Here is a 51,622-nt window from a genome sequence, read left to right as displayed (position 1 = left end):
AAAAACACTCTTTTTTACAAAACCGAGTCAACACAATATTCAGAAGTTTGAGGCCGGTCATATTTTCTTTAATTAATCATTTAATTCAGCAAAACGTATTAACACATTCATATTCTCAAAAAATTAACCATAAATAAAATCAATCTCGATGAGCATGTAAGACAAATTTCAAAATTTCCCCAACCTAAACTTTTGAATGACAGTTTACTTTTAAACATCTTATAATACGATTTGATTCTGAATTTTATTTGGACAGGCAAAAGCACAAAGCAGTGCGGGTCGCAGCTGGTGTTGATAGGAGAGGGAGGAAGGGAGGCTTGTTTGTGTCGTCCACCCTAATGACCCTGATCATCAGGTACCATCAGTTATCCTAAATCAGGTTAGGTCCAGGGTCGTCTAGACAATGTCTGGTGGGTTTCCAGGCAATGCTCTGTGTCAGCGCACCCATTCCCGGTCAGCTTGCGGTCAGTTTATTCCCTCGCGCTTCTCTCTGGTTTACCTGCTATAGACTTCTGCTGGTTTCAGCGTTCGGGTCTATTCATTGTGGGTGTATTTGGCAGAGCTCAGTGCACTTAGCGCGGTCCGAGAGTTCTGGTTACCGCTGCCAGGCAGATGCGGTAATGAGGTGGGGCTGCTTACAGTAATAGGATGAGGTTGGCTCACATTAAAGCTATCCTTCTATTTCCCTTCATTACATCCACCACTTCTCTCTCTGTGGTTTTGTTTGTGCAACATAGTAGTTTTGTCACAAAGGCTTTGTCAGAAAAACCTTTCGTGCGCCCATTAACACCATAATCTGACTGTCTATTAGCGCTGCCGCCAAATGTTGTGACTTTATAGTGTTGCATAATGAAGAAAACATTAGCATTCACTCAATTAGCAGATGCTTTGGTCCAAAGGGACTTAAAATTAAGAAAAACAAAAGCATTGAATAACACAGTAGCAAAAATGCATAAAACTTTTTTTTAGTAAAATAAAATAATTTTTTTTTATTTGTGCATTTTATTTTTTACAACAAAACATATTAGCCTTTTTTTAAAATATGCAAAATAAAAAAATAATAAGCAATGATAAAAGTTCTAACACAACCTAAACAATCTAACAGAGCATTCATTTGTTTATTTTCTCTCTCTCTCTCTCTCTCTCTCTCTCCGCTCTCCCACAGAGTGTGAGTGTGTTTGGCAGCTGCAGTGAGGGCAAATTAGAGAGGTGAAGTCTCTCCCTCTCTGGCACTGAGGCGCTGGCTGGCATGTGGGACAGGGCAGGGGTAAACTGGACAGGTTGCAAACTGGTAACCAAGGCCAAACTTCCAATGTCAGCTTGGAGCGGAGCAGACGGGCCCTGGTGACATCTGTTCAGTGGGTAAAATAGGCCATTTCTGAATGCCAAGGCACTATGTGTCCTAACTGAATAACCTTTAGACGGCTGCACACATGCAGACACAAGACAATTACAGACACTCAGCAGTTCTCACTGACTGTCAAGTACCAAACAGTTTTGCTGGTAAATTTGGACACAGAAATGCCACGCTTTTTTTGTTCAATTATATGGCATTCTCTTAAATAGCTGTGGGGATATTATATAAATGTACAACAATTCAAATGTGGCCTTTCTCTCGCGCTCTCTCTCTCTCTCGCTCTCTCTCCTATAATCCTATATTAGGGCTGTCAATTAGAATTTTTAATCTAACTAATTAAATACCCCGAGAATTAATCTAATTAATCACAAATGAAATTTGGCTGTGAAATTACCCACAAAAGATTATTTAAAGCAATTATTTTGTGTTAAATGAGAAAGTATCATGTAGACATTACAAGCAGAAAGCTTTAGAAAGAAATATTTTGATTGAACATAAAATTTATTACATATGAACCTTCAGGATGCAATGGCCTAAGATAAACTATGGAACATAAAATATTTAAATATTGTTCATACAATTTCTTAGTCAAACAGCTTAATCTTTTGCAGGTTTTTTTTTTTAAACGATACTCCAAATTAAAAATTGTCAAAAATTTGTTGGATTCTGGATTATAAAATTAGAAATTAAAAATTATCAAGTTTAAATAGATCAATAAATATAATCACATTACAGTATCACTCACTGGATCCCAGGCATGGACGGTCTTTTAGTACAATTAACTGCACAAAAATAATTTATTTTGATAATTTTAATAATCAAGAAAATAAACATAGCATAACATGCGTGTGTGTGCAAAAAAAATGCAAAAATTGCAATAGTAACAATTTACATACATTTTTATTTACTAAAAGTACAAATAATACTATTAATAATTGTATCTCGATATAGTAAGCCTAAACTGAAGATCTATTTAAATATCTAGTGTGTAGGTTTTCAAAATTATCAGAAAGTATTTCACTTGACCTGCATTCATTTAGTACCGTGGTACAATCAACAGTACCATCGCTTTACTGCGGTACTGCCACAGGACTTTTTTGCAAGCCTGTCTCTATGAAATTTAACATTGATCACTTGAATCATCTAAGTACACTTCCTCTTTAAAAAAAAAACCCCACAGCATTCTGAGAGTTCTCTATGATTTATGGATTATGCATTTATTTCATTTTTCTTTCAGAGCATTTGTGATCCCTCTCTTGCTCCCACCTATTTCTACTCCCACACAGACACGCATCACATTCTAATTGAGAAATTTAGATGGTGAAGGACAGTCCATGAATTAATCATGTTCAAAACTCAATAGGAGGTCTTGCTTGCGCTTGCCCCTTAAGATCTGAACTCCAAAATGCGAAATCACCCACAGCTATATTTAAGAACATATTCATATTCTCTATCTCACAAACGCTCTCCGACCTGCTCGGCGAGCGTGAAACCGACGAGCTGCAGATCAATCCATGCAGAAGAACATGTGAATATGACTACGAATGATGCCCTTGCTACTGTATAAATACTTCTGGACCTGCAGATCTGTCATTCTGAGAAATTCAATCTTTTTTTATTTCTTGTTCTTAATTTAGAGGAGTTAAATATATTATCGCTGAAAAAATAAATAAAAATGACGTATAGTCGTGTACCTATATCCACACCTCTGGAATACTGGGAAGAGATTATTCAACAAATCCCATTCCCTCACCATTCCAACAGAACATGTAATAGCAGCAATTGCTTTTACGGTGAATGACTGTAATAATACACTCCTGTTACCAGTCAATAGCTTCTTTGAGCTTGAACACAAAGTCCTCAGACGCAAGGCTGCTATCAGTCTGATGGACTTAGTCAGCTTTACACTGCTACTGACAGGAGATTATTGCTCAGATGGAAGCATGGAAACAGGGGCGTTTGGAAAGGTTATCAAAGCGGAATGACCTCTGTTTTAGTGTTATATAGAGAAAAGACATGAGAGGAAATCACTACACTGAGCTTCTTAGTGTCGCATATAGCACTTGATCACAATGTACCTGAAATGACGACACTAAAAATAATTTTAGCTATTACAAATTCCGATATTAAAGGGTTACTCCTTCCCAAAATTCTGTTATTAATCCTCTCACGTTGTTTCAAACCTGTAAAAGCTTTGATTGTCTTCCGAACCCATTTTAAGATATTTTAGATGAAAACCTGGAGGTCTGTAGACTGTCCTGTTGACTGACAAATAAATTACACTGTCAAAGCTCAGATAAGTAAGAAAAGTGTAATCAAAATAGTCCATCTGCCATCAGTAGTTCAATCCAAACTTTATAAAGTGATGAGAATACCGTTTGTATGCAAGAAAAAACTCCCACTTTATTTAACAATTCGCCTCATCTGCGTCGCCGCAGCTCCGTTTTGGAGAATATCCTCTGGACACATATAGCATATGCTGTTCTTATTATGTGTTGAAATAAGTATATGGGAAATTATTAATAATTATAATTATTTAAATTATAAACCAAAAAGAACATTCTTTACTCTGTCAAAATCAGCTCTGTTTTCATCAAGCCATTCTAGTCTGTGTTGCTTTAAATGCTAATGAGCTCAACTGACCCCGCCCCTTCATTCAGTGGGATGGCGAGAAGACTGTAAATATCAGCCACCAAACTGGCAAATATTCGTAAAAATTCGTACAATCACTTAAGATGAAGCTGGATGGATGTGCACACACACTTCCAAACACAATTATTTTCAAACTTTTTAAATTTATTTTGCATCCGATGATCCCCTGAATTATCCCCTTGCATAATTCTCACTGCATAGCAAAAAAAAAGAAGAGAAAAAACTATGAACAAGTGTGAAAAAAAGACTGGCAGTGTTATATAGTCTGTAAATGCATCTAATGTGAAAGCGGTTATACATTTATATGTGTGTGGCATATTATTATCGTTCTTCTCTGAGCTGTTAAACGCTAATAATATTCTTTTTAAAAGCCAGATTTATTACTTTTCTGCCACGTCTGTCTTCGCCCGTGCTTTTTTGTCTCCTTGCCGTCCCTTATCATTTTCTCTTTGTTCTGAAATCCAAATGCTTTTAAATAATTCAGACAAAAATACAGACCTGAAAAATGCACTTCATTAATGCATTCATTCGTTCCCTTTTTGTGTGTTGTTCGTCTATTATTGCATTGTCCCTTTTTATTTACATAGACACCAACCCACTTTTTTCAGACAATAACTCATTATCCGTCTTTTGCTGAGTTAATAATGGACTTTAACCATATTTCTATCATGTGCCGATCCATTTCCCAGCAAGCTAATCTGTGCGTGAAGATTTCTCTTCTTTGTAACTCCCCTCATCTGCCTGGCGGACGGCTAGAGAGCCCGGGCAAATATGCTATATATGAATACAGACACTAAATGGAAATCATGTCTGCCATCCATCATATGTAGATGTCAGGCCGCTGGCACTGCCTACCGGAGCTGTCAATTTAATCGTCTCTGTTTCTTTAGATACTCCAGTCCAACGCCGTTAATTCTATTATCCCACAGAGCAGTGCGTGTATAGAAGTATGACTGAGGAGCGTGTGTATACTGTCAGTAATACAGAGACTGACTGAGGCTTTAAAAGCAACAATAATATCAAACTCAACTTTTAATCAGCAATCTCGTTCTCACTCGCTCAGTTAATATATGAGACTATATTAAAGTAATTGTGAGCTATTTCAGCTAAATAAATGTTCAAACAAGATCCAATTTATTTTTCCTCTGCAAACCTCATTATATTGTTAGATTTATGTTTTAAGAGCACACATCACTGTATATATTACCTAATATATTATATTACTTAATATTATATCAAAGCCCTAGCTGTAGCACACGAGAGCGCTGTTGTTTCTAATATAATTACCGGTACCTTCCGACATGATTGCAAGTGTAGGATAATATTACTTTTAAAACAGATCAGTAAGTGAGTAACTTACTTTTTAATAACGTTTTAATAACTTACACTTTACATTCAGTTGCTTTGTCTATTTTTGTTCCCCCAACCAAAAAAAAAAAGTCTGTTCCTGAAGGAATCAGAGTCTTTGATCAAGCTTCATTACTGAACGAATCAACTAACGGATGTAAAAAAAAAATATGACATTGTCATTTTCACAAGGTGGGAAGTTGTGTCTTGACAGCTGAATAACCAAATAACTGATGACCAAAAAAATTTATAATTTAATTAATAATTAACAAATTAAAGAGATTAATATGAAAGGTGCATTACTTTCCCCAAAGTTTTTAAATGTGAAGATATGCCCTAATAACAATGAGTTCAGATTTAATGATTTCACTTAATAAGCTTAATTATTAAATATTACACTTCTGAAATGTAGGTCTACATCTAACCCATGGAACTATTCAATAATAAAATTTAATGTGTAGATTAATTACACGTTAATTACAATTCTGGTGGCCCGTCTTTCACCAAGGGTCTAATTTTATCTTTTCAATTAAAAATAAAAGAAACATCAATGTGTCCATGAATCCCTCATTAACTCACAAAAACTTTTTATATTCAACATAACACAGTGTCTGTGCGAAGACATAAAATTAGATTAAACTCAAATTTTATTTTTTTTTTTTTTACTGACTAAATCTCAATAATGTTGATACTCAGATTATGACAAAAAAATTACAAAATCTAATTAGACAACCGGCATTCACTAAATGCGTTAAGATTAAATTTTGTGCCATCCGTGGTCGAGGTATAAATAAAAGTTCAGGGGGTCAGCTTCCCCCGGGAAGCTGATCTATTCAGTCTTAAATCTCATACAATGTCAAAACTTAAATTTGCAAGGTTATAAGATGAACACTCCAGACTATTTTTCATCCTCCCTCTCTAACAAGCACATAAAACAAGCCTTGACTTTGGATAAGAACAGCAGAGGGCGTTTCCATTGCACCTGGGATGATCTCCTCCTGCCCGATCATGTCTTGAGAAGCCTTCGCATGCCCTCCAGTGCCAAACTGCTTTCTCTCAACGAAACGCACACAGTCCCACCCTCTAGACACATTTCACCTCTCTCTTTCTAGTACTAGCACAGTTTACACTAACTCTTGACAGGCACGCACCTCCCCGTCGGCTCTCTTGGCAGGTGAGCACCCTCCTCTGCGAGGTGTTGTCCTCCGGGAGTCTCTCCTCGCTGATGTGCCCTCTCGACTGTTTCCTAATCACAAGGACACTCACCTGGCTTTGTTCTGCAGGGAGCCATTACCATAATCGGGCCGCAGAAGACAGCTATTCAATTAGAGCTAGAGAGCTGGGAAACACAAAGCCGGCAAGTTTCTGCTTATAAGGAGAGCTGCTTTATCTCATGCCGCTGTCCATCTATCATATCACTAATGGGCTCGCGCTCACTCGATCACGTAGAAACACTTTTTTTTTTCTTTTTTGTCCAGCAGAGGTGTGAGGAGGTTTTGTGTATACGAGCTATAGTCACATACGCATGCAGCATCATGTGCCAGAGGCAGATGGCAGAGGGTTTTATGGTGTATGTGTGTTTGGCATGCCAAGCTGTGATTGCACAGACACCAGGCAGAATATTCAACATTAACTGCTCAATCTCAACCTATGCAGAATTTCAGAATACAACCGTTTTTATGACAAACGATGCTCCTTTAGGTCTGAGGATGGTATCGAGTTTGAGCAAAAGTAAAGCACGTTTACACAGGACATTTTTCATAACAGTAAAAAACCAAAAAGATTTTGTTGCACCTCTATCGGTTTTAATTAAATATATCTAATATTTAAAACTCTGAAAATGTTTTTTTTTATTTATGCACTGAGCCAGACATTTCCACTTCAGTAGCATATAAATAAATCACAAATTTTTGTTTTATTCCCAGCTATATTCTGAAGGGTTTTACAGAGGGATTTGTTCATTTTTTTCTGGCTGCTGACTAGGATTATTATTATTAAAACTAAAACCATAAAAACATCTGTTTCCAGCTAGATTTCAAGCAACATTTCTAATTTTTGTGTTTAACTTCATGTACAAAAATAGCTACAACTGAAATGACAATGAGTACAAATTATATAAACGCAAAAAAAATAAAATAATAATAACAACAAAAAACATGCAAAATATTAATAAAAGCTTTAATATGATCTCAATGAAACTAAGAGATATCCGCTCTGTAAGCTTATCTTTATCTAAATTTCAGATTTCTGTTCTGAAAATATATGCAAATTAGGCAATACTTTATTTTTAGGTGCACTTACTATTATAATAACAATAAATTATGCATAATTGCATGAAAGTAACCCTAATCCTAACCCACACCATATAGTAAGTACATGTAGTTAATTAATATTACCCCATACTTGTACAGTTGTAATGTAACAAGGACACTTTAAAATAAAGCATAAATGTTTGCAATTCTTAATGCAATAAATCCACCAGGGAAGTATGGAGATATCTGTTCATTTTTACCCTATTCACCTGGGGTGTCTTGCTTTAAGTGATCGAAGAAAATTTAATTTTTCATGATCCTGTTGAAGCATATATGGGGCCATTCTGAGTTCACGGATGTATGGAGTGTCCTACATTCTTCAGTGTTACAGATTAAACGGCGTACCAGCCCCCACCTGTCAGGTCGGAGCCAATTCACACACATAAAACACACAACCCCCCATCACTGTCAAGTCAGACCCACATATAGAAGTGTGGAGACAGATTGCTCAGCCCACCCACTCACACACACACAGTCCCCACCCCCAATATTCCATTATCAGTTTCACTGTTACCCGCCACATCCAGGTCATATGTTGGCCAGCACCAGCAGCCACCAGCCACTTACCAGACAGCAGAAAGAGGATTAGTAACTGGAGCCCTCATGCATGCATGTCACTGATACATCCAGACCCTGCGCATCAGATACGTACTGGTCGGATATGCTCATCGCGAGCGAAAAGATTAACACTATGCTTGATATGTGCTCTGCTACTAGGCATCAGTGCACAGTAATTTGAACTGAATTTTACACAGAATGTACCTGGACTACAGTTGTCAACATCTGAAGTGAATTAAAAACAGTTAATCAAAAGTTGCTTGACCGAACGCTGTGTAATTTTTGATAAATTATTAGCAAAGGTACAAAGAACTATAATTCAGTGATTTATTCAAGAACTGATTTAAGATTCTAATTAAAGTAGACGATTCTTCTATTTTAGAATAAATAGATGGAACGAAAGAATGATTTGATAGACTGATAAAACAATAAAATAAATGATAGAACAAAAGAACAATACATATACAGAGGGCAGAATGAACTATATATATATATATATATTGTTCATTCGATCATCTATTGTACAGAAGGCTTTTGTATCTTAAAATCAATGGAAGTGAAAACGCTGGATTAACCAATCAGATTTCTGCCATCTAGCAGGTTTACGAAAAATTTCTTGTCCTTTGATTGGATGATCAGAGCGTACTAGTCAAAGCTAGCAAACAGCATCACTGTAACTATTTGTTTTCACAGAAAAAAACTACACACAACTCTGGGAAAGACGAAAAATCACAACGTGGACCTCCAACTTTATTAGCATCATTCACTCTCACCAACGTTGCATGAGAGACTTGTCTGTGATGCAATGCTCTGTTATACAGCACTTCTGTGTAATATTTATTTTCTGTGTAATATTTAATTGTAACAAAACTGTGTTGTTTACGAGGACACTCTCAACGTCCCCCTAATTCAAAAGGCTTAAAAACATATAAAACTGTTTTTTTTTAATTGGAAAATCAAAAAATTTAGTTTAGTTTTCTGTAAGTGGTAGTATAAAAACCATTACGCCTATAGAGTCCCCATAAAATGTGTGTGAGTGTGTGTGTAGGATATATAGAATTAGAATGATAGACAGAAACACAGACAGACAGATAGATAGATAGATATATTCTAGCACAGAACTACATCAGCTCAGCAGCACTAACCTCTTGTAACACCAGAGTACATCAAAGTGAAAAACCTTTAAATGCACGAAAGCGTATAGGGAAAAAAAGAAACCTGGAGTTAATTTGACAGCGTAATCCCGTATGTGACACCGGGGTCCGGCACACCTGCGGAGAGGAGACGAGGGCATGAGGGGCTGCGGAAAACTCTCTCCCCCTTCTCCCAGGTGACAGCAAGGACATTCTCTCATCTCAGGCAAACAGACGAGACGATAAAAAAAAGCTGGAAAAGAGAAAGGAAAGGCGAGAGTGAGTGCCTTCATCTTCAGAGAGCCACTTCAAAGGCGTTAAAGAAGGTAAGAGGGAGATCATTAGTGCTCGGGCTCCGGTGGACAAGCCGCCCACCGCGGGAGGAGGCTGACCCCACAGAATGCATTTTCATGTGAAGCAGGTCTGCGTGCTCTGCTTTAACTGTGTCTACATGACTCCTCAGACATGAACAAAAACATATTCAAGTAATAATCCAGAACGTTACACATATACAAAAATGCAACCACAACAAAAATTGGTCAGAAATTGCTATTAACAATTATCATGATGAAACCATTATATCATAATGCTTCGACAAGAACGCAAAAGTACACAAAATAGTCCATATAACGATAGAACCAGACTGTAGCAGGGGTGTCGAACGTCAGTCCTGGAGAGCCGCAGCCCTGCAGAGTTTTGCTTCAACCGTAATTAAACGCACATGATCAAGCTGAACAAGGTCTGACTGGTTACTTGGAAGCTACAGACAGCTGCGCCTCTCCAGGACGGGGGGTTCGCCACCCCTGGATTATAGAATCACAAGCTATTAAATTAGATTAGTTCACTTCCAGAATAAACATTTCCTCACCCTTATGTCTTTAGCTGAAAGAAATGAAGGTTTTTAAGGAAAACATTCCAGGATTTTTCTCCATATAGTGGACTTCAATGGTGGCCAACGGGTTGAAGGTCAAAACTGCAGTCTGAGCGCAGCTTTAAAGGGCTCTGCATAATCCCAGCAGAGGAATAAGGGTCTTATCCGGCTAACATCTTGGATGAGTGAGTAAATTATCAGGAAATTTTTATTAAACTAATCATTTAAGTCATTATTCGCTGGTAATCTCTCTTTATAGTGAGCTGGGATTTCAATTGTCATTCTGGTCGCACAAACCTCTCATATAGTTTCAAAAGACATATAATAGAGTTTTATGGATCACCTTCATGATGCCTTCATGGTTTTTTTGTCATTTTGTAGGTTAGGAGACTAAGACCTCATCAAAAATTCTTTGTGTGTGTGCTCAATGCATTAAAAATGTCATGCAAACAGAAATGTTCATATTCCACTAGTGACCTAATAAAATATACAAACAGAGCTGCAAAAAATAGATGTAATAAAATAAATGATAAAATTTTAATTTTATGCAATAAAATATTTGATTAAAACTGTGTAAAAACCTTTAAGTAATTTAAAGACAAATACCGGTTGTTAAAGATATCTCAGACTTTTTGTCTGCACTGTATATTCAAACAAATAACCAGCATAAGTAAAAGTGGCAAAAAAAATAGACTTACAGATAATAAACAGATTTTCTCTCTCAAGCTATCTGTTTTTGACAGTGTGTCGTTCCATTTACATCAGGATGTTTTATTCCTCTGTAAATGAGCAGATTTTACATGGCTGATTACAGTACACAAGACTCATTAGTGGCTCATTAAGACATTACACACACACACACACACACACACACACAGCACAGTGAAGGACAGAATGCAACAACAACAACAACAACAAAAAAAACAATGAATGCAAAGCGATCAAATGTATGAGCATGTTTATTCATTCTCATACGCTGACGCTTCAGCAGACATCTGTCAGATAATTGCTATATGCCACAGAAAATGATCAGTACTAACAAGTTTCTTTGCAGACCCAAAGGGAGATCTGTGTGTGTGTGAGCATGTGATGCATGTCTATGCTTGTGTGTGATTTCATGCTCAGTGTTATAAGATTGCGTGACAGAGAAATGGTTAGTACACTTTACAACAACACGCGAGGTCATTTTCAAGTATATTGCAAAAAGCTGCTGTCACATATTGATTTGCTTATTCTAACTTAAACATTAAAAGAAACCTGGTGGTATTTCATGGTGGTACATTGTTGCAATATTCTAAGACATCTGCTTTACATTTCATTCATTCACGTTATGCATTTCTTAGACAATTATACACGACAAAGCAATTTAGGTGTACAAATACCATCTTTCTGAATGCACAACTTCTACATAGTTGCACTTATCACCGCGAGTCTTCAACCACTAAGCCAAACACCTGATTAAAAGCTTAAAATTGTTACTTAATGAGAGCCGTAAATTCATAAGCCAGGTGGTGCAAGGACAGAGCATGTTTCTTCATGTCTCCTGTAAGAGCTCACTGCTGTGATTATATTCAGACAGGATAATCAGTGATGGTGGATCTCTGCTCTCTGCATGGGCTGAACAGACTCTTTTAAGCTTTTAACCTTAGCCCTACGTCCACTGGCATGGAAGAAATCCACTCAATACCGCTCAAAACCACAGTGTGTGTGTAAAACGTAGAGCAAGAGCGGTCTTCAATATTTTCTGTGATTGCTATGATCATATATATATGCACAATTGCCAAAAGCCATTAGGCCACAAATGCCTAAAGTATACATTCAGTGTCATTATAATAATTTTCTAACCCAGCTACAGTTTAGACACAGAGAAAGTGTGCGCTTGAGAACACGCAAGCTCCAGACAGAAAGGCCTCGTGGTGTTTGATTTATTCCAATACACTGACAACCGATATCCAATATGATACACATATATTATACATTTCTAATTGAAGCGATTCGAAATGCAAACAGAAAGCTTTCTCACAGCATTGCAGACCTTCTCGGTCAAGACCAGGACTGCATTCAAGGCCGACCACTAAGCAGGCCTCATATCAGCACAGCGAGAAACTTGTAAAACACAGTGTTGCAGAATGCGAGACATAATGATTACATCAGGTGAAGGCTGCCCTGCAGCACTCCGGCGTATGTGTTTGTATGCGAGTGTGTTTAGGCCTGTTTTTGCTGAATAAAAGCAGAACAAATTCAGGCTACTGCGGTAAGCTCGCCATTCATCATCTTTCATCGACAAGGTGAGAGAACGGCGGAGAGAGAAAGAGTACAGCTCCATGAATAATGGAGAGAGTGTGGTGTGGTCCCAGGGCTCAGAGAATTACTTTCACTTTGCAGCATTTAATCAATGGCTTCAACATCTCGTTCTCTCTCGCTCACCATGTGGTCGGCGGCACATTGCGCAGAGAGTATTACCAGCCCCACAGATAAATCCCGGTGGGATATCTCCAAACTTTCCTTGTACCTTTCCCTCTAAACTCTTTCTTTTCCTCTGTTCCCTTGGACTCTCTGAAACTGCAATGGGAAATTGAAAAAGGCGCAGACTTAACAGCTTACAGTAATCCATTGCCCACTTACTTTCTGCAAAGATAACTGCGAAGGTTAAGCCATTATGCTTCAAAATACAAGAACTCATTTCTTTCTTACAATTGTTGTAGGCTATTCTTGCTTTCCTGGGGTAAACAAATGTGACATTTAACTAATAGCCAACCGTTCTCGAGCTTTTGTTACCTATTTGAGATGATGGCAAGAAGATCGAACAGACACAAAGCAAAATAGATGCCATTTTCCCCACTGATGGCTCTAAGAAATGATGAATTCACTTCACAGTTAAGACAAAAACATCTCCATGACAACTGAGTAGCTGGTGGAGACCTTATAAACTCACATCAGCGCCCAGTAAAATGTTCCCGCTTTGTTTGCAAGCTTTTCCACAGCACTAGTGAGTTCAGGAGCTTCAGAACAGATCCAGCGCCCGAGGAAAGGGGCAGCTGGATCACATCTTTGTTTTGGACGTCTGGCTGGAGATGGAAAAACTCTATGCCCACAGGGTAAACTGACTTCCAGTCCAGCACCGAAAAGATTGGTATGGAGTGTAAATTGGTTGTATGTTGTACAGCACAGACAGGGTCACAAGTGCTATGTCTATGCAAACTCAAGGGCCCCCTGGTGTTTCCGAACAAAGTGGTGCTTTTGAATGCAGTTTCCGAAATATTATTTGTATCTTTGTTCAGGCAGGCTGAATAATTTATCTATTAATTTATTATTTTGATCTAAATCGATTATCTGTGGAACCTTATTTCTGCCACTGAGGTTTCTCTCACAATTTTGTTTATATCTTTTGTTCTCTGAATAAAAAATAATAATTGCAAGAAAAATTATGAGGGTTTTTTAAAATTGTTTTTATATAGTTTGATTTGATGCAGGCTAACTGAATTAATGTTCTTATTTACCTCAAATAGAATATGTAGCGCCTTCTTAGTGTAGTTCTTATTGGTCTAAAGTCCAATTTATTTTTTTCTTTCATGTTGTGTCTCATGCTGATCTTAGTTAGTCATTCAGGTCATTAAATGCATGCAACATCATACGAAATGCAGTATTTCAATATTATGTTTTTTCACTTTCCTCATATTGCGAAATACGTGGCATTGACTATTAGGTGACTGAGTGAATGCGCCAGTGACATTGGACACGGCGTATGCATAAATGCATAAAATGCCTCGCTTATGCACAGTTTCATGCACCACAGCTAGATGTCATGAAGGACATGAGCAGAGGAAAATATTCCTGTTTTCCATCCTCTCGTTCTACACTGACAGCTGCTCTCACTTGTTACTGTATGAAAAAGTCTCTTGGAATCGTACAGGTGTTACATCATCACTATAGCAACTGATGTTGTGTAGAAACACCTGATGCAGGCTTCACTGTTTGTACAAACAGATCCGATTGCATCACTTGCAACTAGAGAGTTGGTACTATAGATTTATTTTGAAAACCATATGTGCAGTGTAAACAAAGATTAAGTTGCATGAATTTTATAGGATGAAAAATGTCTAAAATGGTATCTTTGTCTAGTGGTTTTCTTACTTGATCATTTCTTCTTTAAACTGCAAACAATGCCATAATATACTAACCCGCATGTGTCCTACAAAGCTATGTTTAAAAAGAATGCAACACAGAACACATAAGGAGTCATTATTAAAATGCTCAAACTGTTTGTACATACAGTACATAAAAATGCCAAGTGACCTTTATACTGCTTGCACACTACTGTTCAAAACTCTTGAAGACAGTAAGATTATTTAGATTTAGGATGATTTTTCAGCATAGATGCATTGATAAAAAAAATGACAGTAAAGGCATTTAAATTGTTAAAGAAATGTTCTGCTTTAAATAAACGCTGTTATTTTAAACTTTACATTCGTTCTGATATATATCTTTTTAAATTGAGTCAGGACTGGTGAAATAATAGTAGTAATAATAATAATAATAATAATAATAATAATAATAATAATAATAATAATAATAATGTCCCCACAAATATACTGAAAACACTCTAAAATTAAACATAACTTTAAATATAAATATTAAATGGATACCGCACGCAAAAAATAAAAAATTAACCATGTCATTCTAAACCTGTGGAACACAAAAGAAGACATTTTAAAATGTTTTAGAGTAATCTTTTTCTTAATTGTTCCCTTTTAGGACCCCATTGACTTTTATTGTTTGGACAAAACAGTATAAAAAACTGTTCAAAAAATCTTTTGTGTACCGCAGAAGAAAGATACTCATTCAGATTTTAAATTGCATAAAGATCATTTTGGGGTGCGATATCCCTTTAAGACACCATGATCTAACTGATGACTTTAACACATTAAGCTCAACGAATATTAATAAGGGACGTGACACCCGTAGATTGAGGACTGATTACCACAGTAGCCGGCGTCCTTGCGTGGGAGTGCCATACATTACCTGTACAGACCCGTAAAGTGCTTTTCAATTACTGCCAAAGTGACATTTTAACAGTTCATTATCTTCCCATTTTACAGCTACCTAAAATGAGCTTAGTTTGGAGTACATCTGAATTCAGTAAGGAATTTACCATACCAGCGATCATTTGCGCAGTCTGATCCTGGATCAGTTTGGAAACTCTTACGATCTCCTTTGTGAATTAACTTCACGTATTAGACTAATTAGCCGCTACTCTTTATTTGCCTTTGGGAGATGCTTACTGTACCCCTTCAATCCTCAACAGACACCTCAAGTTTAAGATTAGTACACGCATTTACACACACACACAAATCCTCAAACACCGAATCGTCGTCGATGCCAAGCACAGTGAATTGTTGCACTGACAGACATGTCAATTTATAGTCTAGCGGGAATATAAAGAAAACCTTCCCTTAGATCATAATAAAAACATGTAAATGTACGACAGGCGCTTGAAAACAGACATGCATATTGAGGTTGTGAAACCCGCGACTAATGACATGTCTTACATTTGGGCTCGGATCTGGACGTGTGCGAGACTCTCTTGTGTCTGTCATCTTCCACGTCTCTTTTCCGTGTTGTTTATTCATCTTTGTGGTGATGGGAAAACACAAAGCCACTGATCCATGTCCACAGCTGACAGAAATGGAACAGCCTCGTGGCATTATCCTCTTGAAGAAAACTTAAAAAAAAAAAAAAAAAAACACTGGTAAAAAAAAAAAAACGGGGAAAAGAAGAGGGAGATTTAGGGGTTTAGAAGGAGAAAAGATAGGGAGAGAGAGGCTGGATAAAATAAAATGGCTTTAAAATAACTACTGAATTGTTATATATAGTCATTTTTGTATTACATTTTTGTATATGTAGACATATATCTGATCTGAATAGAGCCGTAGGCAGAGCACTCGGAATATGGCATATAATTCCACATGAAGAATTACCTGCAAGAACATATGTCTTCACAAGCAGCGCGCAGTGACTGTAAAACCTGCAGTGATAAAAAGCACAGGCATATCAAAGATACAGCGCCATGACTCAATCCAACACTGCAGAGAAATATCGCAAGTGCCTTATTTAAGGTTTATCTCCATTTTTTTGAGCACTTACTGGTGAGTCGGGCTGGAGATGTAAAAAACAAATGAGAGAGCAGGAGTTTTCAGACTGGGTTCCAGGGATCATGGAAAACGTGTGAGACAATACAAATATTTGTTTTATATATAAGCGTTTTGATTTTGGAGCTGTCATTGTTTAACTGACAAAAACAAATATAAGACAAATATAGGGATTTTTATAATGCTTAAAGAAATCTCACCAAAGCTTAATTAACATGATCAAAAATACAATAAAAAGAAACATATTGTGAAATAGCAGTAGAATTTATAAGAGCAGTTTTTTATTATAAAATATAAAACAAAATGTAATTTATTCCTGCGATGACAAAACTGAATTTTCAGCATCCATCAGAGTCACCTGACCCTTCAGAAATTATTCTACGATATGATCATTTGTTGTTTAAAAAAACATTTTTATTATTATTATTTTAAACACTGAAAACGTGTTTGCTGCTTTGTGGAAACTATTATTCTTTTTCTTAGCATTCTTTATGAATAGAAAGTTTGATCAAAAGAACAGCATTTACTAGAAATAGAAATCTTTTACATTGCAAATGTCTTTAGTGTCACTTTAATCAGTTTAATCAATTTAATGCATTTTTTCTTTAAAAAAAACATCTTACTGAATGGTAGAGTAGGTATTAAACATTCAAATGCAAATAATTTTAATGTGTGAATATGTGTGCATATATATATATATATATATATATATATATATATATATATATATATATATATATATATGTATGATAGGAGTGAAACTGTACTGTTGTACTGTTAAACTGTAACACAAACACCATCTGGGTTAAAGCTGTTGCTGATTCTGGTGACTAATTAAATAAGTAACACAAATCTATATTTTTTTCTCTCTCACACACACACGCACCCCACAAAGGCATAGAACATTGGTCACACAAAAGTCCAATTTGTCAGCAAGGCTGGATTAGTCTGTCTGTGTGACAATTTGCAAACCGGCATCGCTCCATGCTACACGGCTCCCTCTGTTCCAGCGGTTCCACTCATCCATGGGATTACAGAGGAGCTGACGGGAAAGCAGAATGAGAGCTCAGACACTGCCAAAGGCTGAAGAGACAAAAGACCCCAGAATAATAGATACACACATTGAAAGTTGGTGGCTGAGGATTCTGCAACTACTGTAAATTTTGGGGAAGCCATAATGCTTACAGTGTTCACAAGAGTCACATCACTGATATTTTCCCAAATTACTGACATCAGACAGATAGATACACAAACACATGGCAACCCACTTTTATAGGTTTCCTAAATTGAAATTCATTGAAATTACACCTAAAAATCCTGGCATCATTTATTTATCCTCACGCCTCACGCCATAATTTTTATCAAACAGTATAACCCAACATTAATTGTCATGATTTTTAAAAATTTTAAAAAATCTATTAAAAGCTTTAATAAATATGAAAAGTTAATTTGCCAAAAAAAAAAAAAAAAAAATATATATATATATATATATATATATATATATATATATATATATATATATATATATAGCATTACTTTAGTATTATTACTGTATTATAATATATATAAAAACACACACACATATATATATATATATATATATATATATATAGTATTACTTTAGTATTATTACTGTATTATAATATATATAAAAACACATATATATATATATATATATATATATATATATATATATATATATATATATATATATAATACATATAATAATACTAAAGTAATGCTGTTCCAAAAAGACAATATAATTCTTTCAAAAATTCTTTCAAAAATGTATGTCAATGAAAGTCAACAGGGTTCAATGTTTTATCTGAAATATCTTCTGTTGTGTTCCACAGAATAAAGAAAGTCATAGACATTTTAAATGGCATGAGGGTGAGTAAATGTAGAGTTCATGACCATGTTTGAAACAAAAAGCACTCTAAAAATGTTTTCATAGAAGAACCATTTTTCAGTCAACAGTTCCTAAAGGAACCATTATGAAGAACATTTTTGACTATAAAGAACCTTTTCTGCATTTAAAAGGTTCCATGGATGCTCGTGGGTCGCAGAAATAAAGAACCTTTATTTTTAAGAGTGTATATGAGCTTTCAGGGGAATTACCAAAAAGTAAGAGCTTTTTATTTCATTACTTTTTTCTTTTTTTGCAAAGTCATGAATCTAAGCTTAGAATAGTGGAGGCATCTCTTGTGTATTCTGCCACAACCAAACTTCTTTCACGGAACACATTTGTTTACCCAAGCAGGTGAAGTCAAAGCCTCTGTCACAACCTCTTAATCCAGTTGAGGAGTGCCACTTTATGTGGCTTTATGCAGCTGACAGAAAGCAGAGAGCGACTCTTCTTGTCCTTAAACTGCAAAGTTTTGCATTAATCCTCCTGTTGGTCCAAAGCTCTCTGGAGGGAAACAGAGAGGACATGAGACATATTGTTCTTGAAAAAGAGAGAAAGAACAGAGAAAACTTAAACCCTCTCTGAAAAGAGATGTGTTCCGCCTGTATAAATAGAGGCCGATCGGTCTGCCTCGCCGCCAGCTCCGTTTTATCTTTTGTCTTCCGCCTCCCTTGACTTCTCCGTGAACCCTGGGCATCTTTCGAGACGTCTTCAAATCTTTTAAGAGCATTCGGGACATTCCCTGTGTTTTGACACTTCCTCTGCCTGTTTGCTGGCTTTATCTCATTAGTCCTTCTCTACTCCTGCTCTCCTGCATCTTTTTGTCCTTTTCTTTTCCCCTCAGCCATCGCTAAGTACAGAAAACAAAGCATGGAAAATGAACGCACAAGAGTAGAAATAAAGAACAAGGCCATAAATGCGATCAAGTGCGGACTTGAAAAAGTAAACAGCTTATTTGTTAGGCGTTTTCCGCTCTGATCTTCTGCAAGGTCTCCTACTTGAGTTTTCTCTGTTGATTTCCTGCCTCGCCGTGTGATGAATTCATGCAGCAAAGGGCCGATGAATAAATAAACAAGTCAACAATCCCATTTGTTCAGGGACGGGAGGCTGGAGTCCTGTAAGAGGAGTGCAGTTTTATGGGGAGAAAATGTGCTGTTTCTAATGCCGCCTAAGCCCTTAAGCTGCTCATTTCAAGGCTATTGTTACCTTACCATTGTGTTTTTCCCTCCATCTCTCTAGCGCTCTTGCCTCCGCAGAGGAATGAGGGCAGTCCGTGGCTATGGGTTCGAGGTAAGGTGAAAGGCATGCTGGGATATCCCAGAGCGGCCAGTGTGATAGAGGATGATCTACTGAGTTTGAGCTTAAGATTCAATAAGAGTGCCTCTTGAGGTTCAGCGACTTAACACCGACGCATATGGACATGCACACACAAACACGCTCTCACTCACTCATGCTCTCCTTTAATGTGCGTTTCCCTTGTTCTCTAGTATCCTCATACCGCATCAAAGCATGAAAGGGGAAAAGAGAGAGAGGGGAAAGAGAGCTCCAGACGCTCTGAAAAGGAAAGGTCCAAGGTAGGACATTAGCATGGAGAGGAGCGCACGCAGATTACGGGAAAGAGGAAGCTCTCTCGAGTCCTCCTGCCAGTTTCCTTTCCATCACTTTCAGACTCATTGCAATTATTGCGTTCATGTGAAAAGGAATATTCTGATTAATATCGGGATGTCTGGCATATTCCTGCATTAATCTGAATTACAGTGCCATGTAAACACAGTATGTTAAACTATAAGGAGCGTCCAGTTTTATAAGTGCAACCGTAACTGCACCATTCAAAAATGTTGGGGACAGTCAAAGTAAACAAACAAACAAATCGATATTCAGGAAAGACATATGTAATAAAGACATCTGTAAGGTTGCACAAGATTTCTACTTCAAATCATCATTCTTTCATCATGAAACCCTGTACGTATAACAGTTTCCACTAAAAAAGTAACGAACGAACGATAGTTGAAATAGACGACGTAAAAAGTTTTCATTAGCACTCTCAGAAAGCAAACATGACAAAGACGGATGCGACAGTATGCAATGACAACCGACCCGAACCTGAAAAAACTGAAATACCAAGCGAGGGAAATTACGATAAAAAACCTCTGAGATTAAATGAATCACCATGACAATAGAAAAGTAAATTGGAAATCTGAAGAAAGGGAGACAGGAAACTAATGAGAATAAACTAAAAGTCCATGATAATGAAAACCAACAAGGGACGGTTAAGCAGTACAACAGTTTTCCACATTTCTAACAATAAGAAATGTTATTTGAGTTCATATTAACAACGATTTCTGAAGGAATAAGTGATGTATTGGAGTAATGGCTGTTGAAAAATCAGTTTTGTATGACAGTAAAGAAAATTACATTTTCATTTAAGTAAATTAGTAAACTAATTGTAGTTATTATAATGTAGTAACCAAAATATACAGACCACCACCAAAATATTCAGATTATATTCTAGTGCATATAAATGCAGACAATTAATAACATTTATATTCCATATAATTACAATTTGTAATTCTCATTCAAACACATAAACCTATTATCATTATTATTATTATGTCATTTTAAAGTCATGATTTTAGGTCATTCATGTGCTATAAATTACAACTGTTAATGGAAAAAAACCCATTTATCTGTATGTAAAAATAAAGGTAATTATATTAGTTTTTAGATACAGACATTAAAAAAAGGGACAATATTATGTAAGCCTCATGACCTACTTTTTGTAATTCATGTTTTTGTGAGGTATTATAAGGACATGAAAGAGTCGATTAAATAAATTTTTATATTCAAAAAATATTATATTATATTAATATAATACATATTAAATGGTCAATTTGAACATCACTACGTGAGAGTCAGTTGCTGGGCCTGAGAGATGATGCCACTGCAAGCAATGAGCAGAGACAAAGTGCTAGAGACAGAGAGAGAAGATGAGCATTCAGGGGTGAGGGGTGAGCACCTCCTCCCACCCACAGCTCCACCGAATTCACCACAGCGAGAAGCTCAGCTCAAAAGCTCCGCCAACTCCAACGCAGAGGGGGGTGCTTTAATACCGTACTTCAGATTAAGATAACACGGAGCAGACAAGAACGAGAATTGGAGCAGACAAGAATGGTGGAAGGGCTGATCACACTATACAGGGTTCTGATCGTATATAAACAGAGATCATTTCTTAAAAGCAACGGAAATGCCAGCGAAAGCGATTATAACGATTATTCCACAATTCCGAGCTCTGTGCAAAATAACATAATTTACTAAATGCCGTGACATTAATTGCCTCATTCTATATTACGATATTTTTAACAGTTAATTATTCAGCTCTGCTCTCAACCAACCCAGAAACCACTCAAAACTGAAATGTACAAAAGAGTACATCCTATAGTACATCCTGTTTCGATAACAGTCATAAATCCATCATGTTCCCGAAACAAAAGCAGAGGAACAGTGAAAGTTGAAGCGACAAGCCCGCAAATGTCAGAACATCAACTTCATTAGCACGCGACAATCTGTTGAAACTCTTCTCAACGTGACACTAAAACTGCCAGGCCTCGACCTTAGGACGCAGTCTGTTGAAAACGTGTGCAAGTATGTGTATGTTTGTGAGCGTGTGACAGCTCCCGTATGGAGCAATCGTGGCCGGCTAACGGAGAGGCCCCCTGCTGTAACAGATGAATGCTGGGGCTAATTGCTGTAAATGTAGAGGAAGACGGATTGTGTTGCCATGTCACCGGCGCTGCAATTAGAGGCGTCAATAGCCATTAGAGCCAGCATGGGGTTCCAAGCACTGTCAGTTCAACAGCCAAAACAGTTTCCTGTCAAAAACTGTCACCCACCTTACCGAATAGCTGTCGAACAAAGTCAACAAGGTATAGACACACAATAGTCAGTAGTGCTTGCTAGAGAAAATTCAAAGTGACTTAGATGTTAGTCCAGTGACAAATGACAGATAAAATACGTGCATCTCAATCTAAATATCCACTATTTGTTTAGTACATTGGAAATGTTTTAACCAATCATTCATTGGGGAATTACAGAGACTAGTTCTCACACTTTCTACTCCAATGATACTCCAATTTTAATTCAGGGCAATAGGACAAGAGATTACAAACACTGGCAACATAGATGTATACCATTATTAACCTGGAATACAAAATGACACAATTCATATATATTTAATATCACCATTCTCACTGGATACTTGAGCCAATGACACAGGTTAACTTCACATGACCTCACTTGTCTACTTGTTTCTGCTTTTTAATAAACAATTCATATATTCATAACTTCTCTTTTGGTTGATGCCTCGTGCACAGAATGGTTTTAATTAGCTACCCGTTCTCTCTCTCTCTCATTATGCATAATTCAATCGTTTATGTAATATGAGGATTTGTGGAGATAAATGCCCATAGCATTATTTTTTTTTCTCTCTTTGGTTTAATGTTTGGGTTGAGATACAAAAAGTTGCCGCAATTGTATCACTCATAGTATCTCATTAGGGAATGTGGACTGTCAACAGCTTTCAAAACAAATCATCTTCTAAAAGGCTATTTAGGTCAAAAGAAGTGTGTTATGACACATCCAGCTCTGAGCAGAAATTAACACATGCAACCACTATCACAGAGACTATGAGGACGACATGTCATTTGTCACTGAGGAAAAAAAGCTACTGAAGAATTACCAAAATATGCCTTTTTTCATGTTAACTAAAATCAAACAGCAGTGCTAAATTCCCAGAATGGTTTGGAGTAAGATTTTATTTTAAAAATAAATAAATGTATATATTATTTATTCTGCAAGGATGCATTATATTACTCAAAACTGACAGTAAATCAATTGCTAATGTTAAAAAAGATTACTTTTTCGAATAAATGCTGTTCTTTTGAACTTTTTATTAATCAAAGAATCTTCGAAAGTGTTTTAAGCATTTCTGGAGAATCATGGGACGCTACGAACTGGATTAATGCTGAAAATGTTGCATTGGCATCAGTGAAGAAAAAAGATTCTAATTAAAATAAAATGTTTTATTATAATTTTTATTTTATTCAATAAATGCAACAATAAGAATTCTGTATATACATAAAACTTTTTTTTTTTTTTTTTTTTTTACCAAAATGTTAAAATCATCAACTAAACATTATAATATACAACATGAGGTACTTAAATTAAAACTGGACCTGTCATAAATAACAACAAGTTGTGATTGTGCTCATCCTATATTATTTTTGATGTCATAATGTTAGTAAAAATCTAACTATGTGACACCACACGTAGTTATGGAGGAAAAAATAGTCAGGCATTCAAGATCAACTTAAAAGATCTGTCACAACATATGTTGTCTTTAATAGATTTTGCCTCTTATTTATTTGTATCACTTACAGTACACTAACAGGATCCAATTCTCATCCTTTCAATGTAATTTAATAAAGTTATGGCTAACCTGAGTGCACCTCACACACTTCTGAGTACTCGCCACAGACCTTATTTTACTACTTTTGGAACCCGTGTACCAATAAAGGCCTCTATGTATATTTAACGTCTCTATTGCTACAGCAGAACATGCTTTTAACAGCCAGATGCTGGCTTGCGCATACTGTTTGACGTCTGCCATAATCGAAATGATACGGGGTGTATCTGAAGCAGGACGGGCCGGAGGTGCTCCAGAGCACTCGTGCCATGCCAGGTGTTGCTGTGATTAAAGGCTGAAACAGCAGGTCCAGCACTAGGGCTATTTCAGGCAACTCCAGATTGAATTAAATCCGGGATTAATCGAATGAGAAATTGTATAACTCTCCTGAGCAACACAAAGTCAAAAATCTAATTATTTTGTCTTCTTCCCATGCCCTGCTTTTTGGGAGCCTGATTCAATCTCATGCCTGAACATCGTAATGCTAATTTGTCATTATCTTGGGAGAAGGAGTGACCCGAGGTTGAAGCAAAACGGGTTTGGTTAAGACGTAAAGTTTGGAAGTAAGCGGAGAGAGGAGTGAGATAATCTGGAATAGTCTAATCTGAAGCGGCCGTAATCCCTGTAATCTCGTCTTGATCTGGTAATGAGAATTCACATGATGGCTTCCTGACCTTAAAACTCACCAATGCCGTGTCAGAGAGAACGCAGCATATATTTAGAACTCCCTTTCTGATATTTGACGTGTCACACTCAATCCGGAGGGGGAAGGAGAGAGAGAGAGAGAGAGAAAGAGAGAGAGATGATGTAGCAGATGATGTGATAGAAGAAAACGAGTGCAGCTCACGCAGTAAAAATACCAACAATGTGCCACATCACAACGAGAAACAACATTTAGACGACAATGTCACATCAAACTGATTCATTCTGAAGACTGTTGGTAACTAAGCTGTTTTGGATACCAATGACTTTCATTGTAATGAACAAAAAAAAAAAAAAAAGATATTTCTCAGATTATGTTAAGCCGTTGTAGCCTAACTGTTTATGTGTAATCATGATGTTGAATCAGATAAAATATTTCTTTCTAAAAGTTACTATTTGTAATGTTTGATACTTTGATAGAAAAGAAACGAGAAACATTTCTTATTAATAGGATATCAATTTTAGGCTGGTAAATATTTTTATGGATTTCCTTCAGGATTCTTTCTTGAATAGAAAGATCCAAACAACAGCATTTATTTGAAATAGAAATACTTTAAATATTAATTTCTTATTTTTTAAACAAATCTTTGTAGTGTATATATTTATATGCAACTGAATGCCGACTTTGGTGCTTTTTTCTACTTTCTGACTTCTGATCTCTTTATAACGCTCTTTAGTCTTAATTTCCACAACCATCCTTCACAACCCCAGTAATGACCTCGATATTTTATCCAAAAAATGTGTTATTTTAATGATTCCCAGTAGCATGGCATTTCTAAAGCAATTTAGATTGTTGTTTATCTGGGAAAAAATCAGAGCTTTTACAATTAGTTTTTGTTAACACTTTATTATATGTTTACATCTATTAGTTGCTTATCTGTATATATATTACTAGAATATTATCCATCTATTAAAGCTAATTAAGCACATTAATGCCTTACTCCACATGACCTTATTCTACATCCCTAATCCGACCCAATACCTAAACTCAACAACTAACAGAAATTAAGAATTTATTGGGGGAAAAGTCGTAGTTAATAGTTAACAAGTGTTAAAAAAGTAAAAAAATGCAGTTAAAAAATGTGTCTGATTATGTCTGTCTGAACATCTGTACATCGCAGTTAAAGTATACAACTACCCACTTAATTACTAGTAGTGAGCAACATCTATAGTATGTCATTAATAATGCTGTTTACAGCAACCAGCAATTACTCCCAGCTATTGGTGTACTGTAATTAACCAATTAACAATAATATGGACATGGTAAAGTGGTACCGAACTGGTTAAAGGACTGAGGCGTGAATGTTAGAAAGGGAATGGGGGAGAAAAAATAGACAAGAAAACAAAGAGGGGGAGGACGAGAGCAAGAGGAGGACGCGGTGTGCTGCTAGAGCACATGTGACTTCGCAGGTGCATGTACATATATTAGAGTTACGTAAATATCTTATATATGAGTGCTGATTAGTAGTGTCTAATGGAGTGTGTTTTTGTAAGCCGTGCACTCGTGTTCATTTTAACAGACACACATCTGGAACACTCCTGATGCATCTAATGAGATTTCCTTGGACAAGAACTCTTATCCTGAGCTCAGCTACATTCAGGGTTTAAGTCAACAGGGATGGGCGCCAAACAGAATCAAATTGAAATTCTAATTAGGTTATTGACTTTGACATGAAATCGAACTGAGGTACACAGAAAAAATGTAGTGTAAAAATTTTCATTTAGCAATAATCTTATCAATCAAATTTATTCATTAATACATTAACTAATATAAATAATATAGTAATAAATATATAATAAATGTAGTAATAACAGAATAGTTGAATTATATATATATATATATATATATATATATATATATATATATATATATATATATATATATATATATATATAAAAAAACATCTGGGATTTTTTTTTCCTTCAATTTTAAATCTTTTTTTTTTTTTATAAGTAAGCTGGTTAATACAGGTTTCAGAATTCATGTTTGAGGTATGAAATGTGAAGTAATGTCCACCACAGACCTCATTTTGCTCATAAATTGAAAACTACTTTTCCAAAAATCCATTAGGAAATTCGAGAGGGAATCCATGGTAAATTAGCCTCCCCAGTTGGCCTACAAATTGACATGGTGAGGGAACAGCTCTATTCTTAAATTCTGAATTCTGAAGTGAAGAACTCGAAAGGGCAGACAGGGAGAAATCAAGTGAGAGGACAAAACCAGCAGGGTTCCTCATTCACTGTACCAGGATGCATAGGAGTCACGCAAACCGGGTGCTACACCAACGCTCACGTCCTTCCTCTGATGTCGGAAAGGAGGAAGAAACCTAGAAATCTCTGTTCGACACCCCATCCCCCTCTAGCATCCCCTTCTCTGGCATCTTTGTCAACATAAGAGAGATGAGAGAGAAAAATGAGAGGTAGAAGCAATGCTGTCAACCTTTCCTCACAATGTGACACGTTGCTCTCTTTCCAGGAGGTTACCGCTAGGAAAACTATTCAACATTCAAAAGAGTGCTCCACCTGTCCGTCAGTCACTCCTAGCAGCAATCCACACCTCTGACCTCATTCCCATCTTTTCACAGCTACATATGGAGAAATCTATTCCAAAGTGAGCAGTACTGTGCTCCACTCATTCTGAAGGGCAGAAAACTCTGAAGGGTGCAGGGCATGACTGTGCATGTCTGAAACACACTATGACAGTCGCTGACATGTTATTGTAGGAATGATAACAGGATGTGATAATGAAATAAATACTTTAAAGTAGACAGATAATCAAGTAAACAGAGGAATGTAATATATATATATATATATATATATATATATATATATATATATATATATATATATATATATATAAAAAAACGATAAATGTACGTATTTATATGAATAGTTGCATCAGACTTTGCCTTTCAGCATCTTATTTTTGTGTACAGTCTCTAGCTGTTATATAACACAGTAAAAATATTTTTAAAAACCTGTTAGAATAATATAATAAATAAAATAATAAAGATAGAAATTGTAAATAACAACACATAACAAGTGCACAAATAAAATTGAATATATCATAAATAATGATAAAAATTAATAACACGTGTCAAAACACTTCCTCTTTGCAATTTTTTCTTATTTACGTAAAAAAATGTATACTGTCCATGTGGTTTTTAGAACTGCTATATTACACAGTATTAAAACAACATATAAATATGTATAAATATTAACAGTATTTTTACATCAGGTGTAAATGAGCTGTTAAGATAACAGCTAATAAAATTAAATAAAAAAATTGCAATGTATTTTGTAAAAGGGTATGTGTATATGAATGCAATGGATAAAATATTATCAATAATAATAATAATAATAATAATTGTATCAATTTATTGTATCAAATCAGCTCCTTTGCCTACTTTTTTTAAAATGTATTTTAAATTGTGTACTGTATATGTTGGGATTTATAGCTGTTCCGATAAATAATTCAATAACACATAACAACAAAAAGCTTTAAATAAACAAAATAAATAAATACTTACATTTGTGTCAAATACTGCCTACAGGCATCTTCAATTCAAATTTCTTCCAAATTGTATATGTCTCTCCATATTGGTAAACAAACATGTTAGAAATATCTATATTTTTTTCACTTATAAGATTGAGTGTAACGAGAGCAACAGATTTTTAAAATCTAGGTGAAGGACTTCCTTAAATCGACTGTCATGTGTACACTTTGTTGGAGGGCCCTTGGTGAAGGGTGAGGGGATTAAGTTGCTCAATTTTGAAAATGCCAGTTGGAATCTGTCCATATTCAGAGCGACTTCAGCCAAGATATTTAGTTATGAAGGCTTATCCAAAGACTCCTGTGAACTAATGCAGGGGAAAATGAGGAGAAGTCAGAATGATATTTTGCACCGTAAGATTCTTAGCCTCTATTGAACCGCAGCATGAAAAGAGTGCGTTTAACATCAAAAGAGCAACATCGTGTTGCACGCCAAGAGACCGAGAAAGACCACTTGAACACACTCCCACTGCGAGCGGTGAATTTACAGACAAACTTCTTCAAAAAGAAAACAAGATGTGCTGAGCGCAGAGAGGTGGGATAAAAGTGGTTGCGCAGGACAGGAGGGGGGATTCAGGGAGAGGAACAGGGAGTTATAGAGTTGGAAGGACAAATCAGCACACAATGTGGCTACTTTATAATTAGCTGACAAAACTGACAAGCAATTGCAGAGAGCGACTCAAGCATTAGATTAAAGTCTTTTCCATATTTAACACACAGCCCTATACGGCTGTCTGAGCTGAGTGGTAACCAGACTCCCACAATCCACACACACACACACACACACACACTCTGACGGCTGCTCTAATTGGTAATTATCCCCAAACCCTCCTCATGGGAAAGTGGTACTAATGAAAGTCTTTTAGCGCTGGCTCAGTAGGCCCAGGCAGTTCTCCATCACTTCATGAGACAAGAGAGAAAACGAGCAGGGGTCTCTGGATCTCACAGGACTGACATGCTTAGGTTGGAGTAAGCATGATTAGACTTACTTCGAGACACTCACTTAAGATACTACCACAAGATGCTTTCACGTTTTTGATAATATACCGCTAACAGGTCCTGATGTCTGATATTAGGGTCTGTATATACTAGGCTACCCCTTAATAGTCGACTAATCGTTAGTTGACCAGAAAAGGCTTGGTCAACCAAAATTGTATTAGTCGCAGGAAAAAAAAAATCCACATTGGTGAAATCACACAGACGGTCAACGGCTATTCTATATGGCAATACAGTATGTCCGACAGGACATCCAAACACTCGCCTATCATTCCTCCACAACAAATATGGTTTATTATCTGAAATATTTAAGCATTAGCAACTTTACATAGCCAATCAGTCTAACGTAAACCCAGATAAATGTGTGCTATTCAAGTGTCTGTGGAGCTGAACAGCAGCGCTCACTACAGGACAGATGCCAAACTGTCGTCCAACCAATATGTCCGTATAGGTCGTTTGTCCAAACTCCTGAAATACGAGCCTGCAGTTGCACCCCTTTTTGTTTGGGAATGATAGTCATACGTCAATTCATGATAAAAGTCGCAACACAATACTGTCATTATTTTTATCAACCAGCTCCTGACTCCTTACCCATTTTCGATTATTCGAGAGTGAGGCACGGTGACGTGATTCCAACATGCCGATGCTCCGCCTACTTTAAGCTTCGAAAACACTCTCCAGAAATCTACGGGTGACATCACAGACAATACGTCCATGTTTTTTGCAGTCTTCGGGCAAAATTGTCATGAGCTTCCACCTGTAACCACTAGAGGTCACCTCAGTTGCTCTACACCTCAGACTTCATTACCCACAATACCTTGTACCCAAGACTAATCACCTGCACAGGTATCCCTCATTAGCTCCCTTACTTAAACTGCCCTCAGAGACTCTCTCATTGCGAGGTCTTGTTTTTGCCCCGGTTAAAAATCTGAGCGTTTCTCTTGCATCCTGTTATTCCGTGTTTGATTCTGTACTGTTTCTCATTTTCTGACTGTTTGCTAATTTAGGTTTATGATTCTGTATTGTCTGTGTTTGCCCCTGACATTGTTTTTTACCCTGCCTGTCTGACTTCGAATAAACCATACTGCAGATGGATCTGCTCGATCATTACAGAAATAAGGTGCTTGCACAAATGACCTTTACGGTCGTTTTTGTTGGAAGACAGGCTCATAGATGAAGGCACTGGTGCACTCACTAACTCCTAAAATACAATAATTTTTGGTCATTTATTTGTGTGCACTCACAATAACAAAAAAACATGCAAACAGGAAGCAAGCACAAACTTGAGCATAAAGTATATATATATATATATATATATATATATATATATATATATATATATATATATATATATATATATAGAGAGAGAGAGAGAGAGAGAGAATGAAATTTGTACTGTAAAAATGAACCAATTCAAATTCAGGTTATGTAATCCATGTGACACATGCATACAGGCTCATCACTACAGAAGAGATGACAAGTCAGTGTCACCAAGTTCATCTCGTAGTTCACCGAAACAAAGAAGGCACTTGTTCATCAGTGAATTATTAAAATGTTAATGCAGCCTTCCTTATTGTTTTTTTCAGAATCATAGCTTCTGTGGTGCGATGTGGCAAGCTTTATGTATGTGTCTGAGCGCTTATTTGGCTTTATAGGCAATTAAATACTCATTATAATGATTTAAATGGTTTATTAGTAAACATGCGATTAGTCAACTAATGCTTAAAATGAACAACTACTTGTCGACCAGAAAAATCATTAGTCGAGGGCAGCCCTAGTATACAATATACCAAAGCTAGAATGTAAAATCCAATATTCAAAGGAACCGTTTCATTTAAAAATTATAATAATTTAATTATATTAAATCAAAAGTTTAATCACTGAATTCTAACACTGAAATATTTGGCAACACTTTATTCCATTAGTCCACTTTGGGCATGTCAACTAGAAACAATTAGACTATTAGTAGGCTGTCTGCTTAACATCTTCTAACACTTTATTTTGATGGGTTCACAACATGCTGCATACTGCAAGTATATGTCAACTTAATTTACTAACCCTAAACCTACCCTAAAAGTCTACTCTGAAAGTTACTAGAGATGTAGTTGCAAATGAATGAGAATTAGTTGACATGAAGTTGACATGAGTTACTTGTAGTTACAATGATGACTAAAGTGGACATTAAATATTAAATGATTATTATTATTACCATAAAATTTAACTAATGAGATTTTAGTGAAATTGTGCCGCCCTTCAAATAAGCACAGCAAATATTGTGTGTGTGTGAAGGAATATTAAATGATAATTTTTATCATAAAGACACTAGTGTTTCCTCCCAAATTGTGAAGCCCTAATCTAACTAGTCAGTAGTTTTAAAGCTAAGGAGACACCTGACACACAAATTCAAGTGCTCAGACTGCTGACACATAGACCAACAATTACAAAAACAGGGCATGGAGGACTCACTCTATTCACTTCTTCACTTCTTATGAGGGAAGATGTGCAAGCACACACAATATCAGCACTGAAAGTCAGCATTGCGTTTCGTGTTATGCATGATAACCTCCGGAAAACAAATCAGCTGTTATACCGGTGAGAGAGCATGTGCTTCATGTCGAGACGTTCTTGATCTCCACCCAGTCTTACAAGACAGATGCACAAACAGATGTGTCTGAGCGCTGCCCCGCAGTGTCATCGGACATCTTTAGAGTTTGTTCAAAAACACACACACACACACAAACACACATATTCATGACACGCTAATCACAGCGCTGCGAGCCGACGGGGCCTATCTCTCTGACACAGCTCAGAGCCGCGGCATCACTCTTTAATATATTTTTAACCAGACACAGACACAGATGCCTTCAACACATCCAAAGAGATTTCAAGCTATATGAGATTATTTCTCATCTTCTCTTGCCTTAGACCCCTCTCACTTTCCTCGGTTCTCAAACTATCCCTCCCCCTTGTTCTTCCACCAGAGGGGGGATTGATGCTGTTAGGGTTCACAGAAAGGGCAGCCAGAACCAACAAACAGGCAGAAAGTTTTGGCCCGTCTCGCCTGAACATCTTAGTTTGAAGAAAGTTCGTTTTGGACTTGTCAGTGGTGCCGGAGCGTACGCTGAGATAAAAGAGTGTGCTGCATATTGAATCAGATAGCGCTTGCCAATGCAATAAGATCCAATAACTCCACATTCCCTATGGTGTCTGGGAATTATTAAGAGCGATGTATTTTGTTCATCTTTCTCCGACCCTGTAGGAGATTCATGTCCATGCAACTTTACAGCAGAAATTACATGTAAGAGTGTCTAGCATGTTAATCAGAGAACAGAAGTCTCCAGTAAGCATCTATCTGGGTCTCATCTTCTGTGTTGAATTTGTTTGAGACCTCTAGGTTGATTGATTTTTACAGATGACGGGAGCTAGCTAGAAAATTTAGCTCACCAGCTCCCCTGACACCATGTCCTAAACAAATGCTGCATAAAAAAACCCCAGAAACTTTCATGTTTGTTTTCATGTTGGCAATTTTGTATTTTCTTATTCAGATGTAACCACATTTTCACTTTCTGTAAAGTGTAATTGGAAATGAATCTGGTTATAGAACAACTAATTGCTCGAGTCTTTTTACATTAAGCATTAATAAGTGTTAAATATCTGGGTTTATTTGACCCAGAGTAGTTACACCTTCTTTCCAATGAGTCTCTGGTGTAATTAAATGCAAATTGTCATTTAAATGGCATTCATTTGGCAATAGAGGAAAAATTGCAATAGATAAAACATTTCACGAACACATTAAATATTAAAACAATGAAAGATAATTGAAAATTCTTTTTCATTATTTTATGCTTGCTTTCTTTATGGAAACCTAACTGAAGCATGTTAATACAGAAGCAAACTGAAGAAACATTTTTTAATCCTTTGGGAACAAAATTAGATAATGACCGTCATTAGTTAAATGTGAAAAATAAAATAAAATAAAATAGGCAAACACTACAAATCTATTTATAAGTTTGAGGTCACTTAGTTTTATTTTTTGGTCACCAAGGTTGCATTTATTTAATAAAAAATGTTTAATATATTTTAAAATGAAATTTAATCCTGTGTTTTCCGGATTACTCCAGTCCTCAGTGTCACATGATTCTTCATTCACTCATTCTGATTTGTTAATCTAATGATAAAGAGACATTTGTGTGTTTTTATTTATATGTACATAATAAATATACACACACTATACACTTGTCACTGTGTGCTGCGGGAAGGAACGCACGGATAATAATCCACAGAGAGGTAAGCTTACAAGCAGGGTAGCAACCGCATAGAAACATCGACAAACAATACCGGACAACTTACAATGAACAGAAATCAACTTATAAAAGTGGAGACAATGACTCAATTGAATGAGACACACCTGAACATTTGAACTGATTAACACAAGACAGAAGCTAGGTCACACATGCACAGAGAGCACATGGGGAATGAAAACACAACACAACCACAGTCCAGGGGCATGACAACTTTTATATTAAGTAAACTAAAACCTTTGGGATTTTGGATGCCACAGCAGCCACAGCACTAATAAAAAATAATATTATAATGTGTGTACGCTTATTAGTCATTATAAATGTCTTCACGGTCACGTTTGATTGATGAAATACATCCTTAAAAGTATCAAGTATCTTACAAACCCTTACTGAACTTTCCAACTATATCATATGCATAAAAACAAGGAAAACTAAAATCACACCTGCATACATAAATTCATTAAATGTGGTAAACAATCTATCTTGGAAAAGCCTCTGTACAGTATGGTTTCTGTTCTGATCACTAAACACACATTAATCACTAAGTGCCTACGAGAGACAGCAAAAATAATTCACAAAAGACTTACATTTACAACACAGGAGAAAAGGAAATAATCCTGCCTTGTACTCCAGTCATCTCTGCTAAAGATCAGCAATCTGTCTTATTGTAGTCTTCATTGCTGTAGTTACTGAGTTACTGTAGTTCCATGATGGATGCCAGAAGACCGGCAAAGCAAAGTGCTGTGTCTTTTTAAACACATTTTACCTGACAGGACTCACTGCAGTTACTTCGTTGACCTGTTTAGCGTTCAGTCGTGCAGATTCAGAGACAACTGCTGTTTTCCAGCCTGGGGAAGTGCGTTCATTCACTCATTCCTTTGAGCGTTAGCTGCTGATCTTTGCTGGCACTTTCCTGTTGCTCTCCATCGGAAACAAACGGCAGGCATGTGTAGGCTGACATATACAACAATAACGAGAGTTCATAGTCTTCCCGCAGGGAATTTGGGGCTTATTGTTGCTTGCGGCAGCCTGTTTGATACTCGTCCATATTCTTTCTCTCTTTTTGGGTGCGACTGAACTGGGCTGTGGGGAATATTGCACCGTCTGGATCAATGGAGGACTTTCTCCCTGCAAGCTGTCATTGTGCTTGTGCAGCTCCAAGACTGATGCTTCTCTGTGGCTAATATTTTAGGAATAGAGCATAGATAGAAGCAGACGATGGATCATAAGTCACAATGTAAACTGGAAGAAGATAAAATGACCACTCTCAGAATAACACACTGTTTTATGGCAGCGATGTGTTACATCTGAAGTGCTTCAGCCCTGTCAGAGGACACAACCAAGCATGCATATTAATTTGATTGAAACTTCCGCCAATACCGAAGAGCGTATCCTGACGGTATTTAGTTCTATTTCTAGTGTTCAATAAAAAAAAGCATCCAGTTAACTAAAATGCAGAGGATAAACAATGTTATGCTAATAAATGTAAATATTAATATTAATACCGTGATGAACAAAAAGGTTAAAATTTTCAATTGCTATACAGGTTTTAGCTGGTAAATCCATTTCATTCACTCACATTTGCTTAAAAGTGATTATTATTAACTTACTAGTTGTTGCTATGTTTATAATTCACCTGAATCACCAAGAAATGTTGTGGATGTTTTTTAACAAGTTTGAAATTTGACTTTGAAATACAGCATGCTATGAGAAAATGGTACTGCACAAAAAAAAAAAAACACTCCACCTTCTAAAACTTTGGAGTCAGTAAGTTTAAGTAAGTTAATATTTAGCAAGGACATGAACAGATCAAAGATAACTTGTATATTGTTAGAAAAGTACATTCTATTTAAAAAAAAAAAACAACTGATGTTCTTCTCAACATTCTATTTATCAAAACATCCTAAAATAAAAAGGAATATTATGCAGAAAACTTTTTACAACAATGATGGTAAAAAGTTTCAGACATCACAGAATTTTTTTTATTTTAGGCCTACAGTAAAATAAAAAACAATTAAATTGCAATATTTCACCATATAGCATTTTTTTGTGATGAAATAAATGCAGCCTTAGAGAGAAGCTTAGTGAGAGACTTCTTTCAAAAACATTAGAGAGAAAAAAAAAAAAATCTTACTGACCCCAAACATTGAACAGTAGCAATTCAGTGTGAAACCACATCAATTTAACATGCCCGCCAGAAACCAGCACAAAATAAACCAGCCCTGCTAATGACCATCTACACAGGAAACAACACCCTGCAGAGAAACCCAGTGTTTACTTTAGCACCCCAAACTGTGCTAATAAATTGAGTCTTTTTGAAACGCCAGAGCCATTTCCTAGTCTTCGGCATTCCCTATTATCCTAAGCAGGCTGATTAAAGACTCCGAAACTCCCGGGTGAAGGCAAACACATCAATGGCTGATCACATGAATGACAGCCAACAATACTGGGATAAACATTTTTGTGAGTGAGTGAGTGAGTGAGTGAGTGAGTGAGTGAGGGAGAGGTGGAAAATATAATATTGTGCTTAAAGCCTTATATTACCTCACCACTACCTGTGATGTATAAAAAGTGTACATTATAAAAGTGTCTTCTTCCTATCTAAAACATGTAAGGACATATTTACAGCCTCAAGATGAAATTTGGCCAAACCGGCCAGCAGAAGCCTAGTGAAATACACAGCCGTCAAGCCCTGACTTCATTAGCATGGATGTGAGGTTCGTGACACTCCACAACTCGCACACACTTGCTAGCATGCACGCTATTTATAAATAAACAGCGTCGGGCGACAGTTGACAATGGAAGCCCTTGAAGTGTGCAGACGAGAGGGATAGCTTTAAACGGCCATGATGTAGCTGCTCATGTATGAAACCATGCTAATGTAATTCATTCTACCTGGTGATCTCCCTCTGAACGACGCTCCACTACCTAAACTTATGAATATTTCATGAAAGTCACTCACAAAACCACATCTTCAGAATCACAGATTAATACTCAAGGGGATCACTAGCTGGGGGAGGGCAGTGGCATGTGAGCGTGTTTGTGCGAGTGTGGAAGGCACATATACAGCATTTTTTGGAGCTTCTCTGGATAGTATTTTAATAAACAACATTGGATCTCATTGGAAAAATGCCTATGCCTACATTTTTACAAAACCCCAAAAACAAACCTATAAATGTAGTTCACAGCAGTTTCCAGTTGAAATGATCACTATGGTCAGGTGTACACCATCTTTCATTCCTTTTCAAGCTAATCGGGGCTACACATCTATTAAAAAAAAAAGACTTATTATGCACAGTTTGCATCAAAACACTTTTACCATAGCCATAATTTGTAATCTAATACATTTTTATATTTGCATCATATAACCAGTTCCATATTTGTGGCTTTTCAGATGTAGTAAACTTGCTCTGCAGCTCACCTGGTTGCCTGCTTAAAAATAACAATCCATAGACATCTTCAAGAAAAACTACTTCACTTAAAATCATCAGAGCTAGCTACCACTTTTAACCGCATTTTAGCTGCCTTGAGGATTCACACTGAAACTTTTCATAATAATTCAAATAAATACACTCAGGCTAAATCAGACCGGCTTCCGTAGCTAAGTGTTGACAAGCTGTGTCACTAGCGAGCGACTCAGGGAACGTGTAAGCGCTAACGCCGGCTAATTAGCAGGAACGGACAAGTGAGGCAAATAATTCAAGGTCGACGCAACGAGCAAAAAGAGACTGCATGTCATTTACACTGTCCACCCTCCCTCTTGAGACCTGCTAAATAAATAACAGCTATGAAGTGCTGACAAGATGAGAGGAAAAAGAAGACGCGATCCTCAATACTCTCATTAAAAAACAGGAGCATAAAATGTAGCGTGCCAGATGGACATTCATTTTTTTTAGCACGCCCATGTCAGTCATGAAGATAGAAAGATCACACGCACACACATTTAAAAAAAGAATGAGGCACAGGTGCAGCTTCGGTCAAACAGAGAGTTTTGCTAATTACAGATGTAATGTTGGCTGTAATTCAGAGTAATGCTCATTAAAAGCAGACTTTATTTTTAGCCTTAGCATCACCACATGTCAACACGCTAATCAGTGCGTTTCATGCACGACTTCACGGAATTCGTTTCTCCTAACTGCTCGGGAAAGAAGAAACAAACGTTTAACATAAGAATGCGAAAGCGATTCTATTGCTCTCGCTATTTTGTGAGCGTAGGCTTGGTACTGTATTTCTGAGTATGAGTCAGATGGATAAAAAAACACTCAAGATAGCATTGTTGAGAAAATAACAATGAATAACTTTTGTGTAGTATCACAGAGCTGCTGTCTATGACTGTGATCTTACACAAGATTTGACGCACATAATCCAGGACAGGAACTAAGTCAGCTGTTATGAAAATCATGTAGATGCCCTTATACAAGATCAGAGGTCACTTGTGTGAGAGTATAGTGTGCAATTCCCAATTAAGGCTTCACTGATCTCTCATTGAATGTCCTGATTCCCTATACTTCACCTATCCATCTGTCTATCTGTGACCCTCTATGACTGAAATCCGAAAACAAGGTGAGTTGCCTCACATGAAGTCTACACAAAAACTGCACAACCTCACGTGTGACTCCTTCAGCGAATTATAGATAGGCAGCAGAGGAGAGTCAACTCTTAGTTGAGTTCAGTAATGTTTGATGTTGGCATGTTGCTAAGTTAACATTATAATATTCAAAATACACAGCACACCAGTCTTTTTTTTAGCTAAATGATACATTATTTCTAAATCAAATTTATATCTAAACTTAATTGTACTGAATGTGCACTTTACTTGTACTTGCTAATAATACAGTATTACTGAAAAAAAAGACCACTTAGGTGTACTTAAAGAGAGCACGGTTTAACAAAAGTGCATTTTCATAACTTTTAATAATGCTTTAAATAAGTACACATTTTGTTTATAGTATAATGCACAATTCAAAAATGGGAAAAAATTCAAATCAATGCAGAAAATTATTTTATATTAACGGTACATTGGGTCATATTTTTAGAGAGTATTTTTACATACTAAATTGCAACCTAATCATTACAAATGTTATAAATATATTCAAATAAATAGCATGTATTACAATAGTAGTTTCAACAGAAATTGCATTAATGCATATCTTGGGTTATCATAAATGCTTGCCAGTATGATTGAAAGTATACTACAACTGTGTTCTTAATGCAATAAAATTACATAAAAATATTACTTTAAGTCCTAAAGCCAAAAGCACAATGCTCAGCAAACTGTATTGAATATAAATTTTAACAAATACATTTATATTTAAATGCCATTAACATGCATCTCTGAAAGTGTCTGAAAACATTAAATTTAGTTTGCCTTCAGTGTATTTTTACACCTCTGTTATTATGTAATAAGTACTTTTTAAAAGTATGCTAAAATGTGGGTCCATTTTTCTGCCTTTCTACCATTTGATTATTGTGACCTCAACTATACAATAAAAAAACAAAGTAAAAAAAAAATTGCTTTTTAAAATAATAGCATGCAGTGACGAATAGAAGACAGAGAAATTGCAATACACCAATATACTAATCTGCTCCCTTGCTATTATAGCAGTGAGATTAAACTTCTGTGATGGGATTAGAAGGGGTCCTCGCATTCATTGCCGAGATGAAGAAATATGGAATACCAGGAATATTATTTCTCAAATCTGATCAGTTAAGACCTGAGGGATCTCCGCCTGAATCATTTATACAGTAGCTGACAGCACAAAGAAGCCATGAACACACAGCTCTTGTCTGTGGACATATTGTATAATAACAATGTTTTCATCCTGCTGTCATAAACACAGGTGGCTTTATGTAATCTAGACAAAGAATGTTGAGGAGGAGGATTATTCTGTAAGGGAGAATGATGCAATAAAGACATCCGCCAATGAATCAGCCTGGAGGAAAGTTTTATTTCTCAGTGGTTGATCTTTTATAGCTCAGGAGAATATGTGGAGTTCTCGGTTCTGATTTAAGCATCATTTTTTTCTTAGATGTTTCTCTCAAGATTCCTTAGGAGCAGGGGAGTGGGGAAGACACTTTATAAGCCTCATCAGCTTGACTCATGAATATTAATAGGGTAACATAGAGGTTTTGAAACCACGTTTGAAATCTAGAGATAATTTCCAGGGTCCTTTATCAGGAAAAAAATCTGGAGCAAAATCCTACATTTGCTCTTCATTTACTCATATTACTTTCTAGCAGAAACAACTGAGATACGACAACTGAGATCTCTTTCAAGTTTTTTTTTTTTCCTATGAGGTAATTCACGTGGATGTCAGATATGGATTTGAGTTGGAATCATCTCCGTATCTTTTTGTCTTCAAGACAAAGAGCGCAAAGAATCTTGTGCTTCGTTCATGTACATCGATTCTCTGATATCAAAGGCTGACTAAGTTTGGCTCCAATCCATTATAGATTTGCATCCCTGTAGTTTTGCGTCTCCTCCAGTAGGTGTTCATGGTAAACTCTGGTTTGAGGAGATTAGGGAAGCAGGTGTAACTAATTCTCCCCAATATCCCCACTGAGCCTCACGTTCCTAGACTCACCTTTTCAAAATCCCCACTTCCTGTCTACTGTTCCTCCTCACTGAACCTTCATCTCGGCATTGACACCTCCAGGCACGGCCCGCTCTCTTCCTGCCAACAGTTCAGAAAACTGCTTTCATAAACAATAGTTCAGTTACTGTATAATAAGAGTGACAACCAAACTGACTCCCATTAAATTTTCAGGATTTAGCAGAGTGCATCTGCTAAATGATTAAATATACTACAAAAAAAAATGTTGATCGAAACAGCATTTCAATTTTAAACACTGCATTCCCAAACCTTCTTACTGCAAGACAATGTTTGTCATCATAACTGGCAACATGGCTGTTTACTTCTGGGCTTACTACTTGCTACCTGTCTCCCACAGCATGTCCACTCAACCTAAAAGGAGAAAAAGAGTAGGAGAAAACGGAAGGTGGTGAGGAGTGTTCAAAAGGGAAAATGCACTGACAAAGAAAGGGGTCTCATTTTCAAGTCTCAGCTTTCATCATGTCATAATTGCGCCTGAAATCAGCATGCATTCAAGGCAAACGGCCCAGCGTTTCCCCCTCATTCTTCTTTCTTTAGCTTCTTCTCCTTAACTTACTCTCTCCTTTTCCCTTTTGCACATGAAAAGGATAAATGCAACTTCCAGATCATGAATATTTAAGATCAAGCATGTTCATTTGCGAGTCTTTGAAGAAATGTTTTCTCAGTCTTTTTATCCAATCCATACCTTCAACTTTGACCTTTCTGTTTATCATTTGCCAAGACTTTAAGTTTTTTTTTTTATTGTGCCCCCTCAAACCTTTTATGCAAGTACAGTTTATCTTTATTTACAAAAGTTCAATCAAAAGCTGTTGTGCTGACATATACACACACATACATACACACATATACACACATATACAAAGATATGCAAAAGGCCTTAGAAGATCCTTCTTCTGTTGGGGCTTATAGATGGTAGTCTTCTTTTGATGTTTTCAAAGATTCACCATGTAGTTCATGTTTCACCTTGAGATTAGAGTAAACTAGTCTAGCTGTTTGCAGAAAAAAAAGAGAGCACATTTTGTAAAGAACTTACAGAATGACATAATTGATTTGGAGGTTTCAGGACTCCCTCATCATATCGGTTAATAATGGAATGTGGAGAAAAAAAATGAAAAGTATCAATTCCCAGCTCATCCCGCCACAGCTCATTCCAGAATCTGGACACGGCTGATACTGTACTGTATGTCCGCATTAAAGACAAAAGCCGTTTCCCTCATGACAAACACTTTATTGTCCAGTCACTGAAAGTGCAACTGAAGCAGATCTTTTTTCACTCCTGTTAAACAGCAACTGCTGAGATAACAGAAAGATGACAAAGGAAAACGAAAATCTATGGAAATTCGGACGATCGGTCAGATGCTGTACGCTTTTCTTTCCTTATAGTCTGGCTGAGTCATTGCGATCATACGCAATTTGTCTAACTTTCTGCTGGGAAACTTCTCCTGAGGGAACTTTATGGGCCGAGAATGAAAAATCGTCAGCTGCCCTCCCCAGCCGATTTTCTATCTTTTCCCCCCCACGCAGAGTTTATTTAAAACTCAGGTGGGGGTTGCAGCACTCCAGAAAAGAGAGAGGTGCTGTAGGCTCTTTAACAGCCAACATTATCTGAGAGTGCATCACCACTGAAGAGAAGATACGGTCTAAACACCAGCTAAATACGGTCTAGACTACCTATATTTCACATCCTTTTCTACAAGTTTTTATTTCCAATACATACTATCAGAATAATAATTCCAGTCTAAACTAAAATGTGCACTGAAATGCATAAAAAAGTATGGTATTCAGTACAAAGATGCTCGGTTAAAAAAAATGGTATTGATGGAAGGATTCCAAGTAAGAATTGAAAAGAAGCCCTCTATTTCTCGCACTAAACTTTTTCTATTGCATTTGTGTACTTGCATAGAATGTGTTTTTGGCCATAATTTGTTTACAGGACAGGAAGTTGCATTGAACTAAAAGCTAAATTAAGCAACCCACAGACGGACTCTATTGCGTGCCGTTCCTCGTGTGGTCTCAATGAGAGGACCATCTTCTGAAACCTGCTGAAGGACTGCATGTGGGCCGCGCACTAAGAAAAATGTTTGCAGGATGAAGGGCTGAGAAGAAATGAAAGAAAATGATTGCATGTGTTTTTCTATCCCAACAGCCAATCCAACGTTATATCCCAGAGAGAGTAGCACAGGAAGGGCTTTCAGACAGAAGGGGCTCATCAGCGCCCGCACTCTCCCGTACTCTTACGCAGCTCCAGTCTGACACTTCTCCTCGGGGTGGAAGATGAAAAGAATTTTTAAACACAAGTGTGATGGATCACTCATGCATATTTCATGCTGTAAAGCACACGCTGTTATCACAAAGCAGATTAATTGGACATTTACTTGAACACTAATCGATTTAGACAAGATATATCTATATTATTTCCTGTCTTTATTCTGCCACCCGTATCAACTTTTCCAGCTGTTTGAAATGGTAAAATCTAACTTCCACTAAGACAAAAATATATGTCAAGGTACAAACTAGCATCTGAAAATAAAAAATAAATTATAAAAATATGAATAAATCCAGTATAACATAAAAAAAAAAAAGTAGCACTTTTTCATAGCTTGTTCTTTCATTTAGGTGTGTTAATCTGATCGATCTTTTTTTGTACAAGACCATCTGCAAGCATACAAACATTTTGGCTCAAAGGCCTTCTTCAGTGTGTTGAGTGCAGATCATGGTCTTGTACAAAACAGATTTAGTTATGTCCCCATTTCCTCTTGGATAAAAAAAAAAAATTTTGGTAATTATTAATATTATAATTTTAACTCCAATTAATTAAATGTTAATTCAGCAGATGAGGTTAACTGATAACATTGTATAATTTTAATAGCTGGGTACAGTCAAGAAGGTCAAGACATTGCTAGGTTAATTGTAGTAGGTAAAATATTTTAGATAACAGTTAATCTAGTAATTCTCATAAAAATATATAAACTTCTAATGCCTTAAAAAGCACGACTGAACACAAAAGTGTGCCATGCTCATGGAGAGCGCCCTAGATTACTTCCTGTCTTTACTCTGTTAACCTGCACCCTGGTGGTTCTTCAGTAAATCCTACATTTGAGGTTCCCCATGCTCTCGTTTGCTCTTTTTCTCAACACACACACACACACACACACACATACTATTTGTTAAATCCAACCATTTCAAGGTTGCGGCTGCTTTTGACACCCCACTACGCGTGTGTGCTTGAGGGAATTTGAGCGTTCCTTTGGGTTTAAGCTCAATCTGAGAGCGTATATCAAAGTGTAAAGGGAGAGAGAAAGCAGGAGACACAGAGAGAGGAGGAAGAAGATTAGTTACCCTCATGCCGTTTCAGACCTGTATGACTTCCTTTCTTCTTTTGTGGTTTTCTGCATAAAGCAACTCGGTAAAGTCCAGTGCTGTTTTGGACCCCATTGACTTTTACTGCTTTTGCAGTTTGCGAAAAAAAAAAAGAAAGAAAGAAAGAAAGAAAGCCCTACAGGTTTGGAACAACATAAGGTGAGTAAATGATGACAGAATTTTCATTTTTGTGTTATTTCTTTAACGGCACACCAGCTTTCATCTTCTCTCTTTCCATCGGTTTTTCTCCTTCACAGCTCTCAAACACGCCACGCGGTTTTCAACAAACGCAAATGAGGCTAGCAGCTTCAAGCATTGTTTCTCTCTTAAAGTTTGCTCGGCGAAAAACAACATGGTCGGCCTCCTGCGATTGGCTGGGGGAATGATGAGGAGCATTTGTGCAGAAAACACGCAGTTTGCAGCCTGGCACTAATGCAAGGCAGGAAATGAATAGGTCTGATAACCCTCCCCTCACCCACACTGTATTACAATGATTTCTCCTCTGTGCCAGACTGCGATACTGTAATAATCCTGTGCATATTTGATAAGCAAGCCCACGTCCCCCCCCCTTCCCATTATCTCGTCCCTCACCACACCTCATTTCACTTTTCACTCATTAATTCAGCCTCACACTGTGGAAACAGGTGAATGAAGCGCAAAGAATGACTCCGTTTCGTCTCTGTCTGTCGCGGTGTCTCGGTTAATTTTTCTTTCCTCTACATTTTTTTGTTTCTCTGTCAGACTCTCTGCTGGATGTTTTGAACTTCTGCTAAATATAATCTATAAATATGCGATTAGCGCGGGTGATAAAAAATATCAGCAAATTAGCTCGCGGTGATATGAGGAGCAGCGACCCAACGGATACATTTGGACACTTAAAGGAATGGTTCACGCAAAAAAACGGATGTTCTGTCATTATTTACTCACCCTTATGTTGTTTTAAACGTGTAGGGCAATGCGGTATTCTGTGAAACAAAAAAGGTATCCTCGTTAGATGAATCATTACAATCATTCATTATTATAATACCGTTTCCATAAAATTATCAGTCTATAGATTAAAAAAAAAAGAACAATGTTCACATATTTTGAAGCCACATAAATAACCTATGATAAAGTATGGTGCTTGAGAACCAATGGTGTTTGATGCTGCTGCTGTTTTCCTTTAAACCGCATTCAGTGATATTCATAATTTAAGCTAAAATCATGGATAACGCTGCAGTAATAATTAAAACATAAAACCATTTAAACTTGCACAAAGGCGGCAATCACAAAAATGCCTTTTGTAATTTGTACCTAATGTATCTGATTAACAATACAGTAAAAGCAGCATTATTTTAAAATATTATAACAATTCAAAATAACTGTCAAACTCTGTTAACATCTTTAAAAGTTTTGATTTCAAACTTTTTAATTATATAATGCAACAAAATTGAGACAAAAAGCCGGATTCTTTTTGTGGCCACCTTATACTGTAGGAGAAGTGATTGGTGGCTAATTTCTTTCATCCTGTCTCATTTGGCCAGGTTGAGCTAATGAAGCGTGTGTCAGACCATCACAGAGAGTGTGTTGACCGAGGATAAATGAGGGCGGCAAATGATAAACAGTAATTCTACGCAAGCGCATGACAGCTTCTATAATGCATAATACATGATTGTATATGCATTCTTATGAATTATAAAACATCTTTCAGCGCATGTACCGTAAATCAAAGAAAAAAGGCCCGTCTTGGCAACCTTCACCCAGTCCCAGAGGTGGTGCGCTGGAGCGGATAAAATGGTTAGCATAATGTTCTAGGTTCATACTTTGCATGTGCCAATCCACAAGCCACTGTATATTGAAACAAGACAAACTTCCTACATAAAAAAGGAAAAAAACATCAGATACATGTAATGATGATGTTAACAAGATTCTGGGCGTCTGTCCTGTATGTGACTCCGACAAACTTTTCTGTCTGTGCAGTTATGTCTACAGAATGGATAGAGAGAGAGATATGAAGGGTATTCGGAGGTTGGACTGAGTAGAATGGAGCAGAGATGCTGTTAATGTTAGAATAAATTAATATTCGTGTGAGGTCATCTATAAAAGGGGAGTGTAGGTACCGTGAGAGACATCCTAATGGACCTTGTCAGAGAGAGAGAAGAGTGTATACATGCGTGTGCGAGCAAGAAAGAGCGCATTAGAGCCTAGAAAGTAAACACATTTCAATGTAAACACATTGAAAGGCTTCTTTCTTATCGGGGACTTTTCACCCATTTTCACATGCAGCGAAATTAAAAAGAATAGGGATCCGGATCAAATTCAAACTAGTTCTTCTGCACGTCTGTCTGTATATATATATATCTTCAATTTTCAGGTAAAGTTTTTTTCCAAGTCAACGTCAAAGTTTCCCTGTACTTTTCCATTCCATCCTTCTACAGTCAATATAACAAAAAACAAGAAAGGGAAACATAAAAGGTAAACATAAGAAAGCAAAAAAAAAAAGAGTGGCTATGACAGCCACTATAGACAGGAAAAAAGATTGAGAGAGAACATTCGCACTGCCAAATATCTACATTTTCCATACTCCTTCTGCCCAGCATAACACACTGTTAGATTACATCAGTCACACACTAGGACATTGGCAGGCCTATACATGCTTGCAATGAATGGATACACATGTACATATATTATTATCAATATCTGTTGAATATATTATCAGTTGATACAAAAGCATAGGACTAATTTTGTTGTGTTGCGGCATGTTTCCATTGCGTTGTGAATTGTGCCTGTTGCATTTTGCTAATTTAATTGCGTTGTGGCTGGTTTCTGTCAATGTCGTGGATTATTTTCGTCGCGTTGTGCACTACTGGGCCACCGTAGTTGACAACTGTTTTAGTGCTTAAAGTAATAGTTTAGCCAAAAATGTGCTGCTATTTAATCAACCATTTAATCAGGCTCTCATTCGGACGCCGCCAATTTACTGCAAAGCATCCACTGCTGAGCAATAGACATATGCCGGCATTGTTATCGTGGGCATGTCATAATACCAAATATGCTTAATTATTAAAAACATTTGAACATATTGAATGCATTGTACGAACGCTTTCGCATTACCTGGTTCAGGTGCGTCGCGCGAGTCTTGAAAAGTAAAGCCGTCGCGTATCGATCGCCCCACGTGACTGGCTGCAGTATAGGTCATAAACCCCGCCCTCTCCACGTAACCTAATGCGACGTGGGCCCACAAAACAGTAGACGTGAGACAAACGAAATAATTAAATTACACTTTAAATATTTTTTTACAAACACAGTTTCCGTAATTTTATGTAGTTCGTCTCGTGCTGATGTATGTTTAATTGTTCTTATTTTTTTTCTAAAAAGCGTGGCGGAACACGTGAGAGACGCGCTGAATGAAAGCGCACATTCACTCCCTGACAGCAGAGGGCGCCGCTCTTACTCCGTGTCTTATTTTTACAACAGCGCTCAATAACTTCTGTAGCAAATGTAGCTTTTGTTCATAGATAATGTAAATACATTAAGGTTAACTAATGATGTCTCACTGTAAAGTGATACCTATTGGTCTTTTATTTATTTTGCACTTTAATATATGTAAAATTTGTAACTTTTGTTAATATTTTGTGCATTGCTTCATTGTATATATTGTTATAAGAAAAAAAAGGTATTAAACCTGTTATGCTCAGCACTTTTTTACCACTAAATTTCAACATCGTGATAACACCGTATACCGTGATGAAAGCAATAAATCGAAACATGAAAATTTGATACCGGCACTTGCCTACTGAGCAAATGATGTAACGCTGTAAAGCAAGTAAATGAGCAAGTAAATGTAAGTTTCTACAAATCTTTTCCAAAAAAGAAGTCATCTACATGTTGAATGGCCTGAGGATGAGTGAATTATATTTTGTTACAAACATCTTTACTTTCGTTATTGATCAATTTAATGCACCCTTGCTGCAGAAAACAAAAAATCTTACTATGCTTTAAATGTACATTAATACTATAACATTTTTTGTATCGATACATTTTAAATATATATATTTATATTTTATATAAACATTAAAAGGTACATCTGTTGTATCCACAGCTTCATGTACCTAGCTAACGACACATTATTATCCAACTAATATATGAAACAACCACTTCAATGAATTTAAAGATTCCTGTTGGTATCTAATTGTACAAATTATACTCAATTAATCTGAGGTAGATTAAGCAAGAGTATAAAACAAGACAGACAATTACGTTACCATGTAGATTTAGACGGTGTAATAAAAACACCCACACAGGTATGAAACGAATTATACACACCACACATTAAATGTGTGTGACTGCAGCCTGAAATTACACTTCTTTTTCCCAGCTGTCTGCTCTTTTATTTATTTATTTTTTTGCCTCAGATGCTGTGTGTGTGTGTGTGTGTGTGTGTGTGTGTGTGTGTGTGTGTGCGCGTGCGTGTATGTCCGACACAACAAGAGAAGGTGTCTTCCTGTTGCCGGGGGTGATAAATACAGGCCTAATTGAAAGGCTCTTTGATAGCTCTCTGTAGCCTGTTTAATTTCCACCTTCTCAATTAGTCTTGCCATTTGCCCGCCTGTCTTACAGGCAAACACCACAGAAACAGAAAAAAAGTGCAAGAGAGATGGAAAGGGAGAAGGAAGGGAAAGGAAAAGAGGCATTACAACATAATTGTATGTCATGTTTGACAAGTGTTACAGTGGAATGAGGTCACCTCAGGGGATGAAGAGCACACACTTAAGACCACACAACATTCAAGTGTATTATTAGAGTGCTAACAAAAACAAGTCTTTTCATTAGAGATTCACACTCTTTAAGCAAAGACTTTTGAGCCATGAACCAAATCGCAGCACTAGAAAATTAAGATTTAGAGCAAAAGAGCATATTGTATGCATATTGTATCTTTTTAAAAACGTGTCTCTACCTACATATTTGCAAATTTACAAAAATGTGCCTACGCATAAAATCCCCTGATGTTTCTAGCGCAAATGTACACTACTGAAAGTAACAGTATTTAATCATACATATAATTTACATTTAATAAACATATAAGGACCCCCAAAACTCATTTTCATGCTAAAGGATATTAAAAGAGATCATTTTACTTAAATCTCTGAATAACAATGTGGATATAACTCATAACTACATTCAGCTGCACTAAAACCGAAACACTTTTATCACACCACACACACACACCGATCTGTGTAAGATATAAGATGTGAGATGAGATGTTAGCCTACTGACACGTCCTGTTGTTCAGTCATACGTCTGATTCTTTTACGAAATTATACATCAGCAAAAGCCTTAATCACTGGTTGTGTGATTGAGCGCTAATTGCACGCTAAAGGGATCCAGCTCATCTGGAGAGACAGCTTCTCACTTCTTGATAAACTCCAGGCTCTGATGTAAGCAAGTTAGCAAGGAGCTAATTGATTTGCAGTTAGTGATAGTGAAAGGAACTACAACGTGAGAAACTCTTCAGGCGTCTGACTGCATCTGAAAGAGTCTATAACAGCTTTTGTCTTAAAGCGAAACACACACATGTCAGATCTCTGTAAGCGTCAGTCAGAAGCCACTTTGACAAGCCTCTTTTTCGCAAGTATGTGATAATGTGAAATGTTAACAGAAAAACTTCTGGTATATTGCCACAAAACAAGGAGTTCACTAAGAATTTATTTCATCCACCGATAGAGCTGTTCATTTGCTATCTGAATTTTTTAGCACCTGATTCACTAAAGCATAACAACTCATTCACTGAAGAAAATAAATATGTATTTGATCATAAATCAGACAGTGTTGGTAAATTATTTGTTAAATGTGCAAATCATACAACTAATCACTGTGACCTTCACAATCTGATTCCCTGAAAAGGTTTAATTCAATAAATAAATAAATAAAACAAAAAAAACAAGATTCATTCCTGCTACTTCATTATACTTTGTTAAAATTATTCAAACTTAATCAAATAAATTAATTGAAAAGATCCTATTTAAAAAAATAATTCATTAATGAATCAGAAATTAGTATTGCTAGAATGTTTGTTCATAAATCAGGCAACCAACTGATTCATTAAAAACATATTATTCAAAAGGAGGTTCAATCAAATATTAGAAATCTCTACCCAGTGTTCGAATCATTCATTAAATTAATCTTATTCAGCTGATTCACTGAAAAGGTAAAACTCAAAAGAAAGATTTGTCCATGAATCAGAACATGCGGTTTTGTAAAAATCATTCTACAAACAGATTAAAGTATAAATAAAAAAAATCACTATTTAGCAATAGATTTAGCAAACTGAAAAAAACGAAAAGACACTCAATGTATAAAAAGTATTTACAGTTATAAATATATAAATTGTGTGTATATATATATATATATATATATATATATATATATATATATATATATATATATATATATATATATAGTATATGATATACTACAAAATTGCCACTGACCTCATACAAACACACACTCTTTTTCCTCACACACACACAACACTTGCACATACAACCAAAAGTGTTTATGCGAATTCCAGGAAGGTGATCCAAACAGATCTCATAGTCATCTTTTCTGAGAATATGAAGCAGATTTGAGGGCCATCTGGCCTGTTCTAGCTCTGTAGCCATTGATTCAGCACCTAACGGGATTGTGCATTACACATCAGCTCCTGACAGCAGCAGTGGCTTAATGATATGTGCTCATTCTGCTTCAGCCCGGACCATCACTAAAGCATTACGTGGAGAGCTGCTTTCATGCAGGGGTGGTGACACACAGAAGGGGATTGGTTGAAATGGGATTTTCTCAAACAATGATACATTTACAAGACCTACACAGCAGCATAAGCGTACATGGAGTGCGTGTGATCGTGTCTGTACTCACGTACATACAGAGGACAGAAACAATTTTCATACCATTGAGAGCTTCAGACCTTATTTAATACACTTCATTAATGTACCAATAAATGTATTTATTTATTTTTGAATCTACTTACCTTCACAAATCTGTAACAAGTTAAAAAGACGCAGAAATTTTGATCTGTGATGTAAATAAAGTATGATTAAATGAAGAAAAAAGCTTCCCATGTCTTTTTTCAGTTTTGTTATCGAGGCAGTTTTGTTTCGTATTTCTTGAGTGAACTTAAAATACAACATGGAATATATTTTACGTACATTTATATTTTTGTATATATATATATATATATATGAATATGTATGACAAAGTGTTGAACTTTAAATATTGAGTTAGAAAACAAAAAAATCTTAACATGTTGGTAAATATTTTATAATTAGATTTTTTCCTAAAATACCTAAACACACACACACACACACACACACACACACACACACACACACACACACACACACACATATATATATATATATATATATATATATATATATATATAAACAGTACACACAGTATTGAACAGTTTTATACTCACATACACACAGTGTTTGCTTCTATTTTAAAATATTTTAACTGTATTACTAGTACTACTATTATTCACATGCCGAAAGAACGCATGTAGATCAGAAATAATACGTGAGTTATGAAGAAAAATATCAGAATGCCCAACTGTGCTCTCCCCCAACACTAATAAGTCAATTTTAAGGGGTAACCGCAAGAAATAAGGAGCGAGAGAAAGAAAAAAAAAAGATGTTATGAGAAATGTAGGAGGAGTTGTGAAGTATGAGAGAGTGGGAGGACTGAAGCTTTATTTGCTTTATGCTAATAAGCACTGTCAAAATTCCCCAAGCACATTTAAAGCCCACTGAGATTGACATCATTTAGAAAGAAAGTAGAGGAGCAGAGGAAGTGAGAGGGTGGGGTCCAAAAAAAGAGCGATGATAAACTGCAGGGGTGTTAAAATGCGCCCACCTACACACACACAACACTAATTGATAGGACAGTTAGTGTCATTCTAGGTACTTTATATAAAAAAAGTCTATCACCCTCCACACATTGTAAATTTGTTGACTGCACACTTTTCCCGCACACATTTACCACATCACATCCCTCGTTTTCTTTTTCTCTCCCCAGCTGTCATTATTAATATGACCTTTATGGGCTTTCAGCTAATTCAGAGCGATGTCAATCATCTTTTCTTATTAGTAAAACAACTCTATCAGACGCTGTCACCTTTTTTTTTTCTTTTCGCCTCTCTAGTTTGTTCCTTTTCTTCTCCTGCATCCAGGTTGTTCCAGCAGGCCCTGTCCTTATCCGGGCCTCCGGAGGCAGTTCGGAGGCGTTGGATTGTGAACGCTGTATCCGAGTTCACCTCCAAACAGTCCCAGGATGCTAAATAGTCGCTCGCGCACGCACATGACAGATGGAA

General features: G+C 36.6%; 1 long non-coding RNA gene across 1 annotated transcript; it reads right to left on the bottom strand.

Annotated features, from left to right (window-relative positions):
• Positions 1 to 33,255: 33,255 nt before the first annotated feature.
• Positions 33,256 to 46,403, bottom strand: LOC122324050. The gene is made up of 5 exons (XR_006247096.1): positions 46,366 to 46,403; positions 44,200 to 44,237; positions 40,162 to 40,263; positions 39,883 to 39,972; positions 33,256 to 34,478 (listed from the first exon to the last, which is right to left on the bottom strand). It is a non-coding gene; the product is annotated as an uncharacterized LOC122324050 (long non-coding RNA).
• Between the last annotated feature and the right edge of the window lie 5,219 nt (positions 46,404 to 51,622).

This window comes from Puntigrus tetrazona, chromosome 19 (assembly GCF_018831695.1).
Source record: "Puntigrus tetrazona isolate hp1 chromosome 19, ASM1883169v1, whole genome shotgun sequence".
Taxonomy (NCBI): Eukaryota; Metazoa; Chordata; class Actinopteri; order Cypriniformes; family Cyprinidae; genus Puntigrus; species Puntigrus tetrazona.
The sequence above is the reverse complement of the archived record's forward strand: the minus strand, read 5'-3'. Positions and strand labels throughout refer to the sequence as shown.